Source organism: Ipomoea nil, unplaced genomic scaffold (genome assembly GCF_001879475.1).
Source record: "Ipomoea nil cultivar Tokyo-kokei standard unplaced genomic scaffold, Asagao_1.1 scaffold1900, whole genome shotgun sequence".
In the NCBI taxonomy this organism is placed as follows: domain Eukaryota; kingdom Viridiplantae; phylum Streptophyta; class Magnoliopsida; order Solanales; family Convolvulaceae; genus Ipomoea; species Ipomoea nil.
The window spans coordinates 1,038,601-1,110,689 of record NW_017618328.1 but is presented as its reverse complement, the minus strand read 5'-3'; the positions used below and the strand labels follow the sequence as shown (position 1 = coordinate 1,110,689).

General features: G+C 35.7%; 4 protein-coding genes, 1 long non-coding RNA gene and 1 other non-coding gene across 9 annotated transcripts in view; 1 reads left to right on the top strand and 5 right to left on the bottom strand.

Annotated features, from left to right (window-relative positions):
* LOC109193682 (14-3-3-like protein B) overlaps positions 1-1,248 on the top strand; it is a 2,756-nt gene extending 1,508 nt beyond the window's left edge. For 3 of the 4 annotated variants that reach the window (XR_002056312.1, XR_002056314.1, XR_002056313.1), the window contains 4 exons: positions 12-67; positions 211-333; positions 580-679; positions 763-1,248. Coding sequence is in view for 1 of the 4 variants with exons in the window: in XM_019344535.1 (XP_019200080.1) it covers positions 12-67; positions 211-333; positions 580-597 (197 nt within the window). In the remaining 3 variants the exon portion in view is untranslated. The other variant, XM_019344535.1, reaches the window with a different exon arrangement.
* Positions 1,249-6,472: 5,224 nt separating this feature from the next.
* LOC109193666 (F-box/kelch-repeat protein At3g23880-like) lies at positions 6,473-7,585 on the bottom strand. Its single transcript, XM_019344519.1, has one exon. It carries the CDS (start codon positions 7,583-7,585, stop codon positions 6,473-6,475), a length of 1,113 nt encoding a protein of 370 aa, XP_019200064.1.
* A 20,876-nt stretch (positions 7,586-28,461) lies between these two features.
* On the bottom strand, positions 28,462-29,499 carry LOC109193665 (F-box/kelch-repeat protein At3g23880-like). Its single transcript, XM_019344518.1, has 2 exons — positions 28,863-29,499; positions 28,462-28,778 (listed from the first exon to the last, which is right to left on the bottom strand). Exons 1-2 carry the CDS (start codon positions 29,497-29,499, stop codon positions 28,462-28,464), a joined length of 954 nt encoding a protein of 317 aa, XP_019200063.1.
* Positions 29,500-33,491: 3,992 nt separating this feature from the next.
* LOC109193663 (F-box/kelch-repeat protein At3g23880-like) lies at positions 33,492-34,016 on the bottom strand. The gene has a single exon (XM_019344517.1). It carries the CDS (start codon positions 34,014-34,016, stop codon positions 33,492-33,494), a length of 525 nt encoding a protein of 174 aa, XP_019200062.1.
* Positions 34,017-43,020: 9,004 nt separating this feature from the next.
* On the bottom strand, positions 43,021-43,092 carry TRNAM-CAU. Its single transcript has one exon. It is a non-coding gene; the product is annotated as a tRNA-Met (tRNA).
* Positions 43,093-70,890: 27,798 nt separating this feature from the next.
* The window catches only part of LOC109193695, a 1,865-nt gene continuing 666 nt past the window's right edge, over positions 70,891-72,089 (bottom strand). The window contains exon 2 of the long non-coding RNA XR_002056320.1: positions 70,891-71,169. This is a non-coding gene — a long non-coding RNA (uncharacterized LOC109193695). The remainder of the gene's footprint in view (positions 71,170-72,089) is intronic.

The window sequence follows — 72,089 nt, the reverse complement described above, 5'->3', positions numbered from 1 at the left end:
CAATTTCTCAGTGTTTCATTATGAGGTTCTTAATTCATGCGACAAGGCATGTGATATGGCAAAACGGGTATGTTTATGCTCTTCCTAACTACACAGATTAGCAAGTGAGATCTACTTTGCCTGTATTTATCTGTTTGTATTGGCTTAATATCTAGAAGGGTGTTATTCTTCTTGTTATTGATGTCCTGATGCTTTATACTAATTGTATAGGCATTTGAAGATGCCGTAGTTGAGCTGCACACTGCAGTGAGTGAAGAATATTACAAGGATTGCACTATGCTAATGCAACTTCTACAAGACAATCTCACTCTTTGGAGTTCATCATATCTGCAGGTTAGTGTCTAGTATTAGTAATTATATCACAAAATTAAAGCTAATTCAATTTGATTTAAGTTTTATATATTGTCCCAAATTCGTATCAATAGCCACCAATATATTAACACATCAACTCTTTGAGGAAAAGTTTTATATATTAGTATCTTTATTTATCCATGAGCAAAAGTTAGTAGGAATTTATGTTAATTGAACTGGTTTATATTGCGGCTTTACTCATTTTTATCAATGCCTCTGCAAAACCAGGTTCGGAAAACGAGTTGAACTTAATGTAGAATGATCCAGTAATCAATGAAATCTCAGAAGATGATATTAATTATCTAAGTGATCAGACTCATCTGCTGAGGTATTTCATTTGTCTTAAGAAGGCTTGTTTTCTGTAATCATTTGAAAAAATTGAGATGATGATATTGTTTGTTGGTTATACAGGAAGACTAGCAAAATATTGCTCAGTTGAAGGAAATGTTATATGAGCTGTTCAAATGAAAAGGAAAACAAAGACATTAGCTCTGGCCGTACCTGGACGGTGCTATACATCCAGGTAGCATTTCAATCAGTACATACCACCATTGCCCTGCTCTCCAAGCTCCTGAGTTATCTGAGTGCCCTGCTCTCCAAGCTCCTGAGTTATCTGAGTTGCCGAAGATTCAAAATGTCACCAGAAATTCCTCAGGGAATGCTGTGCAAGATATCATTAAAAACTTTGGGTTACCACAAACTGCACAACAGGAAGAAAATAGGGCCCACCCTCAATCGAGGTCAAGCAGAATATTTCATGGACCAACGGAGTCCTTGGTTGCTAGCCTTCATAGAGGTTTACAGATTTACCATCAAATTTCTGTATCAACGACATTATTCTTTTTCTTTGCATATTAATTGACTATTAACATTGACTATCAACGACATTATTCTTTTTCTTTGCATATTATGAATGACAAATATTTATTACAATTGATTTTCTTTTAAATTGAATGTATACAGAGTTTGTTTGTGATAGCAATGAAAATTAATATTTTTACAAGAATAAAAAGTAAAAATATAATAAAATTTTAATGGTTGTATAAAAATGTAACAATTATTAGATAATAAAATAATTTTAAAAATAAAATATAATTTAGCGGCGGTAATATTTAAAATAAAAAATTAATTCAAAATCGCCGCGAAATGAACTCAAAACCGCCGTTAAAAGTTAAATAAAAATAACCAAATTTCGAGGTGGTTCAAAACTGCCGCTAAATGAAGTCAAAACTGCCGGGAAATAAGTGGCAAACTAATTCCCGCGGTTGTTGAAAACCGCCGCTAAAACCTTCGCGACACACAGACACGGCTGAATAACCGCCGGGAAACGCACTAGAGGCGGTTTGTAACCGCCGCTAAACAACATAAAAACCGCCGCTAAATACCTTATTTGGTGTAGTGAGGTTCCCAATTTCCAACCAAGTCACTGGATTCACACCAGGCCCTTTTCCAAGTCTTTACGCTCGTTTAGTGGGAGGGAATTAGAATTCTGCTCTTACAAGTTTAATTTAAACATAATTTTTACGAATTTAGAATTTCATGTCTCCTCTAATATTTTCAATTTCATCTTTTTTGGAAAGAAGAAAAAAATATCATTGAGATAAAATTACCATTTCTCTTTTCTAACACAAAATTGATGTTTCATTTGTCTGCACTGCTCACCTTGCCCTTTCATCGCGTATCTTATGCTTCTTGGGTCTCTCAACACATAATGTCAGCTTTGGAACTTGCCAACACTCTTGCCCCTATCTTTTCGAACAATAATCAGTAGTCCAACACTCTCGTCCCTATCTTGCCAACACTATCGTCACTGAGGGCGTTTGGTTGATAGGAAAGTTCAAACTTTCTTTGGAATTTAAAATGTGGGAAAATTATTTTCATGTTTGGTGATAATTACAAAAATACAATCATAGTTTTTTAAAAAAATTAGATCTGGTCCATCCAATTTTTTGAGACGTAAAGTTGAGAGATAATACTCTTAATTAAGAGCAACTATCTCTATGGTTCATGTTTTTTTGCTTCTTTGAGTTAATACTTACACCAAGTGGGAGAATGTAACATTTTCCATTATGTCACCATTAAGTGGTGCAAGTTATAGGCCATTTATGTTCATTATGATGTGGTTTGAAACGGAAGTAACAGTTTCCGTTACTTAACCTATAATGATGGCACGTAGCTTATATATATGTTTGGTCCTCCCACTGCTCTTGTGATTTTGTGACTACACCATCTATATTGTCCGGAGACCAAGTGGGAGATATCGTTACTCTGCAGAAATTGCTACTATGATTATTTACAATGCAATACACAAAGGTATCAACTATGGCTGGAGTTTTGCTCGATTCCTATGCTTCCACTATGAGGTTAATCATTACAATTATTATGATTGTATAATTATTCTAACATAGTGACTACCAGTGGTTGAGTCTGATTCTGAGCAAGCTTCTGAATCATGTGCACCACAGAATCTAAGTTAGCAGCCAATGCAGAACTTTGATCAATCTCATATATCCCAGCTCTTAGTTAATGATTAGACCTCTCACCGTACCAATAAGCACTATTGGAGCAAATCTTGTCAAGCAAATTTTTGGCATCCTCGGGCTCTAGCTCCATTAAAGCACCATTTGAAGAAGAATCCGCAATGACCTTGGAGTTATCAGAAAGACCCTCATAGAAAGAAACAATCAAATCCCCAGTATACATATTATGATGAGGGCATTGTCTTTGTAGATCTTTATACCTCTTCCATGCTTCATACAAAGACTCAGAAGGCATTTGTCGAAACTGTTTGATTTATTTCTTCAACCTTGAAGGTTTTAAAGGTGGATAAAACTCTCTCATGAATTCATGGTGAAGTTGATCCCAAGTTTGGAAATGATCGGCAGGATGAGAATCAAGCCACACTTGTGCATCATATCTAAGTGAGAATGGGAATAACCTCAATCTAATGGCATTAACTGAAACCCCATTAATCTTCAAAGTCATGCAAACCCTTAGAAATTGTCTAATGTGACTCGTAGGATCTTCACTCTTCGAGCCTCCAAATTGATTATTAGAAATCAAGAAAATCATTGCTGGCTTTAATTTATTTCAAAGTTGTTCGCCTCTACTCTGGGTAGTAGATACTATCCTCTTCATCAATATCCCCCGCAACATAATCAAGCAATCTCCTCCTTTGTTGGGGACCTTCAGGTTGTGGCATTGGAGCTCGGGGCACTTGAGGTTGTGGTGGTAGTCCCGGTGGATAATAGTATCCATAGTGATAAAGAGGAGGAGGTGGATATGGATAATGGTATGGTGGTGGAGCATGAGGATGATTCCTTAACTATAATACCACTTTGAAATTAGGTATCTGACTATCAAAATTTTCAATTCTGGTGTATGACTATTCAACTGTTTCAACATTTGGCTGCTTGCACAATTTTTTTATCAACTTAAGTTGGCAAAAATGCACAAATAGCTTTTTGGTACTTTGTTTTTTTACATTTCGGCTTGGCTGGCTTTATTTTTACATTTCAATACCTATTTTTCAACTTGGGTTGGATGACAAATTAAACGAGGGACCAAATGTAGAAAAAATTGAATACTCTTGCATCAAAATTGGAAATTTTGATAGTCATAGACCTAATATAATTTGGATGGGGTGTTATAGTCAGGGTACCAAAAATGGAAAAAAACTTTAATGAAAATGAGTATTTTAAATTATGATAAGAAGTACGGAGTAATAGTAAAAAGTAGTATTATCATAGATAGTTATGAAGGAAAATAAAAATCAAATTCTGATGATCATTGATGAGTCCATAAAATTTAGTATACTTATTAATTAGATAATACTTAAAATAGTCACCCAACTATCTCATAATTCTCAATTTGATCCTTAACTACCAATTTATTCAAAATGGTCCCTCAATTATTCAAAAATTTACTAAGTTTAGTCCTCCATATAAGATTGAGGAATAAATTAAAATGAGTAAAAATTTGTATACTCAGGAACTATTTTGTGTAAATTAATAATCGATGACCAATTTAAAAATTATGACATAGGCCTTGTTTGGTAAATGGCAAGTCCACCAAAATTTGTTTGGTTACTCAACACGGTTTTGAGTCTTTTTTTTTTTCCCTCTATTCTACTCAACTTTTAAAAATTTATGAAAAAATCATGACTCTAGATAGTTTTAGGTTCCTTTTTCCAAGTCAATCCGATATGATGTGTTTCCGGATAAATGACAGGAATGTGTAGAGGGGCAAGAGAAATGACAAAAATGTGTGTTGACTTTTTTTTTTGACAAAAATATGTAAAACTCAGTTACCACTTGCGTTTTTAGAGTGGTCCCGGATGTATTTTTTTTTTCATTATTTACGTAAAACGCAAAGGTGACTTGCGTTTTTCGTATTGTATACCATAAACGCATCTGCCAAATGCGTTTTCATGTGACGTATGGAATACGTTAAACGCATTTGGGAGATGCATTTTACGTATAATCCAAAAAAATACGTAAAACGCAAGTCCGAAATGCGGACTATTTACCGGCGCTACTCCGCCGGAATTGTGTGAAAAACGCAACTTACTTTTGAATCTGGCCGAGATGTATGTCGGCCCTGGCGAATCTTCTAAGGAGCTCGTCACCCTTGCGCCTTCCTCTCTCGCGCGCCGCCGCTTGTATTAATTTATATATATATAATCCATGAAAGGGCTTCGCTTAGCTTCCTTCTGGGTTTAATTTGATTTTTCCTTTTTTATTGTTCGCCGTCAGTAGTGTAGTTCCCGGATTCGTACAATGTCCGGCCGGGATTGGATCCGATGTTGTTGGTTAGTTTCCTTCAATGTCAGAGATGTATAATCTAAAAACAAAAAGTGTTATTATTATGTATCCAGATTCAAAGATGAAATGCGGACTATTTATCGTTCTTCCGGCGACTTCGCGATCGCCGGAAACTGCCGGTACAAAAAAAATCAACAAACGCAACTTACTTTTGCGTTTACGGTATAATACGTAAAATGCAAGAGTAAGTTGCGTTTTTGTCTATACAGTATCCCCTAGAAAACGCATTTAGGTAATGCGTTTTACGTATACGAATACGTAAATGCAATCAATTCTTGCGGTTTACGGCAATACCGAAAAAAAAAAAATACGCCCCGGGACACAATCAAAAACGCAACTCCCAAAGGAGTTTTGCATATTTTTGTCAAAAAAAAAAAAGGCGACACACTTTGGGAATTTCCGTTGGTTGACCACACATTCCTGTCATTTATCCTGTGTTTCCTCATCAGATGGGCAAGGCCGCAAGGGTGAAATAGAAGTGGCGTTCAATCCCTCCTTTCCCTTTCCCTTTCAGCTGATGAGGCAAGGCCGCAAGGGTGAAATAGAAGTGGCGTTCAATCCCACCTTTCCCTTTCCCTTTCACTTATGATGTGGGATCAATACCTTTACTATTTATTAGTATTATTATTTTTTTTGTATTATTATTGTTGTCTTCATCATCATATTATTATTATTATTATTATTATTATTATTATTATTATTAAATTTTTTTTAAAAGATTATTATTATTATTATTATTATTATTATTATTATTATTATTATTATTATATTTCTTTTTACCCGGTAACCGCTAATAGTAAACATATAATCTTACCAAATATCTTTTTGCAAACCATTAATACAATTCGGTGGTCAAAACTATTAATGCTATCCGCTATCCGTTATCCACTATCGGTCAAAAACGACTCCGTATTATATAATGGTCTTTCCAATTTTATTTAGTTTTTTTTTTTCCTAACACGTATAATGAGCATACAGCGTCCATGGATAAATTTTGTTGCTAAGCATATATAGACAGTGATAAAAACTACTTGGTATTATCTAATGGTAATTCCAATTTTATTTCATTTTTTTTTCTTAACACGTTTAATGAGCATACAGCTAGCCGCCATGCTAAATTTTGTTGCTAAGCATATATAGATGGCAATTGGCTATTGCTACAATAATTTGATGACCCAATACATGCAACTTCATTCTACATATATTATTCTTTCAAACCAAAGTAAAGTCTGGTAAATTCAAACCCAACAACATGCAATAATGCTCAACCTAGGACTCACGCACACTACTGTTGTTCTTCATCGGAAAATACACGGCGGCGGCGCCAGCGTCTCCCGAAAGAGAATCGCCTTAAAACCCCTGTTGCCTGGGCGGCACTCTTCAATTTTCCATTTGCTTTTACCGTCTTCAGGCGTGTAAACCCTCAACTGCTCCCCCACTTTCATGACGAGATTTGTGTTGTTCATTACATACATAAGAGAAACGCGGTTACATATGACCACAACTATCGGAGTAAGCGTCGCCGTCTTACGCGGCGGCTTAGGTAATAACTGTTGGATACAAGCCAGTTTTGTCCATGAATTTTCCACCCCAAATTCTCTCATCTTCCAAACACTCACCTTGTCTCTTTGAAATGAAGACGCCAGGAGAAACCCCCTCGACTCACATAAGGAAATGTTTCCGCTCCTTTCGGGCTTCGGCCCGGACAGAATGGCGGCGGAATTTGTTGTCAGATTGAAAGAGACAATTTTCGATTCCCAACTGTCACGAGCCACCATTGTGCTGCTTGACCAGTTTAGCGTCCCATTGATGTGGACGCCGATGTTGGGGTAAACAATGCCGGCCCTAAGCCCATTTGGGATGTTTTCCCAGGAACCCGACCTGAAACTGTACACCAAAACATCATAGTCGTTGAAGGTCTGGGTACGACAAGCGTACACAACCTTATAGTCACAGTTTTGTTGGTCGTATCCAAACCCATACATCCCGACAGACGGCCAGCCAGGCGCGTCGTCGATTTTCTTAATTTTCCCCGTGCAAGGGTTGCACACCACCACTTTCTGGTCCATTCCACGAAAACACAGGAGCCCGTTGTGGGTTCCCAGATACCTGATGGCCGCCACTTCAGGGACCTTAAGTGATGAGTAGTTTGTAGGGTCTTGATTTTCCTCATCCAGGATGGAAAAGAGGGACAAGTGGAGCCCGTCATCGGTGGTAGCAAACGTGGCTACTTTATCCTCCTCGTCATTCTTGTGGAGATCCAGGTGGGATTTGACGAATTCCGGCAATGAGATCATAGCAAGCCACGCCTTTGAAACGCATTGGAAACGCATCAGAGGTTTCGCCGGCAACCTCGGCGGAATGTCGGAGCTTACTTTCCGACGATTAGAGGCAAGGGATAGCATCGACATAATTGGGAATAGTAAGAGGCGGCTGCGGGCCGGAAAATGATAGATTGATCAGAAGTAGTGTATAGTATGAAGTGGAATTCCTATTTATAGTGAAGAAACGTAATCCATCTTTAATGCCAATTATGGAAATTTCTCGGATTATATTACACCCTAAAATCTTTTCCAAATTGGGAACAAATAACATTTAAGTTTTTTTATTCATTTTTTTTTTCAATAGATCGAGTTGATATGATCAAAATGGATAAAATTTCTCTGAGGGGTTTACCAGCTATTACACAGGAGGGTGTGATTTACATAATTTAGGGAAATTTATAATTTATGTCCCTTACAAATATATCATAGTAAGATTTCAACTTTCAAGTTTCACTTATCGTTCAAAAAAAAAAAAAAAAAAAAAGAAGATAAAGTTAGCGTTACCTTCACCCACCTACCTACCCATTGCTACCATCACTATTTTCTATATTCCTCTAATATAATCATACTCTTTTTACGCACCATGACGCGTTTATTTATTGCTAATACTATACCACCGACCTATTTAATCCATCCCCAACTATCAGTGCTCCACAACTGTCTACTTACCCTTTACAATATATGCATCTATTGCATTCATATTTCTTATACTTGTTTTACTATTATTTATACTTTTTTTTTTTTTTTTTTTTTGCTTTATGAAGAAACAAATTAATGCAAATTAGTTTGATATTTTATGAATTGATAAATAAATAGATTTGAACTTATTTAATAGCTTTCTACTAAAAATGAAAACTTGAATTTTTTTTAGAAGTATATATATATATATATATATATATATATATATATATATATATATATATATATATATATATATATATATATATATATATATTGAGAGAGATAGAGATAGAGATATAGAGAGAGTGAATTGCACCAAAATAGTGAAAAAACTATTTGGAGTTTGGTAGTGTTTTTTTTTTGTTTTTATTTTTGTTTTTATTTTTTTTTTTTGTTTTTTTTTTCCTTAATCTCTTTCACTTTTAACTGTGGTATGTGGACATGTTTGTAAATGTGGGTGTATTAAGTAACAAAAATTTAGGAAAAATAGAAAATGTATTCAATAAAACATGTTTCGAAATGAATTTGTCCATGTTTTTTCAATTTCAATTTATTTACAAAGAAAACAATTTTTTTTAGTTGTTCAAATTAAATAGACAACATACATCTACACTTCTAAAAAAAATTTCAAGTCTTATAGCTAGCAAAGGGGATGAGACTAGAGATTACCTTCTCAATCTATGGAGTTTCGATGCCGATTGATGAGATCGGGTTGATAGATATATAGAAACCTTTTTTTCCCAATCGAGAGACGAGAATCAAAAGAGATTGAGAGTGAGAGGGAAGATTAAAGTGAGAGGAGACTTGAGAGAGAGAGGATTTTGGTGCTTAGAAAGAGAGGGAGAGATTGGAGGGTGGAGGGGGAAAATGGTAAAGAACTTATAAAGGGTTAGGGTTAGACATTTGGAAGGGAGGAAATTGGGTTGACCGACAAAAACAAATTACATTTAGAGAATTAGGCATTTAGGCCCATTTGTTTTCCATTTAGAAAAGGTATTGAGTATAAATAATGGAAATATATTAAATGGAAACGGAGGATTAACAAAGAGGATTTTGGTGCAGAGAGAGGGAGAGGGAGAGGGAGAGGGAGAGGGAGAGAGAGAGAGAGAGAGAGAGAGAGAGAGAGAGAGAGAGAGAGAGGAGGGTAGATGGGGGAAACCGTAACGGACAAATAAAGGGTGTTTATATAATTGGAGTTGGAGGAATTAAATTGGGTGGGCCAACGAAGAAATTCATACAGTTTCTTCAATTAAGAGGGTATTTGGAACTCATAGTAGTGTTCTAAAAACCTATCAACCAAACAATACCAATCACTTTGGTACACAGTGCTTAGAGCTAAACTTGTCAACCAAACGCACCCTTAGGGGACGTTTGGTTCAAGGGATCTCAGATCACCAGGTTTTTGTTAGGTAATGTAAGATTACTGAGAAAGGTAATCTTAGATGACAATGTTTGGTTTATGTAATCTGAGAGGATAAGTAATGCAAGATTACTGCCACCTAGGAAATGGGAGTATATTGGAGGTAATCTGATTACCAAGTTTTTGTTAGGTAATGTAAGATTACTTTTCAATATTTTAAAATTGCCCTAATTTATTTGTCTTCTTTTATTTGTGGTGTTGGATGGATTGTAAAATGAAGTAGATTACAATTGTAATATTTTGCTACTTATTACAAATTATGTAACAAGACAATCAATTAGCAGGAATTGCATGTTTGTAGATTTTAATTTAAATTTTGTTGTTGGATGGTCTGTGAAGCATCTTTACAGAGTATGCATTTTTTATTATTATTATTATTATTATTATTATTATTATTATTATTATTATTATTATTATTATTATTATTATTATTATTATTATTATTATTATTAGGGAAAATGGCACTTTTTCCCCTGTGTTATATGCTTATAGCACTTTTTCCCCCTGAGTTATTCATGCATTCACATTTGCCCCCTCAATTATTATAAAAGTGGCGGTTTTTCCCCCTGATAATATTAAATGGACATTTCTACCCTTAAAACAAATATTTTATTTATTTCTCTTCTTCAACAAATTATTGCTTATACGTAGGGATGACCACGGTTCGGTTCGAACTGAACCAAACACTATAGTAATCAAATTAAAAAATTTCGGTTATGATTCATAACATAACCCAATATTTGGGTTTCCGTTTATTAAAATCGTGAACTGGAAAAAAATGGATCCTGAACCGTGAACTGGAGGTTCAAATCGGATTAACTACTAGCAATAGCTTAAATTAGAATCATAATATTTGCAAATAGTGTATGTTTTTTTTCGCATTTATATTGACTCTCACATATAAGTATATATAATCGCGGTTTGAGTTTTATTTTGAACCGTCAGTTCACAATTTTGGATCCAATTTGAACGGTTGGTTCAAAATTTCTTTTAAAATTTTATTTTTTTATTTTTAAAATATTCTAAATTCAACACTTAATGTATTTTATTTTTTCAAATCATGGTTATAATTTGTTGGAGAAGAAAAATAAATGAAATATTTATTTTAAGGGTAAATATGTCCATTTAATATATCAGGGGGAAAAACTGCCACTTAAATAATTTAGGGGGAAAAAGTGCTATAAGTATATAACAAAGGGGGAAAAAGTGCCATTTTCCCTTATTATTATTATTGAATTGCATCGCATCTTTACCGTGTGCATTCCATCATCATCATCATCATTATTATTATTGTTATTATTATTATTATTATTATTATTAATTATATTTCTTTTACCTCGTAACCGTAATAGTATACATTTAATCTTACCAAATATCTTTTTGCAAACCATTAATACAATCCGGTGGTCAAAACAATTAATGCTATCGGCTATCCGTGGATTGCAAACCACTTTATTCAATTTGATATAGACAATGATAAAAACGACTCCGTATTATGTAATGGTCATTCCAATTTTATTTCGTTTATTTTTTTTCCTAACACGTATAATGAGCATACAACGTCCATGGATAAATTTTGTTGCTAAGCATATATAGATGGGTATTGCTACAATAATTTGATGAGTGATGACCTAATACATGCAGCATGATTCTACATATATTATTCTTTCAAACCAAAGTAAATTCAAAACCAACAACTCCACTCCTCTCCCTACACGACAGGCCATATATAACAACCTACATAGTTACAATATTATGTGATACTTTTATCAATTGTCACTGCATTTTTTTTTCTTTATGAAGAAAAAAATTAATGCAAATTAGTTTGATATTTTTTGAATTGATAAATAAATAGATTTGAACTCATTTAATAGCTTTCTAATAAAAATGAAAACTTGAAATTTTTTTAGAAGTATATATATATTGAGAGAGATAGAGATAGAGATAGAGAGAGAATTGTATCAAAATAGCGAAAAACTATTTGGAGTTTGGTAGTGTTTTTTTTTTTTTTTTTTTTTTTTTTTTTTTTAAATTTTATTTATTTATTTTTTCTTAATCTCTTTCTCACTTTTAACTGTGGTATGTGGACAAGTTTGTAAATGTGGGTGTATTAAGTAACCAAAATTTAGGAAAAATAGAAAATGTATTCAGTAAAGCATGTTTCGAAAGGAATTTGTCCATGTTTTCGCAATTTCAATTTCTTTGCAAAGAAAACAATTTTTTTGTGGTTGTTCAAATTAAATAGACAACATACATCTACACTTCTAAAAAAAATTTAAATTCTAATAGCTAGCAAAGGGGATGAGACTAGAGATTACCTTCTCAATCTAAGGAGTTTCGATAACGATTGAAGAGATCGATCGGGTTGATAGATGTATGGAAACTTTTTTTTCCAATCGAGAAACGAGAAGAGACTCAAAAGAGATTGAGATCGTGAGAGTAGATTAAAGTGGGAGGAGACTTGAGAGAGAGGATTTTGGTGCTTAGGGAGAGAGAGAGAGAGAGAGAGAGAGAGAGAGAGAGAGAGGAGGGTAGACGGGGGAAATGGCAAGAGCATATAAACGGTTAGGGTTAGACATTTGGACAGAAAGAAATTGGGTTGGCCGACGAAAATAAATTACATTTAGAGAATTGGGCCAATTTGTTTTTCATTAAGAAAAGGTAATGAGTATAAATAATGAAAATATAATATATATATATATATATATATATATATATATATATATATATATATATATATATATATATACATACATAACGGGAGGATAGATGGGGGGAAATGGTAACGACCATATAAAGGGTTAGGATTCAGACATTTGGAGTTATAGAAAATTGGGTGGGCCGGCGAAAAAAATTTCCATTCAAAGAATTGGATCTATTTCTTTTTAATGTAAAAAAAGGTCAGGAGTATACAATACGGAAAAGGGAAAAAAAATCCATACAAAGTAGCCCTTCATGTATATTTGTTTTACATAATTGAGTTTGGAGAAAAAAGAATAATATTAAATAGGAAATCTAAAAGCAAGATATAGATTTTGAATTATATTCCATTTGTTGTTCTTTGAATGTATACATTTTAGGAATTGTATTTTAGTTTTGGTTCATTTTAGAAATGGAAATTACATAAGTATTCAAATTATTGAATACCCTATATAATAAAAGATATTTATTCTCAAGCATAGCATGTTCTTGAAAATAGTATTTTCAAGAATATATAAACTTAAAAAATTTCTCTGATTATATTACACCCTTAATTCTTTTCCAAATTGGGAACAAATAACATTTAAGTTTTTTCCTTTTTTCAATAGATCCAGATGATATGATGAAAATGGATAAAATTTATCTTACTGGTTTACCAACTATTACACGGTAAATTATGTTGTGAGCATGTGCCACCATGCACATGGTGCGTACGAATCTGTATCCATAATTTCTATATTGTAGATCCATAATTTCTAGAATCTGTGAGCTAAAATTTATACTTTAATTTAGAGTCCAATTGTTGAACCCTGATTTCACAAATCAGTGCAGTATAGAAATTATAGATCTACTGTATAGAAATTATGGATCTACTGTATTTAAATTATGGATCCTAAGGGTTTAGAAATTATGAATCAAAAGTACCCATTTGTTTATTGTTAGGAGGGGTTGAAATGAAAGACATTCTAGAATTTTCCTAATTTATGCATTTATCGTTCTATGTTAAAAAAAAAATCAAATTTCATGTGTACAATTATATATGGCAAAAACTTTTGTGAAAGGATCTGTGAGATGGGTCGGGACAATATGAAATGTAATACTTATATTAGCAAATGTAATATTAAACTAGGAATAAAATATTTATTACTTATATGGGAAAATGTAATACTCTTGAGGAAAAAAATATAATACTTTTACATTTTAACGTAAAAGTATTAAATTTTCCTTTATAAGTGCAACATTACTTATAAGATAAAATATAATACTTTTGATGAAAAAAGTAATACTTTTACATCAAAAATATAAAAGTATTACATTTGTCCTCAAAAATATTATGTTTCCCTTATAAGTAACAAATTAAACATTGTATTCCTGATATAGTATTACATTTGTTAGTATAAATATTAAATTTGTATATTGACTCGATCCGACCAGACTATCTCACAGATAAAAATTTGGGGGAAGGTCTCACACAAGTGTGTCATTGATAAGGACGATTTTCACACATCCATCAAGTGTCAAATCACATTATAGAGTTTAGATATCGTTCCATTGGAGATGTGTGACACCCCGGAAAATTATCATTTAAACGGAATTAATTGTTTAATTAATTCTAAGGTTACCTTAGATATTCCTTCCTAATTTCCTTATTAAATAGTTGGAGGACCTAAATTGATTAAATTCCTTAGAGAATTGCATTAGTCAAGGGTAAGTCCTAAGGTTGGCTAGTGTTTTTACTTAGTCTTTCCTTATCTTTATCTAAGTTTTGTTGTCTTGTTTGGGTTTTTTGTTGTGTTTAATTTGGGAAGATCTTGAAGAAGAAGGCCTCCAAAAGGAAGACTAGGAGTTGGTGAAAGTGTTCCTAGGCTTAAGAGGTAAGCCATTTTCTACAAAACCTATTTTATACTTGCTATTGATGATTTCTTAATGAGTAAATTTCAATTTTGATCCTGTAACTATAGGAGTTTTGTTAATTGCAGTCCATGACTTTCAAAAGTGTTAATTTAGTACCTTGACTATGCAATTTTTATCAATTTTGATCACTCCGGCCAAATTACTGATTAAAACTGACCGGAAAATTTTAAATGATAAAATGATGAGGGTATTTTGGTATTTTCCTTCTCTTTTCTTTCTCCCCATTCCTTTGCCGAATTTGTTGTGTTTCTTAGCGAGAAAGGATCGGAGATAATTAATGGATTTTCACCGGCTCTTCTCGTAGTTGAAGACAAGGTGGATTGTTGTGTCACTTTAGGTTTTCGTTATTTTCTGGTTGCAATTCTTACACTATTGGGTTCTTGATTTAGGGTTGTTGGTAAGTTAATAAATGGAGAATAACGGTTAACTTGGAGAGGAAACCGCTGCGCCTGCAAGGCAAAGGGGAAGTGGAAGCAGGTTCATGTACGGGAGAACCGGCAGCGGCATCGGGAAAGCAACCACATAGCTACTGGTTTTCAAGCAAAATCAAATGGAACCATGGAACGTGGAATCAAGCAAAATCAAATTTGGTCCATAATAAGGTCGACCGCAATGAACATGGAATCAACCAAAATCATATTTGGTCCTAAGGTTTTGGTTGTTAATCTGCTCTGCTCTGCTATAATCCACCAAATTAAAAGATTTTGGCTTCGAGCTGTAGTATTGATTAGAAATCGTGTGGGCTCTGCCGGCGCAGGTTCGATGCCTTTTTACTCCGGCGTGTATACCAAAAATGAATAAAGAACATCCAATCCAACAGCTAAGCTCTCTCTCTCTCTCTCTCTCTATTCGTGACGGGAAAAACACTTAAAGAGAAGAAGACTCAATGGATAAGAAATAAAAGAGAAGGAAAATACCAAAATACCCTCATTTGTTTATCATTTAAAATTTTCCGGTGAGTTTTAACCGGCAATTTCGCCGGAGTGATCAAAATTGATAAAAATTACATAGTCAAGGTACTAAATTAAAACTTTTGAAAGTCGTGGACTGCAATTAACAAAACCTCTATAGTCATAGGACCAAAATTGAAATTTACTCTTTCTTAATGATCTATTGATGTTCTTGATGTTATTGAGTAAATTTGTGCACAATCTTGTGTTTATGCATGTTAGAGCTTGTGATTAGGGTTCATAAATGTTATTTGTTGGAAAAATAGCATTAAAATGATATTTTGAGTGATTATTTTGTATACAAATATATGTGGGATCCACTTCCGATTTGGGTCGGGTCAAGGTGGATTCGGGTTCTTCGTAGTGAGACGAAGAATTTGATATAATGTACGCTCAAAATGGGTAATAGGTGAATGAGAAATTGATTCTCAAAGTGAACCTATTTGAGAGAAGTCAAATTAAGCTTAGAAAGCTTAAAGCTTAAGATTAAGCTTAATTAAGCCTAATTAGTGTGACAACATGAGTTGTCAAGCTTGTGATTAAGCTTTGGAAAGCTTAAAATAGTGAAATAGGAATTGGGACGAAAGTTTGCATGGACAAATGTTATGCATGGACGAAAGATGCTACATGTAATTAAGCAAGTTTAATTAGTGAATTAAGCTCCTTTGGTGTGAGCTATCTTTCGTGCTGCACGAGTCAATGCTATGTGCATTGATTCGTGCCACACCGTTTTGGTACTTTGCGGACCATTCGGGTGTGGTTTTCGGTCCCAATTCGTTAACCTTTCGGATTTGTACGGACTTCTCGGTCACTCAGATATTTGAAACGGGTCGTTATGGTCGGTACGAATTAATCGGATATTAAGTTCGTGACCGTTGATATTATTTCGATAATAAGTACGACCGTTTCAAACGTTATAATTCAATTTTTAAATTGAATTTATGTTGGTTAATGTGTCATAATAATGCTATGAAGTACCAACCTCCTATATAAGAGTGTAGTGGGAGTAGAGGCTTTTTAACTGCATAGTGAGAGGCAACGAGTGAGGGAAGAACACGAGAGTACACAACACACAAAAATAAGCACATTTGCTTATCAAAAACTCTGCTCCTACTCCTTTCTTGCTACTGTGTTTTGCCCGTGCTCTAGTTCGCCGGGTTCGTTCGTTTGGGTGCTCAAACGTCGAACCGTTGTACGTTTTATCCTGGGAAACCTAGGCCACAACGCTCCTAGCACTTTTGGGAGGTGGCAAATAAGGTTTTAAGGAAAGACAGACACTTTGCCTAACTCGTACTTTCTTTCTTCTTCTTTCTTGTTTTGGATTATGCTCTAAGCAAAAATCCGTTCTTTCTTGTTGTTTTGGAATTATAATCTAAGGATTATATTTTCTTTTTGGTTGATATATATTGGTATATCGTTTTCGTAGATATACATGTATATATAACCGTTGGGTCTGTTTTACATATATTTGTGTGTATATATATATTTCGGATATATATCCAATAATATTTTATATATATTTTGTGTGTATATATATAAATATTATTTTACAGATATTAAATCGATTGTGGTTCATTATCACCAACAATCTTAAAACCTTACTTCTTTTTGATAATGAACAGATCGTTGGATTCCAAGAGTATTGAATTCGTGAATGCTGCCGGAGGTGCACATTCAAATGGTCGGAACGGCAACGATGTTGCACATTCTGTGATGCTGGTTGACGGCGGAAACATTGGAAATAATATTTCCATGGGAGTTGCAAAAGCACACGATGGTGCTCCGGAGAACTTTGGTTCACTGTTCGGTAGACTAGTGGCTAATGGCACACAATTGGTACCTATTGTGTTGTCTAGTGGATCGGCTAAAAGCCACGAAAGATCCCATGATGGTGTAATGACTACATGGTCTGAGGACTATGGTAGTGTTACAAATGACTTCAACCGTAATCGAAGGAAACTCAAGCGGAAGCTTAGCTTTCAAGAAGATTATGAGAAGAAGGAGAAATGCCACTATGAAGCGAATCGTCATCCTGGTGAAAAGGTTGAGGACAATTTCGCTATGTTCAAAACATGTGGATGGTTGGACGAGTGAGGTCACAACCGAGGTACCCCCGATGTGCGTTATGGACCACCCTTCGTGGAGTGGACGGTTGGAAAATGGAACAAGGCACACGGGTTGAAGGACTACTACGAGATATGAATAAGGAATTTGTTTCCAATGTAGTTTTTTCTATTTATTTATTTTGAATAAATATTGTAGTATCCTTGTAATATTTTTATTTGAATAAAAATATAATTGTTCCATTGAGTTGAATCTTGGTACATATAAATTATTTGCTAGAATAATGTCAAATGTATGAAATGATTCAATATGGTGCGTGGTGCATCACGGGGCATTATGTGGAAAATGCTAAAATGGCTTAACGGCCGGAACGAAATGTAACAAGCGCGTTACATGTTGAAATTCCGTAACGAACTTCGGTTCTAGTTCATGTAGAACGATACGGATTTCAAGGATCAATTTGTCAAAAATTGGAATAACTATATAATCGTAAGCGTCACAGCTCATGTGTTGAATATTTTAAATAATATCCTGAGAACGATTATATGAGTTTGATTCAACTAGTGAGAAATTTGGTTGATTTGTTCTCGTTAATTATGTTATAATTGACTTGATCAAAAATTCCAAATTATACTAGTATATTTATTTTGAGACAAATTGTGTCTTGGTGAATAGTGCTTTTGTAGCACTAATGGATAGTGCAATTTAATTTGGCACTTTGAAGTGCAAATTAAAACACTGCAACAGTTGTATTAAGCACTAGGTAGAGTGCCTAGTTAGGTACTTTCGGCCACTTGGTGGCTGCACCTTTAGGTGTTGAAAACTTAAGCAATTGGTGCTTTGGTAATAGCAATAAAGGTGCTAGATTATGATCGGTCTTAATGCTAGTCTACTTAGCTTAAACCTTTCGTATGTGGCTAATTAAATTTAGCATTGTAAAAGTGTTATGTGATTAGCACGAAAGGAGGTTTGGTTAATTGTGTAATTAACTAATAATCCTAGCTAGTACAAAGTAGCACTGTAATTATAATTTAAGCAAAAGAATGTTGCTGTGAGTTTATAATTTAAAAGAAATAGAGATTGCTTTGGAATCGGCGCGTTAGTTTGGGAGCAATGATTCGTGCTTGGTATAGCATGTTTCGTGCTTCATTACTAAGCATTGATTCGTGCTTCAATTTTTGGAAGCACTGATTCAGGTTTGTGGCCTTCGGTCAAAAACCAAATGGATTTGTAAACGCTAATCGGTTAGCTTCTACGAGATGTGTTAACGTGTAACACATGATTATTCTTTATGAGAATAAAAGGGATAACCAAATTAATTGTGAATTAACGCGGTTACGAACGATCGATGTAGTGAACATGAAACACCTGTTGGTGGTTTCGGCGCAAGCCTTGGTATCGTACTCGAGCGTACGACACGGTATTCACCTCAATCGAACGTTGTTACCGAACATAAATATCAAGGCGTTGATAAGTTCGGGTCTACCTCATAGTATGTGGGGTGAGACATTTCTTTGGACAAGTAAGTACCTTTTAAATAAGGTTACCCGCATGAAATCTTACGAATTATGGGTACGTGGGAAGTTTCCTACTAATGCCTGAAATGTGGGGGTGTCTTGCCAAAGTTGTGTACTGGTTCTTAGTACACGAGTCCTATAGTGTGGATGTACGTAAGAACACAATAAATTGAATCAAGAAATTCATCATTCTTTGGAAAATGTATTTTTGTGAAGATTCAATAAAGGACCTAGCACGTTGAAAGGAACTTTCGGCGTAGCTATGGTTGAACGGTATGAAAGAGAACCCGAGCTCAAAGCTAGACGTAGCAAGAGAGCTAGGATTGAACAATCCTTTGGTCCAGATTTTCTGACGTACATGCTAGAATGTGACGCGCATATTCTAACTTGTTTACTAAAAAATAAATTGGATTTTCTGACAAGGTTGTTAGAAAACAAGCCTCGAACGTATGTAGAAGTTGTGACTTCTACAGATGGACCAACCCGAGAGAGGCTATTGAGAGTGAAGTAGATTCTATCTTAGAGAATCATACTTGGAACTGGTCGTTCTTCCTCCAGGTTGTAAAACCTCGGGATCCTAAGTGGATCACTAGTCGGAAGATAAAACCGGTTAGTTATATCGAAGTAAAATGGCCGAGCTTGTAATTTTAAATTACATGCAACGCGAGTGCCACAGTTACTTCAATATATATTCTCTTGTGATGAGGATGAAATCCATTAGGATGATACTTCCCAAGAGCTGTTTAGCGAGACTTGGAAGTTTATCGAAATGGATGTATCGCTTTCTTAATAGACATGGAACAACCCAAGGGTTTTGTGGTTCCGCGCTATGGAAAGAAAGTGTGTAATTGGTGAGATCATTGTATGGGTCGAAATAATTGACTTAGTATTTGGCATGTGGGTCTTGATCATACAATGATGTGTCACGAGTTTAGTATAAACAAATGTGATAAATGTCTGCGTAATGCGTACGATAGACGAGGTTATCACTATCTGTCTATACACGATAAACTCAACGTAGGTAGTAATGATCACAGGATCAATTCTACCAAGAACATGTTAAACTTGAGATTTGACATGAGATGAGAGGTGTGGGTTTGACAGATTTAATCCTCGGGATTAAACATTGTGAGAGGACCGTATGGTCTCGTGTTAAGCCAATCTCATTGTGTTGATTAAATCCTTGCAAAGGATATTAATCAAGTGGCTTAGACACCGTTAGATACTAACGTACAACTAGCCAATAATCACGAAGATTGTACATCTCACGGAGAATACATTCAGATTATTGGTAGTTTAATTGTATCTAATGGGTTGTACTAGGCCGGATATTGCCTTTGTGGTTAACGAACTTGGTAGACATCCGAGTAACCCTAGTGTTACGCGCTAGAAGGCAATAGTGAGGGTTACGAGATACTTAAGGTATGCTCGTGACTTTGGACTGCACAACGTGGGATATCTAGCCGTACTTGGAAAGTATAGCACGGATATCAAAGGACGCTAAGTCCATCAAAGGCTACGCCTTTACATATGCCAGTGCAGTCGGTTGGACGGAAATTCTCGAAATGAATTTGTGATAGCTAAGATCCGACGGGATCAAAGCTGAGAGCCTTACACTCGTGTCTTGAGCGAGTAGGCCGAATGGCTAAGCCATTATTTCGAGAATGTTCCTAGTGGTGAACTCGTACCTCCAATTTGTGTGCATTGTGATAGTCAAGCCAAAAAATTGGTTAAGTACAGAGTTAAATGTGGAATGGTAAGTCTAGACTTATAAGTCGTAGATATAATACCATTAAACAATTTCTCACAACGGGGGTTATCTCTATTGACTACGTGATGTCAAAAGATAACGTAGCGGCTGCTAACTCGCTAACCCGAGGGTAAGCAAATGGTTGTGGAGAAATTGGAACGAGGAATTGGTCTAAAGCCCTTGGACTAAAAGTTCTATAGTGGATACCCAACCTAGCTGGTACCTAGGTTCAATGGGACAACTAAATTATGGAACGGAGCGTGTCACTGTGGGGGTCTCGGACTCCCTACCACTCCTCGTTAGAACAGTGACTCCCGCGCAAGGTTAGCATGTTGATGCTTTAATGATTCGAATGTCGGTTGATATGTGTGAGTATGCGGGATACTCGGAAAAGAATCACCTATGTGAGAGAGAAGTGAGGGTCGCTTCAAAGGAGAATTGATGGGCACAATTCTTCACAAACTCTTGCAGAACCAGGACGGTGACCCACGACCAAAATGGGCACACTCATGAGAACAGAGCATGGTTGGGAGGTTCCTGTGTGAGATATGTCATCGTCTACACAAACGGCAGTCGGTTCAAAGACATCGCGTTCTACCGTACAGCCAGTAGAGTAAACATGTCTTCACAAGGGAAGGTTCGAAGGGAATAGTGATCCCTACCTATCCTATGCAGGGATCGACCGTTAAACACAGTTGTTTCCGATTTCAAAATACCCTGAAAATCATTTTTCATTCATGTGGGGGATTGTTGGAAAAATAGCATTAAAATGATATTTTGAGTGATTATTTTGTGGTACAAATATATGTGGGATCCACTTCCGATTTGGGTCGGGTCAATGTGGATTCGGGTTCTTCGTAGTGAGACGAAGAATTTGATATAATGTACGCTCAAAATGGGTAATAGGTGAATGAGAAATTGATTCTCAAAGTGAACCTATTTGAGAGAAGTCAAATTAAGCTTAGAAAGCTTAAAGCTTAAGATTAAGCTTAATTAAGCCTAATTAGTGTGACAACATGAGTTGTCAAGCTTGTGATTAAGCTTTGGAAAGCTTAAAATAGTGAAATAGGAATTGGGACGAAAGTTTGCATGGACGAATGTTATGCATGGACGAAAGATGCTACATGTAATTAAGCAAGTTTAATTAGTGAATTAAGCTCCTTTCATGTGAGCTATCTTTCGTGCTGCACGAGTCAATGCTATGTGCATTGATTCGTGCCACACCGTTTCGGTACTTTGCGGACCATTCGGGTGTGGTTTTCGGTCCCAATTCGTTAACCTTTCGGATTTGTACGGACTTCTCGGTCACTCAGATATTTGAAACGGGTCGTTATGGTCGGTACGAATTAATCGGATATTAAGTTCGTGACCGTTGATATTATTTCGATAATAAGTACGACCGTTTCAAACGTTATAATTCAATTTTTAAATTGAATTTATGTTGGTTAATGTGTCATAATAATGCTATTAAGTACCAACCTCCTATATAAGAGTGTAGTGGGAGTAGAGGCTTTTTAACTGCATAGTGAGAGGCAACAAGTGAGGGAAGAACACGAGAGTACACAACACACAAAAATAAGCACATTTTCTTCTCTAAAACTCTGCTCCTACTCCTTTCTTGCTACTGTGTTTTGCCCGTGCTCTAGTTCGCCGGGTTCGTTCGTTTGGGTGCTCAAACGTCGAACCGTTGTACGTTTTATCCTGGGAAACCTAGGCCACAACGCTCCTAGCACTTTTGGGAGGTGGCAAATAAGGTTTTAAGGAAAGACAGACACTTTGCCTAACTCGTACTTTCTTTCTTCTTCTTTCTTGTTTTGGATTATGCTCTAAGAAAAAATCCGTTCTTTCTTGTTGTTTTGGAATTATAATCTAAGGATTATATTTTCTTTTTGGTTGATATATATTGGTATATCTTTTTCGTAGATATACATGTATATATAATCGTTGGGTCCGTTTTATATATATTTGTGTGTATATATATATTTCGGATATATATCCAATAATATTTTATATATATTTTGTGTGTATATATATAAATATTATTTTACGGATATTAAATCGATTGTGGTTCATTATCACTAACATTATTCTTGAGCTATTCTTGTTGTTCAAGTTTCCTTGTTGCTTGATGTGAGATTTTGGGTGTTTTGGACTTGAACTTGGACTCCATTGCAATTTTCCTTGAAGGGAAATCTTTCTTGGTTTGTGTGTACCAGTGGGTACACCACCCGCCGGTCCACCCGCTGGTACCGGGTTGTGCATGGAGGGTGGTTGACCCTCCACTGTTCCGCCCACTGGTAGGTGAGGTTTTGGCCTCCATTTTGTTGAACCGTTGTGCAATTGTGTGTCTTCTCTTATGTTTCGTACGTCTAGAACGATGTCCTAAGTATCCACGATAGGATTTATGAGTCTTGAATCATGTTTGAGGTCCAACTTTGTGATTTGTTGGATTAATGTGAAGTCATTGATGTTCGCTTGAACCGTTATGTTTATCCTATTGATTTGCATGCTAGTTGCGATGTTGTTGGTACTAGTATGTGTTGTTCATTCGTTGTCAATTAAGATTGGTAACTTGTATTCACCAATCATTGTAATCTTTGGATTGAAGTCTATCGTTATTGTGCCATTGTCTTGAAATGTTCCTTTCATGTCTATTTTCTTGAAATCCTTCAATTGAATCTCTTGCTGTAAGCTTGTAAAAATGTTGTACTCTATTGATTATTCTTGATTGGGCTATTGTTGAGCCTCAAGTATCTATGTCGATGACTATGTGTTATGATTGAAAGCTGGCAGTGAGCTTTGCTCAATGAAAGGGGTTATTATATATCATGATCATGATCATTATGAAAAAGCAGGCGGGGAGCAATGGCTCCAGGCGAAATAAGGTCGGTGGTTGTACAGGGTGGCTTAGAGGTACAGGTTGGAACTGAAATAAAGATGGAGCAGTGTAAAGCTTGGAACTTGGTATAAGGTTGGAACTTGGAAACGGTAATTGATTGCGATCCTTGACTTTCATTTGCTTATGAACTTGTATTGATGTTATCATTCATGTTATGATGTTACCTTTGATTGATATTGATTATCATATGTTGTTGATTATCCTATTGTCTTTATCATTGTTTATCATATGTAACATTTTCCATTATGTCACCATTAAGTGGTACAAGTTAATAGGCCATTTATGACCATTATGTTGTGGTTTGAAACATAAGTAACGGTTTCTGTTACTTAACCTATAATGATGGCGCATAGGTTATATATATGTATGGTCCCCCCACTGCTCCTGGGATTCGCGATACACTCCATCTAGTTCAACAGGAGACCAAGTGGTAGACAAAACACCAAAATTCCTTACAAATCTTCAAGCAATACAACAAAAATTACAACTATTGCGGGAGATGCTCGATCATATGCTTCTACTGTCAAGGTTAGATTGCATGTATTGATTTGTTTATTTCTAACATTTGGTATCAGAGCTTGTTTAATCTCTGCCTAGTTGATAAATTTGCATATGATATATATTTTGAATTATATTATATATTACGCAATATAAGTTTTATTGCTGTTTTTTTTTCCTGGAGAATATGTTTGTAGTATGAATATCAGTTGCTATGATATTTCTGATTTACAAAAATTATTTTGAATAAAAAAAAAAAGTAAAAATCCAACCTGCTGCAAGTTTTCACGGGAGAATTTATTTTCCTAACTTTCTACGTATGAGTTTCGGACGGTCTCCAGTTCACCCTTTTCTCCGATGACTGCTATTAGGCGTCAGAGAAATGACAACTACGGTGATGATGAAATGATTGCCATAAGGCTCGTCGTCGGCGTTGGGTTTTCCGACTAGAGGCAGGAGGTCGTAGCTTACGTTGCTGGGTTCGAGGTGGTAGTTGCGAGCGGTAATGTTCCTTCTCCGTCAGATCCGGCCAGTTTTGTTTTCTTCCTCTCCATCTGGCGATGTTTCTTTCTGTCTCCTTCGACGCCACTAGTTGATGTTGTCGCTATCCGTGATTGTACTCCGGCGAAGGGGGGCAGTGGCAAGGACGGTCATCGTTGACGTCCTGGCGCTGCGACGCAGATCGGAGAACATACAGATCGTCTATATTTCTAGTGGCATTATGGTCTCCATCCCCGAAGGCTTTTGGTTTCGATGGTTGGCTGGCTGACGACGTAGAAGGGCCGCTGGTTTTGTGTCAATTAAGATTTGGCTCATGTGGGAATTTTTTTTTATTGGTTTTGCCTGGTCGAGGTGTTACCGTATATTCCTGCCGGCAGAGCATGTCAGCACTGCCGCCCATTATGATGGGTGTCTAGTGGTGTGAATGGCAGGCGGTGGGGACTGTTTTTGCGCTGTTCGGTGCTGCGAACTTTACCCTTGCCTTTTCCGTTTGAAAAATGTCGGTGGTGGCGTCGTTGGCCGTCCCAATTGGCATCCTGGGCCGTAGCACCGTCGGAGTGGTGATTTTTTCGTTCGCTTACGGTAATCCAGCGCCGCCGAGCCATTGTCTGAGAAGAAGGGTTTGTGATTTCGTTGTCTATAAGCATCGTCATTGAGGGTTGCCCATATGTCTTCGTTGGAGTGGCTGTCCACCAGCGTCAGCATGAAGTTTGGTTAGCCACTAGTCTTTTGCCGTCATTTTCGGCGGGCAGCAGACGGGGTGAGAAGCTCTGGAGGAAGGCGATACAGACGTTGCGCTATTACCACTACTGGAAATTATGGAATTTCCGACCACCTGAAAGTGATCTTAAATCAAGTCGAAAGCCTTGTTCCGACCACTTTTGGTATCCGGAAAAATCTTTGTTTCTATTTCCGACCACTTTTTGCTTTCAACTTGATTTAAGATAACTTTCAAGTGGTCGAAAATTTCATAATTTCCAGCAGTGTACTACTCCATTAATGATCTTCAATATTACGCTTTTCGCACTTCCTCATAGAATTGGTACTTCAATTGATTACCATTATTATTGTTTATTTTGGAGCCATTATTCCGGAAATCCTGTCCTTGCGTTTCTTGTCCTTAATTAAAGGGTGTAGTTTTTCAAATTGGTTAGGATTGTATTGCTTTCTGGTATTTGCAGTATGTTTTAGAAAATTACCATGATTGTGCTAATTTCTTTAATTATGGTGATAAAAATTTTCCGTCTAAACCTTTTATTTTTTAATATGCCATTATGCGGATTTGTTACACGGCTTAAGTTTTAAGTATTTCCCGAAAAATGTTTTAAAGGCTTGCGGTTTCAGCAATTGCTTTTTCATTTTAAATCACCTAATTGTTATAATATAATATTATGTGATTATTCTGGCTTTCATTGCAATTATAGAATTTTGCAATTTGTCATCATTTGATAATATTTTAAATTATGGAGTGTGATTTTGAATCACAGTTTGGAAAAAACATATGATTATGACAATTGAATATTATTTTATTATTATCATAATAATTTAGATTATGATTTTAAGAATCATATTTTGAAATTCATTTGAATTTGCTTGTCCACAACTTTTATGGTAATAATGATGATATTATGTAATATTTAATAATAATGATGATTATCAATATTATAATTAAATGTTGTTCGGTTACAATTAAGAAAATTGATTATTCCGTTATTACTATTAAGTAAAAATTATATATTAGAATTATTATAGTATAACAATAATTGGTTTTTGAACCGATGGATCAATGTTTTGTGCCGTTACTATCATCATTTGTTTCGGATTTTGATAGTGTGATTTGAAATCATAATTTTGAAACCATTTCATTTTTTTTTATCCAAATCATATGTGTAAATAATGATAATACTTTGTAACATTTTATAGTTATTGCTATTAAATGTCAGGGGTTACGATTGAGGAAATTGATTATTCTGTTATTACTCTCACGTAATTATTATTACAGAAACAACGGTTATCAATTTTGAACTGAGGAATCAATATGTCGTAACATTGTTATCATTATTTGTGATGCCCACTTTGATTGAGTATGAATATTTGATTTTATATTCATATTTTTGAGTTTGTTTTATGCATATAATTAAATTAAGTGCATAATATTATGGTTTTAAATTATGCAATTTAGTTTTTTGAGAATTTAATTTGTAAATGTCAACATATCATATAATTTTGATATGGTTAGAATTTATAATTTTAACCTAGTTCTCATAAAGTTTACTATATGCATTGAATCATTTTTGTATTTGGCCTACAAGTTAAAACTTTTCAATAATTGAAAAGTATATGGTTATTATAAATTATTATTCAATTTTTTCCTTAAAGTTTTGATTTATGTTGTTATTTGAATTTGAATAATAATTTTATAGCTCATTTTAATTAGACAAATCATGTTATATTCTTACAACACTCTTGTAGCGTTATCCACTCAATATTATTACTACAATTATCTCTTGATCTTTGTCTATTTTACCGCTGTAATTTATACAAATTTATTGATTCGTACCGGGGTCAATTTGTTTCATCATGATGAATGAAATCATATAAGGAAGTTAAATCATAAAATTCATAAAGAAAATAAATGAGGCATGTTGTAACCTATTAGCTCAAGCATAATTAATAAAAGAAATTACAGAGAGAAAAAAAAAAAAGAGACAAAGCAAGAGTATAATTCTTTATCCAACTTCTTCATCCAATACAAGGGGTACATCTCCATATGTATAGTGAAATGTTACAGATCTACATAATGAGCTATAAATGCATCCCTTACAGACGTTACAAATATTGTCCACTAAATACATTTTATAACAGATAATATATATACGAATCTCCCGATATGCATTTATGGAAATTAGAATGGAAATCTCCATAAATGCAATTAATGTGATTATAATGGAATTACATTGTGAATTTGTGATGATTTTATGAAACCAGGTTCCATCATGGACCGGGTAGGAACCGTAGGATATACAAAATTGTGATAGGAATAATAATAATAATAATAATAATAATAATAATAATAATAATAATAATAATAATAATAATAATAATAATAATAATAATAATATTATTATTATTATTATTATTATTATTATTATTATTATTATTATTATTAATATGAGCCTTAATTAAGTTCAATAGATTATATACAACTCAAGATTACAATTCAAGAAACTGATAAATAATAAATAAAGGAGCTAGGAATAATGGCAAATTAAATGGTGGACCATGAATAAATTTATATTTCTAATATATTAAATGTACATTATTTGTGTACAAAATGTTTATTATTTGATAGTATATACCATATTTGCATTTTCCTCCACTACCTCGCCCCTTTTTTTTTTTTTTTTTTTTTTTTTACCTCCACCATCCTCACCAGCCTCTTGTCGCACCACTTTGTCCAGCCCCAGTAGCGGGAGGTGCCACCGACACTACGAAGAGCGCTCGATGCCCACTAGCCACACTATAGCTCGAGGAGTTCAGGAGACCTATTTTTTCGGCGGATAGGGACCATTGGTCTAAACACTGCTCCCACACCCTGGCCCCTTAGCGGTAAGTCAGTAAAACCCATGACCCAACCTAACCATCTATGCTCAACATTCCTACACCCCCCCCCCCTCACATCGAAAATCATAACCCCTTACACTATGTCTGTGTGGGTAAACATTAAAATGCAATGAAATTTAACTTAGAAACATTTCTATCTTACCTGTGTTGCATTCACACATATCTATAGTTCACCAAACTTGGCTAGTAAAATTTACTTCATCAACGCTCATGCACAAATTATACAATAAAAAAAAAATACTATTTTACATTTAATTATACACAATTATAAAGTCATTAATGAACTCTAAATCAACACATCAAAAAGCAAAATTTTCGTCCCCCAACATGACATGAACAATTCATTTACAGACCAATCATGGCTGGTGAAACAAGGGTATCCACATAACTAGTAACCATATAACCAAGAGCATAGGGGATATTAAAATTCTTACCCCTTCTAGCATTAGGACCGTCTATGGAGCTTCAACTGATGCCCAACCATCATTAGAATATCACCGTTTTCCGAAACATGTACAATTGCTAGTTTAGCATTACACAGAGCCATGTATGCAGTGTTCTCTGAACCCCGGAGAAGTGGATGATGAATTGGTAAGTTTGAAATGCAGACTAGTTTAGTCCATGATTCTTGAACTCCAAACTCATTCATCAACCAAACTTCCATTTGATGTTTGTGATGAAAACCTGCAAAAACCAATCCTCTTGACTCACCTATACAAATGGCAGCTCCATGTTCATGGATGGATAACGCTATAGCTTTGGCTGTTTCGGTGGTTAAATTAAAAGAAATTATATTCCAATTCTAGTCATTCTCATCTAAATTGTTGTTGCACCAGTTGAGACTACCACTCACAAACACAGCAATTCTGGGATAAACAAACCCACTACTAAACCCTCTATCACTTCTTTTCCATGACCCACGCTTAAAACTATACACCAAAATCACATTTTCATCACCATTATTCTCCGCATAATAAGCATAAACAACCTTGTAGTCCTGATTATGCATGTCGTATCCAAATCCAAATATACTAATGTAGCCCGACCGCCAGATATCTGGGATTGTCTTGATGTTTCCATTTAATGAAGGGTTCCAAATCATTATTTGATACGGTTTAGCACGAAAGCAAAAGAGTCCATTGCAAGAACCCAAGAATTCGAAACCACCTTCCGGGATTAAGACCGAGCGGTCAAATGTATTAAACTTGCGAAATGATGATTGCTTGTTTTCTGTAATAGAAAACAAGGACATATAGCTAATCCGATTTACACTGCTATACGTCATGACCTTAATATCCTTTTTCGAATGAAAATTTAGGTGCAATTTGACAAATTCTGGAGATGATACTAAAGCACGCCAAACTTTTGAAACACACCTAAATTGCAGCAGAGATTTCACAGGCAGCCTTTTGAGGATTTCTGTGATTATATCTTGATTCAGATTTTGTTGTGGCATATGGCGCTTAGGAGTAGGGAATGACATCGTGATTCTGTGTCTTATATAAAAATTCCTTTTGTTATCTGAAATTTAAAAAATTATAATTATATATTTTAAATTTAAATCGAACTCCTTTTGTTATCTTAAAAAAATATAAAGTTATATATTTTAACAAAATTAAACTCCTTTTGTTATCTGAAATATATATATATATATATATATATATATATATATATATATATATATATATATATATATATAGTTAAATTAATTCTCTAATAATATACATACTGAAATTAATCAATGATAGAACACTAGCAATATTTATTGGAATGTTTTTGTAATTGGTTAAAATATATATATATATATATATATATATATATATATATATATATATATATATATATATATATTCACTTCACTTATTTTTATAGCGTTACCATCACCCTCCTACCTAACCATTACACACCACCTACCTACCCCTACGATCACTATTTCCTATATTCCTATTTATTTAACCTATCCCCTATTTACGCACCATAACCTCTTTATTTTTTCCTACTATCACCTACCTATTTAATCCATCCCCAACTATTCAATGCTCCGCAAATGTCTACTTACACATTACAACATATGCATCTATTGCATTCATATTTCTTTTCCTTGTTTTACTATTATTTATAACTTAATCCCATCTACCTAACCACAAGGCCATAAATAACAACTTACATAGTTACAATATTACTTGATACTTTTATCAATTGTCACTACGTTTTTATTTCTTTATGAAGAAAAAAAAAATAGTGCAAATTAGTTTCATATTTAACAAATCAATAAATAAATAGATTTTGACTCATTTAATAGCTTTCTAATGAAAATGAAAACTTGAATTTTTTTAGATGTGTAGTGTGTGTGCGTGTGTATGTGTGTGTTTGTGTGTGTGTGTGTGTGTGTGTGTGTATATATATATATATATATATATATATATATATAGAGAGAGAGAGAGAGAGAGAGAGAGAGAGAGAGAGAGTGAGTGATGAAGAGAGAGATAGAGATAGAGAGAGAGAGAGAATTGTATCAATAGCTCAAAAGCTATTTGAAGTTTGGTAGTTTTTTTTTTTAATATCTTTATCACTTTTAATGGCAGAGAAGTTTGTAAATGCGGGTGTATTAAGTATAAAAAATTTAGAAAAAATAGATACTGTATTCAATAAAACATGTTTCGAAATGACTTTGTCAATGTTTTCACAATTTCAATTTCTTTACAAAGAAAAAAAAATTTTGTGGTTCAAATTAAAAAAAAAAAAATTCAACTCTTATAGCTAGTAAAGTGGATGAGACTAGAGATTACCATCTCAATTTAAGGAGTTTCGCTAACGATTGAAGAGATCGGGTTGATAGATGTATAGAAACCTTTTTTTCCAATTGAGAGACGAGAGTTAAAAGAGATTGAGAGCGACAGAGAAGATTAAAGTGAGAGGAGACTTGAGAGCGATGGGATTTTGTGGCTTAGAAAGAGAGAGAGGATTTCGGTGCTTAGAAAGAGAGAGAGAGAGAGAGAGAGAGAGAGAGAGAGAGAGAGAGAGAGAGAGAGAGAGAGAGAGAGAGAGAGAGAGAGAGAGAGGGAGGAGGGTAGAGGGGGAAAATGGTAAAAAACATATAAAGGGTTAGGGTTAGACATTTGGACGGGAGGAAATTGGGTTGGCCAACAAAAACAAATTCCATTTAGAGAATTGGTCCAATTTGTTTTCTATTTAGAAAATGTAATGAGTATAAATAATGGAAATATATTTAAATGGAAATAGAGGATTAACAAATAGGATTCGGTGCTTATAGAGAGAGAGGGGGGAGGGTAGATGAGGGAAACGGTAACAGGCAAACAAAGGGATAGGATTAGACAATTGCAGTTGGAGGAATTAAATTGGGTGGGCCAACGAAAAAAATTTCATTCATAGAATTTGGTCTATTTGCTTTTAATGTAGAAATGGTAAAAAAAAATATGTAGAAATGGAAAAAAAAATTCTATACAAATTAGCCCTTAAAGTATATTTTGTTTACAAAATTGAGTTTGGAGGAAAGAGAATAATATTCAATAGGGAATCGAAAAGTAAGATATAGAATATAAATTATATTCCATTTTTGGCTCTTGGAATGTATATATTTTAAAAATTGTATTCAGGTTTTGCCGTTTTGGTTTGTTTTAGAATGAGAAATTACGTAAGCATTCAAATTATTGAAATACTCTATATAATAACAAATATTTATTATTAGGGATAGCATATTCTTAAGAATAGTACGTATTTTCATGAATATATAAACTTAAAAAATTATAGAATAAGCTTACTCATAGGAATTCTACACCATTCTAAACATATTCCATGAATCAAACATGTTATTAGTCTTTTAAATTAATGTGTGTTTTATTCTTCTTTGTTGAATCTTTAATTAGCAATTAGGCATTCTATTACTTTTGATACTATACATCACTGGTAATTTTTAAGCCCAGGCAAACCATAGAATTAGGAAATATAGCATGTAGGAATGATGAGAATTGGACATGGGGTGTTAGACTAAGATGATAGGTAGCTAGTACCATTTCAGCCTCTATCAATTTGTATTTGTGTAGCAATTCTTAGTGGAGCTTCATTGGAGTTAAGGAGAAGTGTGGAGTAAGAATGTTTCCGAATCACTATAAAAATATTAATATCATTTACTTTATGCACCTTATTTTCTTATCATATGCAAACTAACCTCATACTTTGACACACACTCAAAACTTGACTAAAACTTTAAATCGCCTCACACCCACTAGTCCAACTAAGAGGCGCTGGACAGCTACCGCCCATGCCATGGCTTAGGGAACCTGGCGGTCCCTCTCGCCAGTCCAGTGACGACTACTCGTGGCCGGTCATAACCCTTTAATGGTGGTCATGATCCATATTTATGGACTTTCTTACCCACTTCTTCCAAACCCAATATAACAATGACTCCCCACTTGTGGGTTTGCCTACCTTCGTCCTACCAAACCCATCATCACCCGCTCCTCATAGTGGGCCTTCCAACCCACTCCTTCCAAGCCCAATATCACCACACCTCCTAGTGGATTTACCTATCCCCTCATTCCAAGCTTAACATCATTACCCTCTTGTTTTGGGCCTTCCTTCATCCCTTCTAATCCAATAGTCTTAAGGCCGAAGGCCCCAAGCGGGAACGGAGCCAGAAATTCGGTTGAGGGGGGGCGAAGCAGTAGGGTTGGATTCAGAAAATTTTTCCAGTAAAAGCGAAACATGAAAACAAAAAAGATAATTTAAAAAAAAAATTACCTAAGAGATATAGTTGTAAATATTGTTGGATATGGGCGAAAAATAAAACACATCGAAACTTCATAAAAATATTCGTAACAAAATATGAAACATAATTAATTTGATAAAATAATTTGAATGGAAAACACATTATAAATTACATATCTCAATATTAATATAAAACATTTGTGTGTGTGTATGTGTGTGTGTGTGTGTGTATGTGTGTGTGTGTGTGTGTGTGTTTGTGTGTGTGTGTGTGTGTGTTATAAATATTAGAAAAACTATTAAAAATGTGACTGTGTTGAATCCTACGGAAAGGAGTCAAAAAAACTCTAAAACTATGTTAATGCCAAAGGATTCAAACCCTTAACATTTAGGTACAATTATCAAACATGTGCTCTACTAGCTAAACTAACTCATTTCTTGTTAATATTTAATAGTTTTTTATATTAATACTAAAACCTGTACTATATATACATATATACACTACTACAGAAAACAGCTTTAACGTCACTATTTTAACGTCGAATTTTAGAAAATCCGACGTTAAATATTTAAAATTATTATTATTTTTTTAAATACATATGACGTCGGTTAAAGTAAATAACCGACGTCATATATTATTGTAATTAAAAAAATAAAACAAAATAGGTACGACGTCGGCTATTTTAAAATAGCCGACGTCGTAACTTATTTAAATAAAAAAATTGAAACTAAAATAACATACGACGTCGGCTATTTAATTGCGAGTCTAGCATTACATATATCCATGTATGCAGTGTTCTCAACACCCCGGGGAAGTGGATGATGAAATGGTAAGTTTGAAATGCAGACTAGATTAGTCCACGATCCTTGAACTCCATACTCATTCATCACCCTAACTTCCATTTGACCTTTGTGATGAAAACCTGCAAAAAGCAATCCTCTTGATTCACTTATACAAATAGCGACCCCATGTTCATGGCTAGGTAAAGCTATAGCTTTGGCAGTTTCAGTGGTTAAGTTGAAAGAAATTATGTTCCAATTCCAGTCACTGCCTTGAAAGTTGTTGTTGCACCAATTGAGACTACCACTCATAAACACAGCAATTCCTGGATTAACAAACCCAGTAGTACTAAGCCCTCTTTCACTTCTTTTCCATGACCCATGCTTAAAATTGTACACCATAACAACATTCTCATCACCATACTTAGCACAATAAACATAAACAACCTTGTAGTCGTCATTATGCTCGTCGTATCCAAACCCAAAAATGCCCATGTAGCCCAACTTCCAGACATCCGGGATTCTTTTGATGTTTCCATTCGATGAAGGGTTCCAAATGATTATTCTATACGGTTTAGCGCGGAAACAAAAAAAACCCATTGCAAGAACCCAAAAATTCGAAACCATCTTTAGGGGTAAAGATTGAGCAGTCATATGTAATAAACTTGCGAAATGATGATTGCTTGTTTTCTGTAATAGAAAACAAGGACGTACCGCTAATAAACCAATTTAACCTGCTATATGTCATGACCTTATTATCCTTTTTCGATTGAAAATGTAGGTGCAATTTGACAAATTCTGGAGACAAGATTAAATCATGCCAATCTTTTGAAACACACCTAAATTGAATAAGAGACTTCACAGGCAGCCTTTTAACGATTTCTGTGATAATATCTTGATTCAAATTTTGTTGTGGCATATGACGCTTCCGCTTAGGAGTAGGAAATGACATTGTGATTGTGTGTCTTGGATTAAATTTCCTTAGCTTTTGTTATCTGAAAATAGAAAAAAAAAACAATAATTATATATTTATACCAAACCCCGATATGATCCTTCCCACTATCCACAAGAAATTTGAATGTCAGTACAAAAGGAATAAAAGCCATACAAATTACAAAAAGATTCCAATAAATATTGCTAGTGTTACATCATTGATTAAATTCAGTATGTATATTATTATAGAATTAATTTATTTAGAATTTAATAAATTATCTATATGAATAAATTAATATTTAATTTTTAATAAACTGCTAATAAGAATTTTAAAAACTAAAATGATTCCCACGTAGCTATTTGCCACTATGTCTACTTACTATCCATCATCTCCCATCATCCCATTTATCACCTTCATATTTCTTTTACTTGTTTTATTATTATTTCTAACTTTATCCCATCTACCTAACCACAAGGCCATAACAACCTACATAGTTACAATATTACTTGATACTTTTATCAATTGTCACTACATTTTTAACGCTTTATGAAGAAAAAAATTTAATGTCAATTAGTTTCATATTTTATACACTGATAAATAAATAGATTTGAACACATTAAATAGCTTTCTAATAAAAATGAAAACTTCTCAATTTTTTTAGAAGTATATATATATATATATATATAAAGACAGATATAAAGATTGATAGAGAGATAAAGAGAGAGATAGAGATAGAGAGAGTGAGAATTGTATCAAAAGAGCCCAAAAGCTATTTGAATTTTGGTAGTTTTTTTTTTTTTCTCTCTCTCTCTCTCACATTTAATTGCGGACAAGTTTTTAAATGCGGGTGTAGTAATTAAGTAACCAAAATTTAGGAAAATTAGAAAATGTATTCAATAAAATATGTTTCAAAATGAATTTGTCCATGTTTTCCAAATTTCAATTTCTTTACCAAAAAAAAAAAAAAAAACATTATTATTTTTTTTTTTGCGGTTGTTCAAATGGACAACATACATCTACAGTTGAAAAAAAATTTTCAAGTTTTATAGCTAGCAAAGGGGATGAGATTATAGATTACCTTCTCAATCAAAGGAGTTTCGATGACGATTGAAGAGATCGTGTTGATAGATGTATAGAAACCTTTATCCGAATCGAGAGACAAGAGTCAAAAGAGATTGAGAGCGAGAGAGAGAAGATTAAATTGAGGGGCGACTTGAGAGAGAGGATGGTATAGGGGGAAATGGTAAAGAGTATATAAAGGGTTAGGGTTTAGACATTTGGACCGGAAGAAATTTGGTTGGCCGACGAAAACAAATTCCATTTAGAGAATTGGGCCTATTTGTTTTGCATTTAGAAAAGGTAATGTGTATAAATAATGAAAATATATGAAATGGAAATGGAATTTTAACAAAGAGGATTTTGGTGCTAATAGAGAGAGCGGGATGGTAGATGGGGAAAATGGTAACGAGAAGGGTTAGGGTTTAGACATTTGGAGTTAGAGGAAATTGGGTGGGACGACAAAAAAAAAATCCAATCAAAGAATTTGTTTTTAATGTAGTAAAGGTAAGGACTATACAATACGGAAATGGGAATAAAAATTCCATACAAAGTAGCAATTAGAGTATATTTGGTTTACATAATTGTGTTTGGAGGAAAAAGAGTAATATTCAATAGGGAATCGAAAAGGGAGATATAGAATATGAATTATATTTCATTTTTGGTTCTTGAAATGTATATATTTTAGGAATTGTATTTAAGTTTAGGTTCGTTTTAGAAATAGAAATTACGTAAGCATTCAAATTATTGAAATATTGTACCCTATATAATAAAAGATATTTATTCTCGCATATTCTTGAGAATAGTTTTTTCAAAAATATATAAACTTACCAAATGATGGAATAATCGTATTCATAGGAATTCTATAGCATTTTAAGCATGTTCCATGAATCAAACTTGTTGTTAGTCATTTAGATTCGTGTGTGTTTTATTCTTCTTTGTTTTATTCTTCGCTTATTTGTTTATTTTAGTTTCGGTACTTAAAAAATGATATCATTCGATTTAGCATTATAATTCGGTTCGGTTTGAAAAAGTTCGATTTTAGTTCGAAATTGGTCCGATTCGGTATTCGGTTCAATTTAAGAACGCCAAATTTTAAAATTTCCTAATTTTACAAATACACTACCAAACAATATATATTCGAATATTCCAAATCCATGGTCTAAACATTTTATAACAAAATAGCAATGCAAAGTTCAAGCACACTACTAGTAAGTACTAATTACCAAATATCAGTTGTTTTTTTTACACAACTAACTCTTTAGTTGCCTCACTTGGAATGTTTTATTGACAAGATGAAGAATCATCTATATGTATAGTTAATATTTGGAGAACAAATGTCCAGTACTGTATAACTAATTTTTTGACACAATCTGTCATTCCTAGTGCACTGGAATATTTTTTTTCCAGTGCACTGGAAATATATTCCAGTACTAGAAAATAATTCTAGTGCATTGGAAATCAAAATTAGAATGATGTTAAAGAACATTAATTTCATAGAAATATGAAACTAAGGAATATGCCCGCATGGGTAGCTTAACTGGTCATAGAGGTGAAAGTTTGGAAGAATGACCGAGGATTGAGTCTCACCAGCGGCAGTGTGGGAGCAACCTCTCAACGTGAGGGGGGCTCCTTGTGCACAGTAAGCAAAGGTCTAGCATCTGAGAACTGTTGCTCTAGTCCATCAAATCTTTTGGAATATGGGATGTGCCGTGAAATTTTGAATGAATTCCTCGCATGATGCCATGTGTGAGAAACACTTGTATGATCACACGTGGTTTGCCCCAAGCGGTACGTAGGCACTACTACATGTTGGCATATCAATCATTATTGTGTGGACCATGGTCCATACAAGTTGTATGGACCATATTTTGTATATTGTAAAATAATGTATATTCAGTACAAAAATAATGTACGTTCAGTACAAAAATAATGTACATTATATTTTGGGAATGTACATTATTTTTGTACTGAGTGTACATTATATTGTATAATGTACATTCAATACAAAAATAATGTAAATTTAGTATATTAAAAATGTATTTTTTGTTATGGTTCACATAACATTGTGTGGACCATGGTCCATACAATAATTTGTCTTGGCATATGCTCATGCTTGAGTGCAAGGCCTATAGCAGTAATGTGGGCTCATTAAGCAAAAACACATAACCCCGTGTAAGGTTTCCAACATGGCTACACCACCTCTAGCCTTATCTCGTGCCCCACCTTCTACCAGACTAAGGATAGCCACATCCTAAGTGCATGAACAACCCCTGGAGAATAGGGAGAAATACCCAATTCAAGATGTCACCCAAAATGCGCATTTTTTTTTCTTTTTTATTATTATTATTATTATTTTTTTTTAATATGAACTGTGCATTTATTCCATCAAAAGGAGGCAAACGCCTTTACAAGAACGCCATGGCTCCAAAAGTGAGCCATGGCTCACAATATATGTACAAGAGTGGCCCAAAAGTGACCACCCCACCACAAAAGACTATAAGACTAAAAAGGCCCATGAGCCTAAATCAAAAGAGGCCAAATGGCCTAAATAGAACCAGGCCCTTCGGCCTTCTAGGCCCAAAGGCCCCTCCTTAAACTGCCACCAAAAGCCCACGGCTTACTCATGTAAAAGGCCCAAAGGCCGAAACCTTCTCAAGCAACTCTGACAATTGAGCATCACTAAGCCCAATTGATATTGCAAAAGTTTTAATTTGTGCAGCATCTCTAAATGGCTCCAACAGACACACAATTTTTGGCCTATACATTCTCACCAAGTTTTTGATCCTATGAGGGGAGCCTTGGGAGCCCACTCCCCTCACATTCCAACATATAACTTTCATCTTTTTTTTTTCCTAGGAGAGGCCTTCTTGCCCCTCTTGATAGACCTTTGAGGTTGGTTTTGCTCCTGATTCTGCTGAGGGTTCAAGTTCTGACTAACCTGAGCCCTTGTCCTTGTTCCCACTGGTGATACATGCATCCTCTTACAATCATTTTCAATTTCTACTTCATTTTCAGCAACCCTTTGATTCTGTTCTTGTTCTTTCACTTGAGTCCCTAACATCAGACAATTCATCAGAGACATCATCCTTATGGGCTGCCTTGTCCTGGCCTGGTACAAGTTCTGGTCCAGGATCAATCTCCTCTGGCTTTATTTGATTTCCTTCCTCATCAACATCGTACAGGGCATTGAAACCACCCCCTTCAACCACCTGCACCCTTTCTGCTTCCTTTTCTTTCCCCTTCCCATACTGAGTTGTCTCCTTCTCCACCACTGGTTCCCCCTCACAAGGCTCCCTAATCACCACTCCAGTATTTTGCTTTCTAAACTGCCCCCTACCTCCTCCATAATTATTTGCGTTTCTACCCCCTCTCCCTCTAACTGATCCTCCCCTCCCCCTTCCTGCTCCCTCTCTCCCAGTGTCATAGATCCCTTCTTGAACATTCTGCTGCACATTTTCATCTTTCTTTGTCCCAGATGTGCGTGCTTGCCCCAAGGTCTCCAATCCCCGGATGTATTTCTGCAGCCTCCTTTTCCCCCTCCCTATCACTTGCCTGCTTTTCTACTCCCTCCCTATTCCTACTAACACTCCTTGTCCTCTTCCCTTCCACTATCCCTTTAGCTGACTGTCTCCCTCTCTCCATCCCAATATCATGCCTAAAAGAAGACCAGTTTCTGCTTGGACCTCCTGCCATCACCCCTGATCTACAGAACTCCACTGTGTGACCTTGCTTATAACAATTGGTACAATAGCCAGGAACCCTCTCATACTCAATCTTCTGAAAATACCCCATGTCCTCTTTTCCAATATCCTCCGAGAAACCAATGAATATCTCATCTATTCTGGGTGCAAGCAAGTCTATTTCTACCCTTACCCTTGCATAACTAGGTCTTGTAAAATTCAAGGTAGCATTATCTAAGGCCAAGAACTTCCCCACTGGCTTACAAACCTGCCTAAGAGCATTGGTATTAAATAGATGTGCACTTAACTTAGGCAATCTGATCCAGACAGATGCCAGGCTAGTTTCTCTTTCAGAAGTGAATCCAACAGTCCATCTAAATATTCTCATAGGGAACCTATCTGCCACCATTATTTGGTCTTTCATTAGGAAGTTCAAGCAGTCCACCTCCTGAGTGAATGCCAAGGTCACATGTCATTACAATTAAAGATTTTCGACATAGAATTAGAGCAAGCTAAGAGATTTAGCTGACGTCCAACCTTGATTAGAATATCTATTGGAAATTTATATAGTAATGGAGATTAATGTTTCAAATGTACTACAATGAAAAGCTTGAATAATATTTGGAATTGCGGAGTTATAAATATTATTTTAGTTTGGTAGAAATCAAGTTGGGAAATATGTATTTTACGTACGATTGGAACCGAATAGTACTCAGGTTGATATGGATGTTTCGTTGGTTTTAATGATTCATTGGTCGTAAAAAAACATTGGTGCTTAACGAACCAATGCCTTAATCAATTCGGTGGTATCGAATCCGCCGAAGGAATTTAACAAAGCATTCGGGTTTAACGAGTTAATGGCGCATGCATTTTGTTTAAATTCGTTAGATCACGATTCTCGTTGGTTTCTATAGCTTTTGTTCTTTGGTTTCGGTGGCTTCATTCGTTAGTAATATATTAATGATTTAAACATTTTGCTTTGCTGCATGCGTGATGGAATATAACTTAATATATATATATATATATATATATATATATATATATATATATATATATATTATATTTGTTTAGCTTTTGCATGTTACATGCATTAGTTACAAATATTATATATGTATTTATATTTTACTCCATAAAATTCAAATGCAGTACGCATATTATAATTATATAGTTTATATAATTATATTTCTCATGTCTGATATATCAGATAAGATATATCTTATGAAAGTTGAGGTTTTGAACTCCAGTAACTTCCATGTAACTTCTTCAAGCTGCTTTATTTGCATCAATAAATATTTGGAGAAATGTCTGAAAAAGTACAGGCAATAAACATGCATTAATCTGAGATATTTCACAGTACTACATTTCTACAGGAAGTTCTTAAACAAAGCAACTTAAGAATTTCATTCATCTTCTTGTATCCCCATAAGATTAAATCTTGAACCTTGTTGCTTTATATGAGGGAGATTTAAAGCTTATATGAAAGTGATTACACGCCTAAAGATCTCGTTTCCTCACTTCCTTATTATAAAACACTCACATTTGGCAAATATCTATAAGCTTCTTTTTCTGAGGTAGGATGAGTTCAGGATTACTAGACTTTGCAACCAACTTCCCTAAGTTGGAACAATTTGAAGGCGTGGGCTTTCGTAGATGGCAGAAGAAGATGAAGTTCCTCCTTTTGGCTCTAAACGTGGCATACATACTAAGTACCCCAAAGCTAGTACCCCAAAGCTAGATGTAGGATTGTGGCTCTAAACGTGGCATACTAAGTACCCCAAAGCTAGATGTAGGATTGTGGCTCTAAACGTGGCATACGTACTAAGTACCCCAAAGCCAGATGTTGGATCTCATTGCTGCACTATGCTTACTTCCCAAGGGGTCACCCATCCTGGGATTTTTGGAAGTCAAGCATGCTTAACCATAGAGTTCTATGGTACCTGGTTGCCATTCCCTACACTCCAAAAACAAGCTTATCCTTGTTGTGCACCAAGAATCAACAATATTCAAAAACAAAATTCATTAGAAGAGTGAACCCTAGAATTGGGCATTTCACCATTTATGCAAAATCTAAATAACTAGCACTTACGAAAGGGATTAATCCCTAATCCAAAAATCCAAATTGAACTACTAGCACTTTATAAAGAAGAACAACTAAAACGCACATATGAATACTATGAACACTGTAGAGGAAATAAAAGAAAGAGTATTAAAAAGGTTTTCTATGAAGATGCAATGTTGAAGTTGAACCGACTTTAATCCGATATTAAAAGATTGGATAATATGTTGATGATATGTAATATCAGCTAGCCTAGCCCTAAAAGATGAAAGGAAATAAAGGGGATCCGATTGAAACTATCTAGGGTTCGCCTCCCCCAAAATACAGCATAAAACACTTTTAAGTACTGTTCATATTACGCACAGTGGCACGGCTAAGGGCATGGTCGTGCCTAATTCAGCCTAAATTGAAGTGTACATTGCCTCAATTTAGCATGATGAAGGCAAGGTTGTGCAAAATATTTCAGGAACGGCCTTGACCTGGTGGCCATACCCCTTGCCATGTTAATTCTCTTAGCGTGCTCCTCGATCTTCATTTGTTGTTCCAAAATCAACCAGAAATGCCCCAAAATATTTTCTTTAATTTTTGTGAATAAATGTGCCTAAGACAATAAAGCACGCAAATAAGTGTCAATATGCACACATGATTCGGGGAACTTTATGCACAAAATAGGCTAAAGTTTGGAGTAAAATATAGTTAAAGAATACATGTTATCAATAAGTATTGGAGAAGAAATGCACTCCAAAATTTAAAACTTTAGTCCCTTAAAAGAATTCTTGATCCAAAAAGGTTGACGACGATAACGAAGATAATTATGATCAGTGAAATATAGAAGATTTCATCCATCTCTCCAAAGTTGAACATGAGGCAAGCTAACAGTGGCGTTTGGATAGTCTTCCATGTCAATGGTTGAGGGGAGCCACAAGCTGAAGTTACTCCGGGAGAAATAGAGAGATCAGATTTAGTTGGTCCGAAAGGAATAGATGTTCCAACAGTTTACTCCGGGAGAAATAGAGAGATCAGATTTAGTTGGTCCGAAAGGAATAGATGTTCCAACAGTTGTTTCAGAAGGAGTGGAGAAATCATAAGAAGTTGGAGACACTATTGAAATTTCGGAGGCAATGGAGAATCTGGAAGGAGATGAGCAAATTTGGAATGGACTCTATCAACCTGGTGGCTGACTACCTTGAAGGAACTAAGAGAGATGTAGAAGAACCTCACTTAAGTAATTTCAACTTACCCTATCGAAATATTGAAAGCTAATACATCATTTGTCCTATTGGCTTCAGATAGATGATATGCTAGTCACGCCTTTTTTTTATGCTAGCTACTGGTTCTATTACATTGTAGTATCTGTTCATATACTTTCTCAACCTACTGAAACACAAAGAACCAATAACACCTCCACTGAGGCTCGAACTCATAATCTTCCAAATGAAAGTCCAACCCGGATACCATTAGACCACATAGTCCTGGTGCACTGGATCAACTTAATTGCACATAAAAGCGGTTCAACCAAAAGGGTATTAACAAGAACCAAACTTGTAACATTTTAGGTATTTATAGAAACCATACACCACTCATAGAAAGTGTGGCCTCATGGGTAAACTTTAAAAAGAAACTAACATACATATCATATTCAGTGTACTATTTTGTCATTCAACAATTATTACTCAGAGGTAACATACTTATCCTATTCAGTGTACTATTTTGTAATTCAACAATTACTATTCACTAAAGCTAAGGTTAAAAGACATTTAAATCTAAATATATCAAAGCCAAGTTTCGATCTTGGGACCTGTGGGTTATGGGCCCACCACACTTCCATTGCGCCACTCTGATTTGACATATTTTAAGTAATTATTTTATATTAAAAATTGGTTTTTGAAGTCTTTCAAATAATAGTGGTCCGCCATGTTGCCTTGAACTTCACTGTCCAAGGATCAGCTGCCACAAAGTCCCATAGAGTTAGCTATGTTCCATGAGAACACACCCCTAGAAAGAAAACTAAGAACCAATCTCAGTCATAAAGATCTTATTCATCCGATTTTTTCAGATGTAAGACTAAGATTAGTTCTTAGTTTTCTCTTAAGAACTTATTCTCATATAATCCAATACCTATATATATTTTGAATCACTACAAGTGTGTACTAATTAATTTACCATAATGGATACTGTTTTTAATAGTATATATGTATTAAGCAGCTTGTAGTGCGATGACACCTCAATTCCAATGGGGGCATTGACTCGTGCTTCAATAGGTTGACAAAGTATGTATGAACAGATACTACATTGTAATAGAGTAAGTAGTACTAAAAAACATATATATTCATGTAATTATTTAATTATTAATTTCCTAATAATTATAATTATAATTCTGTAGATCAGCGGTTATTGCAAATCAAGATTGGAATGGCGATCATTTATGAAAGGACTTTGTTGTGGGATGCATAGATCTGTTTTTGAACAAGTATCTATAATACTATTAATTGTATACGCGCACAATTGTCTGCATAAATTAAATGTTTACGAATTATTAGATATAGAACAGAGAACTGCCTGCATTTAAGTAAATACATTTAAATCACGTACGTAAAAATTGTATGCGTATAAAACTGCCTAAATACACTTACAGCATGTTTGGTTCACGAAATGAATTTGGAGGGAATAGAAATGTTATTCCACAAGGAATGGAATAGGTAAGGAATAGAATATGAATTGTATTATGTTGTTTGGTTGGCTGAAGGAATAGACTTTAGTAATTGTATTCCAGTGTTTGGTTGGTTAAAGGAATAGAAATGGAATAGGTTTTAAAGACATAAATACCCTTATACAAAATAATAATAATAATAATAATAATAATAATAATAATAATAATAATAATAATAATAATAATAATAATAATAATAATAATAATAATAATAATAATAATAATAATAATAATAATGAATATGATATGCAATAAAACATCACAAAATACACAATAGACAAAAAAATACACCATATAACTCACCACCCCCAATGGTGTATTTCCGAATAGTGTATGGTGTTTTTACTCACACCTAATGGTGTGTGTTTGGTGATGCGGGGCTCTGTTTACTCTGTTTTGTGTGGTGTATTTTCCTAACGTTGATGGTGCATATTTGTTGAACTATTGGTGTTGCCGCACCTTAAGAAATCGCCGCACCGTAAGACACTACCGCACCTGAACTCGCCTATATATATATATATATATATATATATATATATATATATATATATATATATATATATATATATATATTATTCTTTATTTATTATTGTTTCTTCCTAAATAAATAATATATATATATATATATATATATATATATATATATATATATATTTACTTATTTATTTATTTATTTATTTATTTATATTTATATTTATATACATGTATATGCATGTGTGTGTGAGAGAGGGAATAACAACAACAACAACAACAACAACAACAACAACAATAATAATAATAATAATAATAATAATAATAATAATAATAATAATAATAATAATAATAATAATTATTATTATTATTATTATTATTATTATTATTATTATTGTTATTATATAAAATACATATTTATATTTATATTTATTTTCTCACTTATCCCACATCGGTTGGAGAAGTAAGGAATGGAGTCTTGAGGCTCCTATAAAATAGCCTCAAGGCTCCATAATTTCAATTGCAATGCTCATCCGCTAGGCAAGCTTGCAATGCCCATCCGCTAGGCATGCAGATGGGCAGGCTACTTAATTTAGGAGCCAAGGCTCCATAATTAAGGATTCTTATGCAGTTATAATTTTTTTAATTTACATATATAATACATTATATATTTATTAAATAAATATAAATATTATATAATGTGCAAAGGGTATTTTTGGTATTTGTGATATAAAAGCTATTCCCAAGGGCATGGGAATAGCTAATACCAAGGCCCCCCCCCCCCCCCCCCCTAGGAATGGCTATTCCCCTTTCGAAGGTAATAGCTCATTCCTAGGCATGTTATTCCCATGGCAAAATGATCCAACCAATCGATGGAATAAGTCTATTTCAAGGAATATTATTCCATTCTTGACCTATTCCATGAACCAAACATGCCATTAAGGAAAATAAATGAAATGACGTTGTGTATAGATGTGAAAGACATATTAGACCTAAGAATGAGAACCCTGGAGTCCAAGAAGGCAACGCAGACCAAGAAGGTGACTCGAGCCCAAAGAAGGCGACCCAGAGAAAGCAAGGCAATCCAGACCAAGACTACAACTTGGGGCCGAACCCAGGGCACCCAACTAGGCATTGACCCGTTCCCGAGACGTATATACCTTGATTTTAGCTAAGTTTAATTTGTTAAACTTTCCTGGTATAAATAGCTTATGTCTTAAATAATTAGACAAATCATGTTATATTCGTACAACACTCTTGTAGCGTTATCCACTCAATATTAATACTACAATTATATCTTGATCTTTGTCTATTTTACCACTGTAAATTATACAAATTTATTGATTCGTACCGGGGTCAATTTTTTTTTTTTGAAAGTCGTACCGAGGTCAATTTGTTTCATCATGATGAATGAAATCATATAAGGAAGTTAATTCATAAAATTCATAAGGAAAATAAATGAGGCATGTTGTAATCTATTTGCTCAAGCATAATTAATCAAAGGAATTGCAAAGAGAAAGAAAATAAGAGACAAAGCAAGAGTATAATTCTTTATCTAACTTCTTCATACAATACAAGGGGTACATCTCCATATGTATAGTGAAATATTACAAATCTACATAATGAGTTATAAATGCGTCTGTTACAAACGTTACAAATATTGTCCACCAAATACATTTTATAACAGATAATATATATATATATATATATATATATATATATATATATATATATATATATATATATATATATATATATATATATATATATATATATGAATCTCCCGATATGCATTTATAGAAATTAGAATGGAAATCTCCCTAAATGCAATTAATGTGATTATAATGGAATTACATTGTGAATTTGTGATGATTTTATGAAACCAGGTTCCATCATGAACCGGGTAGGAACCATAGGATATACAAAATCGTGATAGGAATAATAATAATAATAATAATAATAATAATAATAGTAATAATAATAATAATAATATTTTATTATTATTATTATTATTACTATTATTATTATTATTATTATTATTATTATTATTATTAGGAGCCTTAATTAAGTTCAACAGATTATATACAACTCAAGGTTACAATTCAAGAAACTGAAAAATAATAAATAAAGGAGCTAGGAATAATGGCAAATTAAATGGTGGACCATGAATAAATTTATATTTCTAATATATTAAATGTACATTATTTGTGTACTAAATGTTTATTATTTGATAGTATATACCATATATGCATTTTCCTCCACTACCTCGCCCCTTCTTTTTTTTACCTCCAACATCCTCACCAGCCTCTGATCTTGTCGCACCACTTTGTCCAGCCCCAGTAGCGGGAAGTGCCACAGACACAACGGAGAGGGCTCGATGCCCACTAGCCGCACTATAGCTCGAGGAGTTAGGAGGTAAACACTCGGCGGATAGGGACCATTGGTCTAAACACTGCCCCCACACCCTGGCCCCTTAGCGGTAAGTCAGTAAACCCCATGACCCAACCTAACCATCTATGCTCAACATTCCTTCACCCCCCCCCCCCCCCCCCCCCCCCCCCCCCCCGCTTCACATCGAAAGTCATAACCCCTTACACTATGTTTGTGTGGGTAAACATTAAAATGCAATGAAATTTAACATAGAAACATTTCTATCTTACCCGTGTTGCATTCACACAAATCTATAGTTCACCAAACTTGGCTAGTAAAATTTACTTCATCAACGCTCATGCACAAATGATACAATAAAAAGAATTACTATTTTATACTTTTTTTTTTTGAATGCTACTGGTTCTATTACATTGTAGTATCTGTTCATATACTTTCTCAACCTACTGAAACACAGAGAACCAATAACGCCTCCACTAAGGCTCGAACTCATAATCTTCCAAATTGAAGTCCAACCCGGATACCATTGGACCACATAGTCCTGGTACTATTTTATACTTAATTAAACATAATTATAAAGTCGTTAATGAACTCTAAATCAACACATCAAAATGCAAAATTTTCTTCCCCCAACATGACATGAACAATTCATTTACATACCAATCATAACTAGTAACCATATAACCAATAGCATAGGGGATATTAAAATTCTTACCCCTTCTAGCATTAGGTGTATGGAGCTTCAACTGATGCCCATCCATCATTAGAATATCACCGTTTTCCAAAACATGTATAATTGCGAGTTTATCATTACACAGAACCATGTATGCAGTGTTCTCTGAACCCCGGGGAAGTGGATGATGAATTGGTAAGTTTGAAATGTAGACTAGTTTAATCCACGATTCTTCAACTCCAAACTCATTCATCACCCAAACTTCCATTTGATGTTTGTGATGAAAACCAGCAAAAAGCAATCTTCTTGACTCACCCATACAAATGGCAGCTCCATGTTCATGGATGGGTAATGCTATAGCTTTGGCTGTTTCGGTGGTTAAACAAACCACTCACAAACACAACAATTCTGGGATAAACAAACCCACTACTAAACCCTCTATCACTTCTTTTCGATGACCCACGCTTAAAACTATACACAAAATCACATTTTCATCACCATTATTCTCCGCATAATAAGCATAAACAACCTTGTAGTCTTGATTATGCATGTCGTATCCAAATCCAAATATAATAATAATGTAGCCCGACCGCCAGACATCTGGGATTGTCTTGATGTTTCCATTTAATGAAGGGTTCCAAATCATTATTTGATACGGTTTAGCACGAAAGCAAAAGAGTCCATTGCAAGAACCCAAGAATTCGAAACCACCTTCAGGGATTAAGACCGAGCAGTCAAATGTAATAAACTTGCGAAATGATGATTGCTTGTTTTCTGTAATAGAAAACAAGGACATATAGCTAATCCGATTTACACTGCTATACGTCATGACCTTAATATCCCTTTTCGAATGAAAATTTAGGTGCAATTTGACAAATTATGGAGATGATATTAAAGCACGCCAAACTTTTGAAACACACCTAAATTGCAGCAGAGATTTCACAGGCAGCCTTTTGAGGATTTCTGTGATGAAATCTTGATTCAGATTTTGTTGTGGCATATGGCGCTTAGGAGTAGGGAATGACATCCTGATTGTTTGTCTTATATAAAAATTCCTTTTGTTATCTGAAAATTAAAAAAAATATATAATTATATATTTTAAGTTTTAATTAAACTCCTTTTGTTATCTGAAAAAAAAATTAAAATATATATTTTAACCAAAGTCTGATCTATTTCTCACTATCCACAAGAAATTTAAATGTCACTACGTACGAAATGAATACAAGCCATACAAATTTCAAAATGATTCCAATAAATATTGCTAGTGCTCCATCATTGATTAATTTCAGTTTGTATATTGTTAACCTTTAAAACATTTCGGATATAACTTCAAAACTTATTACAACTTAAGTCTGAAAAATAAATGTCACATAAATCTATTTGGAAACAATTCATGACTTAACCATAAAAATAATGTTATCATTTATTAAAATATTAATAGTAATAAGGAGCATTATAACCACTATTAACATTTAATAATGACAAACATAGTAATCTTAATGTTTCCATATTCTCAAGGATAAAATGTGACTAGTTCAAAATGGTTAACCGCTATAACAGTAGTTACAAATAATAATAAACTGTAATTGTTGTGTTTGTCTCATATAAGGATTAGGAATATGAGTTTGTCTCATATAAGGAATAGGAGTGAAAGGGAGATTATATGCCTATAAATATAATCAATGTATCTCATCACCTGGATTACCATCACAAATAATAAGAGAATACTTTCACTCCCGTGGATGTAGGCACATTGTCGAACCACGTAAATCTTGTCTTCTTTATCCTTTACTGCCATTATTATTTTTCTTGTTCTTATTAATCTCAACAAATTGGTATCAGAGCTCTGTTGAGATGACTAGTTCAAGTACAAAATTTGAGGTATCAAAATTTGATGGTACAGGGAATTTTGGGTTATGGCAATCTAGGGTAAAGGATTTGTTGGCACAACAGGGTCTTCTGAAAACTTTGAAGGCGGATAAGCCAGCAAATCTGGAAGAGGAAGATTGGGAAGATTTGAAGGAGCGTGCGGCAGGAACCATTCGGTTATGCCTAGACGATGGAATTGTGTATCACGTTATGGCCCTGGAAGCCCCAAAAGAAATTTGGGATAAATTGGAAACTCAGTTCATGGAAAAATCTCTAACGAACAAACTGTATCTAAAGCAAAGGCTTTATGGGCTTAAGATGCAGGAGGGTTCAGACTTGGTGCATCATATTAATGTCTTCAACCAGATAATCTCAGATCTGGCCAGGCTTGATGTCAAGATTGAAGATGAAGACAAGGCGATGATCTTGCTATGTTCATTACCTTTTTCCTTTGAACATCTGGTGACTACTCTAACATACGGGAAAAACACGATTAAATACAGCGAGATCTTTGCGGCCCTGCAAGCTCATAATAAGCGCTTGCAGAGTGTAGGAGATGGATCGTCTATTGGTGAAAGTTTGTATGCTAAAGAGGGTCAGGATCGTGGAAGGAAACAAGAGAAGGGTAATTCTGGGGGGAGAAACTCTAGGTCTAAGTCCAGAAATAGCAGGAAAATCCGGTGCTACAAGTGTTATGAGATTGGGCACATAAAGAGAGATTGTCCAAAGTTGAAAAAACAACAAGAGGCGGCGAACGTGGTGCATGTTGATGACTCAGATTATAGTGAAGGTGATGTTCTAGCAGTTTCATCGAGTAAGTTGTCAGATGCTTGGATTCTAGACTCAGGATGCTCTTATCATATTACACCTAACAGGGAGTGGTTCACAACCTATAAGTCAGGTACTTTCGGTTCTGTTTTTCTGGGTGATGATAGATGTCATAATATCATAGGTATGGGTGATGTTAACATCCAGATGTATGATGGTATTGTCAGAACTTTGCATGATGTCAGACATATACCGGGAATAACTAAGAACCTGATTTCTCTTGGCAGTTCGCATGCTAATGGTTTTATTCATAAGTCTGAGAGTGATAAGGAAACCATTAAAATTAGTAAGGGTGCTTTAACTGTGATGAAAGGGAAAAGGACCACAGGGAACATTTATAGGTTGTTGGGTAGTACTGTTGTAGGTGGAGCACATTCTGTTGAGTCTAGTGATGATACTACTAGGTTGTGGCATTTACGTTTGGGTCACCTTAGTGAACGTGGTTTGTCTGATTTGCAGAAAAGGAATTTGTTAAAAGGAGTTAAATGTTGTAAGCTAGATTTCTGTGAGTTCTGTGTTTTTGGGAAACAGACTAGAGTCAGTTTTTCTACTGGGCAGCATAAAACTAAAGGGATTCTGGATTATGTGCATTCTAATGTTTGGGGACCTACCAGGGAACCTTCAATGGGTGGCTCTCGATATTATGTTACTTTTACTGACGATTTTTCTAAGAAAGTCTGGGTGTATTTCTCGAAACATAAATCTGAAGTGTTTGAGAAATTTAAGTTGTGGAAAGCCGAGGTTGAGAACCAGGCTGGAAGAAAAATCAAGTACTTGAGGTCTGACAACGGGACAGAATATACTGAGAAAGAATTTCAGAAATTCTGTGCAGAACATGGAATTCAAAGGCACTATACAGTGCGTAAGACACCACAACAAAATGGTGTTGCTGAGCGGCTGAATAGAACCATTGCTGAGAGAACAAGGTGTCTCAGATTGAATGCTGGGCTCTCTAAGTGTTTTTGGGCAGAAGCAGTGAACATGGCATGTTACTTGATCAATAGATCACCACGGACATCACTTGGTGGCAAGGTTCCTCAGGAGGTTTGGTTAGGTAATCCTGTAAGTTTTGATCACTTACGAGTTTTTGGTTGTCCTAGCTATGTTCTTATTCCAGGTGATGAGAGATCAAAGTTAGATCCCAAGTCGAAGAAGTGCATCTTTTTGGGTTATAAGAAAGGTGTAAAAGGATATAAGTTTTGGGATCCTGCAACCAAAAAGGTGGTGATTAGCAGAGATGCAGTGTTTGATGAGAATTTCATGTTCCAGCCAAAGAAAGAAGATACACTAGTTGATGGTTCTAGCACAGTAGAAGTGGATATGGATCGTGTACCTTTGAGTGAGAAAGTAGTTAATCCACCTACGGTTGAGACTCAAGAAGTTGCAGATCCTACATCTGCAGCAGGTTCGAGTTCAGAAAATTTACAAGATTACAGTTTGGCTAGAGATAGACCGAGACGCACCAATGTCAAACCACCTAGTAGGTATGGGTTTGAGGATATGGTTTCTTTTGCACTTCTTGTTTTTAATAATGATCCAGTTACCTTTCAAGAGGCTATTTCTAGCCAGGAGAAAGATAAATGGATGGCAGGTATGATTGAGGAGATGGAGTCTTTACATCATAATCATACTTGGGAGTTAGCTCAACTTCCTCAAGGAAAGAAGGCTATAGGTTGCAAGTGGGTCTATAGAAAGAAGCCACCAGTATCAGAAAAAGAAGGGGAAAGGTTTAAGGCTAGGTTAGTTGCGAAGGGGTTTTCTCAACAGAAGGGGATAGATTATGATGAGGTTTTCTCTCCTGTTGTTAGACATACTTCTATCAGATTAGTACTTGCTTTGGTAGCCATTTGGGATTTGCATTTGGAACAAATGGATGTGAAAACAGCTTTTTTGCATGGTGATCTAGATGAGCAAATTTACATGAAGCAACCTGAAGGGTTTGTTAAACCCGGAGGTGAGCATCTGGTTTGTCGACTCAAGAGATCTTTGTATGGGCTGAAACAGGCTCCACGGCAGTGGTACAAGCGGTTCGATGCTTACATGATTCAAATTGGCTATACACGTTGTGAGTATGATTGTTGTGTCTATGTTAAAAGCCTTGGTGATGGTTCTTTTATTTTTCTGTTACTGTATGTGGATGATATGTTGATCGCTGCTAAGAGTATGAATGATATTACTGCATTGAAAGTTTTGTTGGGTCAGGAATTTGATATGAAAGACTTAGGAGTTGCACAGAAAATTCTTGGCATGGAAATTCACAGGGATAGAGGTGCAAGAAAGTTGTGGCTAACTCAACAGAGTTTTATAGAGAAAATTCTTGACAGGTTTGGGATGAGTAAGTCTAAACCGGTTAGTACCCCTTTGGCTAATCATTTTAAACTCTCATCCAGTCAGTGTCCCCAAACAGTTAGTGAGATTGAAAATATGGCAAAGGTTCCTTATGCTAGTGCAGTTGGCTGTTTAATGTATGCAATGGTTTGTACTCGACCTGATTTGGCTCATGCTGTTAGCCAAGTTAGTAAGTACATGTCTAAACCTGGGAAGCAGCATGGGAAGCAGTTAAATGGATTCTCCGGTACTTAAGGGGCACTATGGAGCATGGTATTGTATTTGGGAGTCAACAGAATGAGCATGTACTCATGGGATATGTGGATTCTGATTATGCTGGTGACATGGATAATAGACGTTCTACAACAGGGTATGTTTTTACTCTTGGGGGTGGTCCTATTTGCTGGAGATCATCAGTTCAGTCTATTATAGCTTTGTCTACAACTGAAGCAGAATACATGGCTGTGACTGAGGCAGCTAAAGATGCTTTGTGGCTTTCAGGTTTGATTAAGGAGTTGGGTATTGAGCAAGATGGAGTTCAATTACACTGTGACAATCAAAGTGCCATTTTCTTAGCTAAAAATCAAGTATACCATGCCAGAACCAAACATATTGATGTAAGGTTTCATAAGGTCAGAGAGTTGGTTGCTTCTGGTGAGATTTTGTTGCAGAAAATTCATACAAGTGAGAATGCAACAGACATGTTGACAAAGGCAGTTACTAGTGACAAGTTCAAACATTGTTTGCACTTGTTGGGTGTTTCCAGATGTTAAATGAACATGGTGGTCCTAATCCAGGGAGACTATGAGATGAGTTTTTTTTCTCCTAAAGGGCTTATTTGCGAAGGTGGAGATGGTTAGATAAGTATTTTCTCCTGAAGGGCTTATTCGCCAAGGTGGAGATTTGTTGAGTTATCTTTTCTCCTAGAGAGCATATTCGCCAAGGTGGAGATTTGTTGTGTTTGTCTCATATAAGGATTAGGAATATGAGTTTGTCTCATATAAGGAATAGGAGTGAAAGGGAGATTATATGCCTAAAAATATAATCAATGTATCTCATCACCTGGATTACCATCACAAATAATAAGAGAATACTTTCACTCCCGTGGATGTAGGCACATTGTCGAACCACGTAAATCTTGTCTTCTTTATCCTTTACTGCCATTGTTATTTTTCTTGTTCTTATTAATCTCAACAGTAATTAATGATTTGCGTACCTTAATGATTCAAACCACATCTATCAATAGCACTAACCTCGATAACGAAGAAAGCCTCCAAAATCTCCCACTTTCGCGAAGAGTTTAGTTGACACGTAGATGCTAGTAATCTCAATGAATCGCCCAATGGTACGCAACAGTTTATTGGTAAGAAAATGAAGTGACATGGGTAATCTTACCAATGTACCAAATATAGTAGATTACCATGAATTAATAATTATTATGAAAGGTAATAAATGAGATTAGCCCCTCAACTTAATATAACAGTAATCATTAATGTAAATTAACAATAACCACAATAAATGTAAAACTGTAATTAAGGGATGCTAAATACTAATCTCAATTTACCACATAATAATTAATCAAGACTGTAATGAGTCGGAGACTAAAATTAAGGTATGACCAAATTACCAATAATGTAAACGCAACATAACTATGTACATTGCTTACCATTAAGAAAACAGAATATTATTGTTAAGGCCCTTAAAACTATTAATAGATTAAAAACATAATTAACTTAAATAATAGTTATAATTCTTAATGGCCAAAACAATAATTATAAGTCTTAATGACTTCAAATGGTAATTGTAATCCTTAGATACTTAATGACTCAAAATCAGACAATGATAATAATTATAGCACAAAATTGCTTAAGTGAAGCCCATAAACCTTAATGTCCCAAGTTAATTATAACATGAATGATAAATGCTCTAATATGGAAATAGATCCAAGCATTATATTATCACCAACGATAAATACCGTTAACAAAATACGGTAGTTAGTAATAATTGAAACTTAATAAACATGTTATAATCAAAATAAAAAGAATGTGCTACAATTATTATTAAAATATCAATCAAATAATAATAGGATCCATACTGACCAAGACAGGTCCTAAATAGCTTGTTCAAAATAGGTTTTAAAGTCCTAAGTGAAAATTAGGACTAAAATATGCTCAAAATTAAATGAGAAAACCAAACAAACCGCCTTAATAGGCGCTAATGTCCAAAATTAGCCTAAGGATCCAAAATTGAATGATATTTAATATAAAATCTATGAGTTAATAATATGCTATATCCAACTTTAATAAATGATTTTCTAAATGTACAATTATAATAAAATAATTTAAAAAATATACAAAGCATGTTTGGATTTTGCAAATTAATATATTATTAACTCATAAATACTAATTAAATTGCAATAATTGAAGTAATTTTAATATGCACATCAATATTAAATTAAAATTCAAGTAGCAAATTTAATACTTAATATTTGCTCAAAATTGAATAATAATTAAATTGTGAATATAATGTCAAAATTGAGAGAAAACTAAAATTAAAGACATCAATACAACTCTCAATATTAAATTAAAATTCAAATAGCAAATCAAACCTTCATATTTGCCCAAAAATGAATAATAATTTAATTGTACTAATAGCGGCAACAATTCAATCACAAATAATGTCACAATTAATCTCAATTTAAAATTTTTAATGCCAAAATTTAAAGAAAGACTAAAGGGCCTTATTATTTCAAAAACAAGTAATTACTAATATTTACCATTTGCCACAAATAATATATAGTATTAATTGAGGTAATATAAATATGGCAATAATGAACCAAATAATCACCATTTACCAAAACTAATATATATAAATATTAAATATAAGGCAAATAACAAAAAGGTAAAAAAAGAAAGTATATTGCCTTTTAATTAAAACCAAAAACCGTACCAGGAGTCTCCCATTTAATTGCCGGAAAACCAGCAAGGACTCCCTGTTCTGTCTTGCCCGTCGTCTTCATCGCAAGACGAGCAACCGCCGCCGCTTCATCACGAAGCCACCATCGCCGACGTCCTTACGGAGAGGAGAACGCGAAGGCGGAGAGGGGGCAGCGACGGTTCACCGGAAAACCCAGCGCAGCGCTAAATACCGCCGCCATGGCCTGATGCGGCGCCGGCCGGAAATCCAGCCCTCCTCCGCCGTGCCACCTCTCTCCGCGTCGCCGCCTGTCGCCGGCTGTTCGTCGCAACAGGGGCCGCCGTCCGAAACATGTAGAGCACCATCACCGTCGTCTTCATCGCGACGTCACCACCGCCGACGGCCATAGTCATGTCGCCGCCATGGTGCTGCCTGAATGAGGAGAGCGCGAAGACGCCTTCTGCCGGAGATCCGTGTTGCCTTCGCCATCTCGCCTCGCAGCAGCAGTGGTCCGCCGACGCCGCACACTGCCCTGGACTCCGTTCGTAATCCGGCGACGGTAGGCATCTCGTTGATCGGCAACAGTGAGCATTGCATGTTTCAAAAGAATAGAAAAAAAAAACTTAAGCATTTTGAAAAACCATACCATATACGAAGCACTGGATACGTATACGAAATTATATTACAATTTAATATAATTGATAACTAGGCAGAGATTATTTAGGCTTTGATACCAAATGTTAGATAATAATATTAAGATTAACATAAAGTGTAGTAAACGACTAACCTGCCTTGTTACAGCGGAAGCTTTAGGATCGTCCGGATATCCAGAGCTATAGTCGAGGTAAAATACTTACATATTTAATTTTTAATAAACTGCTAATAAGAATTTTAAAAACTAAAATGATTCCCACGTAGCTATTTGCCACTATGTCTACTTACTATCCATCATCTCCCATCATCCCATATATCACCTTCATATTTCTTTTACTTGTTTTACTATTATTTCTAACTTTATCCCATCTACCTAACCACAAGGCCATAACAACCTACATAGTTACAATATTACTTGATACTTTTATCAATTGTCACTACATTTTTAATGCTTTATGAAGAAAAAAATTTAATGTCAATTAGTTTCATATTTTATACACTGATAAATAAATAGATTTGAACACATTAAATAGCTTTCTAATGAAAATGAAAACTTCTGAATTTTTTTTAGAAGTATATATATATATATATATATATATATATATATATATATATATATATATATATATATATATATATATAAAGACAGATATAAAGATTGATATAAATATTGATAGAGAGATAAAGAGAGAGATAGAGATAGAGAGAGTGAGAATTGTATCAAAAGAGCCCAAAAGCTATTTGAATTTTGGTAGTTTTTTTTTTCTATATCTCTCTCACATTTAATTGCGGACAAGTTTTTAAATGCGGGTGTATTAATTAAGTAACCAAAATTTAGGAAAATTAGAAAATGTATTCAATAAAATATGTTTCAAAATGAATTTGTCCATGTTTTCCAAATTTCAATTTCTTTACCAAAAAAAAAAAAAACATTTTGTTTTGTTTTTTTTTTTTTGATTTTTTTTTGATTTATTTATTTATTTATTTATTTATTTATTTATTTTTTTGCGGTTGTTCAAATGGACAACATAAATCTACAGTTGTAAAAAAAAAAAATTCAAGTCTTATAGCTAGCAAAGGGGATGAGACTATAGATTACCTTCTCAATCTAAGGAGTTTCGATGACGATTGAAGAGATCGTGTTGATAGATATATAGAAATCTTTCTCCGAATCGAGAGACAAGAGTCAAAAGAGATTGAGAGCGAGAGAGAGAAGATTAAATTGAGGGGAGACTTGAGAGAGAGGATGGTATAGGGGGAAATGTTAAAGAGTATATAAAGGGTTAGGGTTTAGACATTTGGACCGGAAGAAATTTCGTTGGCCGACGAAAACAAATTCCATTAAGAGAATTGGGCCTATTTGTTTTGCATTTAGAAAAGGTAATGTGTATAAATAATGGAAATATATGAAATGGAAATGGAATTTTAACAAAGAGGATTTTGGTGCTAATAGAGAGAGCGGGGGATGGTAGATGGGGAAAATGGTAACGAGAAGGGTTAGGGTTTAGACATTTGGAGTTAGAGGAAATTGGGTGGGCCGACAAAAAAAAAATCCAATCAAAGAATTTGTTTTTAATGTAGTAAAGGTAAGAACTATACAATATGGAAATGGGAATAAAAATTCCATACAAAGTAGCACTTAGAGTATATTTGGTTTACATAATTGTGGTTGGAGGAAAAAGAGTAATATTCAATAGGGAATCGAAAAGGGAGATATAGAATATGAATTATATTTCATTTTTGGTTCTTGAAATGTATATATTTTAGGAATTGTATTTAAGTTTAGGTTCATTTTAGAAATAGAAATTACGTAAGCATTCAAATTATTGAAATATTGTACCCTATATAATAAAAGATATTTATTCTCGCATATTATTGAGAATAATTTTTTCAAAAATATATAAACTTACCAAATGATGGAATAATCGTATTCATAGGAATTCTATACCATTTTAAACATGTTCCATGAATCAAACTTTGTTAGTCAGTTAGATTCGTGTGTGTTTTATTCTTCTTTGTTTTATTCTTCGCTTATTTGTTTATTTCAGTTTCGGTATTTCGGTACTTAAAAATGATATCATTCGATTTAGCATTATAATTCGGTTCGGTTTTAAAAAGTTCGATTTTAGTTCGAAATTGGTCCGGTTCAGTATTCGGTTCAATTTAAGAACCCCAAATTTTAATATTTCCTAATTTTACAAATACACTACCAAACAATATATATTCACATATTTCAAATCCATGGTCTAAACATTTTATAACAAAATATCAATGCAAAGTTCAAACACACTACTAGTAAGTATTAATTACCAAATATCAGTTGTTTTTTTTTTACACAACTGACTCTTTAGTTGCCTCACTTGGAATGTTTTATTGACAAGATGAAGAATCATCTATATGTATAGTTAATATTTGGAGAACAAATGTCCAGTACTGTATAACTAATTTTTAGACACAATCTGTCATTCCTAATGCACTGGAATATTTTTTTCCAGTGCACTGGAAATATATTCCAGTACTAGAAAATAATTCTAGTGCATTGGAAATCAAAATTAGAATGATGTTAAAGAACATTAATTTCATAGAAATATGAAACTAAGGAATATGCCCGCATGGGTAGCTCAACTGATCATAGAGGTGAAAGTTTGGAAGAATGACCGGGGATTGAGTCTCACCAGCGGCAGTGTGGGAGCAACCTCTCAACGTGAGGGGGGCTCCTTGTGCACAGTAAGCAAAGGTCTAGCCTCTGTTGTTCATGTTCAGTTGAGTTACCATCATTTACATCCTCCCAAATGCTCTGTCGGGCTATTGAATATTGTATGAATAACGTGCAAAGTAGAGAACAAGTCATAAAGAAAGCTCTAGCCTCTGTGGTTCATGTTCAGTTGAGTTACCATGATTTACATCCTCCCAAATGCTCTGTCGCGCCGGGGTGTGTGCAAAGTAGAGAACAAGTCATAAAGAAAGGTCTAGCTTCTGTGGTTCATGTTCAGTTGAGTTACCATGATTTACATCATCCCAAATGCTCTGTCGGGCCGGGGTGTGTGCAAAGTAGAGAGTCATAAAGAAAGGTCTAGCCTCTGTGGTTCATGTTCAGTTGAGTTACCATGATTTACATCCTCCCAAATGCTCTGTCGGGCCGGGGTTGGGGTTCAACCTTTTGGAAGAATGAAACTAAGGAATATATTGAATATTGTAGGAATAACTCGAGTTAGGGGTAAAATAATTGCGGCAAACAACAAAAGTGCAAAGTAGAGAACAAGTCATAAAGAAATCAAATAAAAAAATTTAAGAGAGATGCCAATGAGAATACGAACTGAACAACGGAGCACTCATCAAGGGACTTGGATTTACTTCTTTATTATTATTATTATTATATTTATAAAAAACAACAACAACAAAAAAAAAATAAATGGTATTCAGTTAGGTTCGATTTTTTATAAAACTGTTCAGTTCGGTTCGGTTCGATTTTTAACCGAACCATTCGATATACAAGAATCCATTACCATTCGGTTTTTGGTATATTACTAGTTCGGTTCGGGAAAATCGACCCGAAGTGCCCCACCCCTAATTTGGACAAGTTCAAAACTCAAGGCATATACAAGACATTTAATTAAAAGAATGAGAAGATGATGATTACCTATACATAAGTTGTACTAGTCTTTTTTAAGCTCTGAGAAACTGTTGCTCTAGTCCATCAAATCTTTTGGAATATGGGATGTCGTAACACCCTGTGTTACGGCCTTCAAATCCGAATTAATTATTAAATTAATCACATTAACAAATGGTTAAAAAGGGATTTAATTTGGTTAGGATCCCCCAAATTAATTAGTACGGTCCACCATTGATCGTGGACCCTCGTCTGTATTAGAGACTTTAAGCTGGAAAAGGACAAGAAGAGTAGACTTTCTTCCACCCAGACTCTAATTAGAATTCCCTAACTCTATAAATAGAGGATATGGAAGCAATTGGAACTCTCTCACCTCTCGTAACCTTATCACACGAAATTCCTCAAAGAACCCTAGCAAAAGGGGTTCCCCGCCACCAAGCTTAGAAAGATCAATCAGAGGAGAGTCTTAGAGAAGGACCTTAGTAGCCAAGGGAAAATTGATTAAGGCTAAGAGGTAACCCATGTCTTACAAAACCTATTTTCCTTGCTATCTTTTATTGATTGCACTGTTGAACGATCGAATGTATGATTTTATATTTGTGCTTTGTTAGAGCCTGTCATTGGGAATTTGTGATATGGATTATTGCTATTCTTGATATTCTTGGTGGCCCTGCGTGGTCTTGGTATGTTCTTGTATTAATTATGTTTAGAGCTTGTCCTTAGGGTTCATATTGTAAATCTTGTTATTGTGATGTCCTTGGTGTTCTTTGGTGGGTTTATGCATGCTCGGGTGTTGATTCAAGGTTAGGGCTTGTTTTTAGGGCTTGCATATAGATTTCTTGATGATATTGAGGTTCTTGATGCTCTTGGACCGTTATGTGTTTAACCTCGAGTCTTGGCATGTTTAGGGATTGTGTTAGGGTGTAATTGTGGTGTTTCTTGGTTAGATTCTTGTGGTTCGAGTCCATATTGTTGTTGACACGTTTTGAGAGGTGTTTGGACTGGATTTCGGGTTTAATTGATGGATTCCCGAAAGGGAAAAATGCCAGATTACCGTCGTACCAGTGGAGTGTCAGTGGGGGGACGAACCCCCACCTGACCACCCGCCGGGTCGTCCACCGTACCAGCGGGTGGACGGCGGGTGGACGACCACCCGCCGTGTACCCGCTGGTATAGTACCACCCAACGGCGGGTGGTTGACCACCCGTCGTACCACCCGCTGGTACGGGCGGGGCGGGGTGTTGTTTTACCGCGTTTGTTGTTTTCCCGTGCCCCGTTTGGTGTTTATGAGTCTCGTGTGATGATTCTGAGTACCGTTTTAAGAGTTGTGCATTGTGGTCCTTATTGTTGCTGAGCTTTGATTGTTGTTGTTGTTCTTGAGGATTGATTATCATTGTTGATTGAGTGTTGTTGGGTGCTGATATTGCTGTGCATTGATTGTCGTGATCGATTTGTCCATGATGAGGAAAGAGATGTGATTGGTGGAAAAGATTTGTTGGCGGTTAGCACAACCAGTGCTCGGTCATTGTGCTATAGGCACAGACCACCCTTGATTTGCTTGCTAAAGGCATGGATCAAGTTATAATCACTGCGGTGCCATGTCTTTGTGCTATAGACACAGATCATGTGTTAATGGTACTGCGTGGCTATCAGATCGGTGGATTTGTTGGCGGTATGTCGATGGGGAGCATGCTTGCTCCGGAGGGATAAGGGAGGCGTTATAAGGGTGGCCTGGAGGTACAGGTTGGAACTGAAATAAGGATGGAGAGGAGTAAAGGTTGGAACTTGGTATAAGGTTGGATCATGGATGTATTCTCTGTTGACTGCTTGATGTTATTGATTGTTGTTGAACCCCATTGTTGATGTTGTTTGCTATTATTGAGCTTTGTTATTATCTTATCAGGAGAGCTTAAGATGCATGCTAGCATCTTTATGGTGTTCATAGTGCCAACTTGTCGTTATGTCTTGATCTTGGTTTTTAAAGCTAGCGTTGCTTTGGTATATATATATATGTATGTATGTATGTATGTATGTATGTATGTATGTATGTATGTATGTATTCCAGTACCAAAATGATTTCCTATAATTATACTTATTGTACTCAACGGGTGGGAGTAGGTTACTCAGCATCATTTGCTGATGGTTGTTACACCATATGTTTTTCAGGTGCAGATCAGTAGCTTCGGAGTGCGCTAGATGGATGCAATGACGATAGTCTTAGCCTTGGTAGATGGCCTACGTGCCTTGACTTGTATTTTGGATATTATACTTGAACTATGTTCTGTTTAGTTAGTTAGCCTATGCATCTAAGTTCTCAAGCTTCGATGTGGCATAACACCCCGACTCTTATGCTTAGTTTCTGCTCTGTTTGGGTACTTAATGATATATTCGCCTTTATTTCATAAGCTTTAAATGTTTTAAAAATTAGGGGTGTTACAGATGTGCTATGAAATTTTGAATGAATTCCTCGCATGATGCCATGTATGAAACACTTGTATGATCACACGTGGTTTGCCCTAAGCGGTACGTAGGCACTACTATATATTGGCATATGCCCATGCTTGAGTGCAAGGCCAATAGCAGTAATGTGGGCTCATCATGCAAAAACACATAACCCCATGTAAGGTTTCAACATGGCTACACCTCTAGCCTTATCCCGTGCTCCACCTTCTACCAAATTAAGGATAACCACATCCACTAATTGAGGAAAACTCTTCCTGATTAGATATAACTGGCATCATAGAATTTTAATATTCAATCAATGAACCTGTGAAAATAAAATATTTGTTTGATCATACTGAAACCCATTTTACAGGTTCCAGTCAATAAATATTTATTTTCATGTAAATTCTATAACCAAGAATTTTCAATCACCATGTAGAAATAATTAACAGTGAGTGATTCCTTAAAATAAAAAATTAAACCTCCTCCACTTGGAATACCATCCACTTTGGAAAATAATCATATACTGATAAACCTCCTCCATTCAGAAATATTCATTCACTTTGGAGAATAAACTTTTACTGATATACCTCCTCCATTTAGAGATATCTATTCACTTTGGAGAAGAACCCATTTCTTTTTTAAGCTTTTATTTTTCATGTTTCTTCTAAACCGAAGAAGCATACCAACTTAAATCGTAATCCATGAATTAAATTTAAACTTTCTTTTCACTAGCCAATTTCCATACTATATAAACCAGTAAACTTTTTGGCTTTCAATATTTTAACACATTCTCAATATGAGAAACTTTGTGTTAAAGGCATTCATAAATTTTATGAATTTCATTATGCATACTTCATGCATAAAACTTTCTACATGCCTTCATCAGAAATATACTAGAATATTTCCAAGGCATTCCGTCTTTATTAGAAATATAACAGATATTTGATGCTCTGTCGGGTCGGGGTATGGGGGGCCCTTAGGGTTGGGGTTCAACCTTGGAAGAATATAACAGATATTTCAAAGGCTTTGTACCTTAACCAGAAATATAATAAAATATTTCAGACTTTCACAAGGAAAATTTTTTTTGTTGTGCTAAAATAATCAATAATTCATGCAGGACATTATAAAACGATTCCACAACTTTGTAACCAAGTAGAAAGCAACAGGAAAATTGATATCACCAAATTAATCCAAATTTGGCAGATTTACAACACCTCAAAATCCAGATTTACAAGGATATGTATCTTGTATACTATGCATGCAACCGAGACAAAGTCCCAAAATAAAAATATTTATACACATGCATAAACAAATCCTTGTATCTATCCGACTATGTAAAACTCAAAAAAATCTCATGCAAATCTTCTAGACATGATCCAGAACTTAACTAGTAAGTAAAATAAAACTTACGTACCTGCTGAGGCCGAGACAAATATATAAAAGGTAATGTACCGATCTCATCCAGTAACTTGTATCTGCCTTGATAATCCATATCTTCCGGCCTTTGATGCGCTAAAACCACTCACCCCCCGTGGAGAGAACATCTTTTCTCATTCCAAATAAATCATGGCTAATAAAATGATTTATTTATATAAAATCATTTTCACATCTCACTAATCATCTTGGCATAATTTGATATGCCCGTGATTTTGAGTGAAAACAGAAATGAAACTTCATAGCATATATTCAAACCACATGTACAACATGTTCATAAGAATGCCATGAACACCATGCAAAATCGCACAGAAATCTTCTTGTACAATAAACAATGACAAACCCAAAAGTGATTTCTGTCATCCTCTCACCAACAAATTCGGAATCTCATTCTGAAAATATTACCGTGATGAGAACTTATTCTTCCATGCCTGACATCTTGCCTTCAAAACTTTCAAGGCAAGACCAATGATCACAGGTTTTGAATTTAAAGCTTATAGATGGTTGGAAAAAGTGTTTGTATTCTGTAATACATTTGAGATACAACAAAAATACAGAATACAACAGGGAACAAAAACTGGATCATTTGATATCTTCAGGCGTGTAATCACTTTCCTATAAGCTTTAAATCTCCCTCTATAAAAGCAACAAGGTTCAAGATTTAATCTTATGTGATACAAGAAGATGAATGAAATTCTCAAGTTGCTTTGTTTGAGAATTTCCTGTTGAAATGCAATACTATGAAATATCTCAGTCTTATGCAAGTTTATTACATGTGTGTTTTTCAGATGATTCTCCAGATTTTATAGATGTAAAAATCAGTTTGGAGAAGTTTACATGGAAGTTAATTATTTAAATTTAAAACTTAACTTACAATAGATATATCTTATCTAATATATCACACATGGGAAAAGATAATTACGTATAATAATATATACGTAACTAACAAATTAAAGTATGAAGAGAAAAAACTCTCCGTCCTTTTTGCGGATGTAGTGAGATCACGATCTCTTCCGACAATCGTTTCCGATCGTGCTTCTTGAACGTGGCCCTCTCTCCTAGTAGTGCCTAGGGGAGTTTCTCCCTAGTGTATCTAGGGCTTTTATATTAATAGCGATGGATTCTAGACATTTTCACGACGAGCGTTCAGTGAGGATTCTCTACGCTGTGTGTATCGTTTTCGTTCCGATAGTTTATTTGTGGATATCGTGTGTCGACGTTTGCAACATGGCTACGCGATCGAACCCAAATCTTAGCCTGATCGAAGATAAGTGGGCGGATATGTCTTTAGCGGATGAAGATAACGGTGGCCTGCCAGCGCCTGATATCCAGGTGGGCGTTGGAGACGTCTCACAATGGGAATTGGTTGGGCGCTTCCTCACGGATCGCCCGATTAAATTTGAACATATGCAGCAGGTGATGGCATCGGTCTGGAGGCCAGTCATGGGCATGCATGTCGACTTGCTGGATGAGAACCTGTTTGTTTTTCATTTCCCTCATCAAAAGGATATGCAACGGGTGCTCGACGACGGTCCGTGGTCGTACGAGAATAACCTGTTGGTGTGCGCGCAGATCCAGCCGGGGATGCGTCCGGATGAGGTGGTTCTTGACAGGGTTCCATTTTGGGTCCAAATCCATGGACTGCCAGCGATCTACGCATCACAGGACTTCATCACCAAGATCGGGGACCATGTCGGCACTTTTGTGTCGATGGATCCGAACAACTTCGGGGGTACGTGGCGGAGCTACATCCGGATCCGCACGCTGCTGGATGTGAATCTCCCGCTCAAGAGGAGAATGAAGCTGCTCCGCAAGGATGATACATCCCAATGGATTACATTCAGGTATGAGAGGCTCAACCTCTTTCGTTTTTGCTGTGGCATCTTGGGGCATACAGAAAAATTCTGTAAGAAAGTCTACGAGGAAGGGATAGAACCGAAGGCCTTCCCGTTTGGGGCATGGATGAAGGCGGGTCCGAGGAGACAAATTAAGCCGATTGGAGCGCGATGGCTTCTACCATCTAAAACTAAGTCGTGTGTCCCGGTGGTTGGAGAGGTGATGCCGGAAGTTGCGTTGGCAAGAGTAGAAGAAGGTAGTGGGCTGCATGGGGATCTGAAGAGGCGTAGGGAAGGTGACGAGATGGCTGGGGAAGTTTCGGGGAGTGACGTGGTGATGGAAGAACACGTAAAATCATTTGATAAAGCGGGGTTGGGAACTCAGCCCTGCGAATCGCATTGAGCATTTTGAGTTGGAACTGCCGGGGTTTGGGTGTTACCCGGACAGTTCGTGAACTGATGAGCTTGGTAGCTCATAGGCGACCCAGTATTGTTTTCTTGATGGAAACGTTAGCAGTTAAAAGTAAGATAGAGAGTTTACGAGTGCAGTTGGGTTTTGAGGGAATGCTGAATGTAGATCGTGAGGGTCGTGGTGGAGGCTTGGCTTTGTTATGGCGGGATGCTGACATGGTGAACCTCTTGAGCCTTTCCTTACACCATATTGACGTGGAGATATCTTTACCGGAGAAACCGTTGTGGCGTCTTACGGGCTTTTATGGACATTCTGATCAGTCCTTGAGGCACGAAACGTGGGATCTTCTATGACAGTTGCGTGATCAGTCATCGCTCCCTTGGGTGGTTCTCGGAGATTTCAACGACATCTCTTGTCAATCCGAGAAATGTGGTCTGCGTCTCCAATCGGCAACGCTCATCGATGGCTTTAATTCAGCTTTAAACGATTGTTCTTTAATGGACCTAGGGATGTCGGGTTCTCGTTACACATGGGAAAGAGGACGGGGAACGGCAAACTGGGTGGAGGAGCGGCTTGATCGAGCAGTGGCTTCGCTAGACTGGATGGATATTTATGAGGATGCGGAGGTACACAATCTGTTAACCTTCGAGCCGGACCATAATGCTATTTTTATGGACTTGGATTCACGGCCGATTCGGCGTGCTGGGAAAGCCTTCCGATTCGAGTCAGCATGGCTATTGGAAGAGGGATGTGGCAAAGTAGTGGATACGGTGTGGCGACAGTCTTCTGGCATGGATTTTCAGCAACGATTAAGTTTGTGTGCGACGCATTTGGGTCGGTGGGGAGGGGAGTATAATCAGAAGTTTGGTCGGCGTATTACAATCCTCCGACGTAATCTGGAACAGCTAAGGGATAGCAGAGTTCAAGAGACAGTGCAACAATATATGAAGGCCAAGGAAGAGCTGAATATATTGCTCGACCAAGAGGAATTATTCTGGAAACAGCGCTCTAAGCAACTTTGGCTCAAACATGGTGATTCTAACACGAAATATTTTTACAAGATGGCCTCTTTCAGAAAACGGCGCAACACTTTGTCCCGTCTGAAGGATCCCCAGGGAGTTTGGCAGGAAGGAGCGAATTTGGACGCTGAAGTCCTCAGGTATTACAACTTTATTTTTCAGTCCGAGTACAGTGCAACTACTATGCTTGATAGGGTCCAACCAAGGCTCACCGATGATATGAATACTTTTTTGAGACTACCGTTCGCGGTGGCCGATGTTAAGGATGCTCTTTTCTCCATGGCCCCAGAGAAAGCTCCTGGACCAGATGGAATGACACCGGCCTTTTTCCAACATTTCTGGCCAGTTTTGGGCCATGATCTAGCAATGTTTGTGTTAAATTGTATCTCAACGGGCCAGTTCCCCGAGGGACTCAATGAGTCAAACATAGTTTTGATCCCTAAAAAGAAGACACCAGAGAAAGTCACGGATTTGCGGCCAATTGCCCTGTGCAATGTGGCTTATAAGGTCATTGCGAAAGTATTGGCGAATAGATTAAAAGATGCGTTGGACACGGTGGTTTCGCAGTCACAAAGTGCTTTTGTGCCTAACAGGTTGCTCACAGACAACATAATTGTTGCTGGGGAAGTGGGTCACTTCTTACGGCGAAAAACGAACGGAGCTATGAGGTGGGCAACCCTGAAACTCGACATGGCCAAAGCCTACGACAGGATGGAATGGGACTACTTGAGCTGAATGTTACATGCGCTTGGCTTTGAACGGAAGTGGATTGAGCTATTATTACAGTGTGTCACCACGGTCAGGTATAATATTCAAGTCAATGGGGTTGGGGTGGGGTCAGTGTGTCCAACTCGGGGCATACGACAAGGGGATCCATTGTCCCCGTATCTGTTCATCATTTGTGCCGAAGGATTGTCTATCCTACTGCAGCAAGCAGAGGGAAGTTGAGACATTCATGGGGTTCGAATTGCACGTGGGGCCCCGACCGTGACACATTTATTTTTTGCGGACGATAGTCTGCTTTTTTTTAGGGCCACAAATGAGGAAGCTATGTCCGTCAAGGGATGTCTTGATAATTACAGTGCAGCATCGGGGCAACTTGTTAAATATGATAAGTCTAGCATCATATACAGTTCAAACACGGGGGTTGAGACGCGAGAGATGATTAATGCATGCATGGGGGTCCGCGAGACGTCTGATTTTGGACGCTATCTAGGACTACCTTCGGTTCTGGGGCGTAACAAGTCGGCCACTTTTCGTTATATTGAGGAGAAGGTTCAGGAGCGTTTAGGGACTTGGCAACATCAGATGTTATCGAGAGCAGGTAAAGAAGTCATGCTCAAAAGTGTTGCGCAGGCCCTCCCAATTTTTACCATGTCTATCTTTTTACTTCCAGGACGGCTGTGCGATAGATTAGAAAAGGCTTTCAATCGATACTGGTGGGGCGGTGGTGTGTCAAATGGCAGAGGTGTGCATTGGTTGAGCTGGTCTCGGTTAAGTGTGCCTAAAAGTCGAGGTGGGATGGGCTTTCGCCGGCTACACGAATTTAATATTGCTCTTTTAGCTAAACAGGGGTGGCGTCTACTGACTTCTCCGCACACTTTGGTTAGTCGCCTCCTGAAAGCGAAATATCATCCGAAATGTGAGTTTCTGGAGGCCAGTATTGGACAAAATCCAAGTTACATATGGCGGAGTATCATGGCAGGGCAGAATGTTTTGCGTATGGGCTTAGCTCGTCGCGTCGGGGATGGCAAAGACACAAAGATTTGGGGTTGGCCTTGGCTGGCGGACCCCATTTTAGCTAGGCTGAGTACCCCTCCGCCAGATACTCTACAGGAGGCTACGGTCAGTGGCCTGCTGAATGATACTGCACAATGGGACGAGGAAATTCTCAAAGACCTCTTTGTGGAGTCAGATGTACGTCGGATCCTTGCCACACCTTTAACGATTCATATGCCGGATTCTTGGCGGTGGATGGGCGATATCCGTGTAGCTTACTCGGTTAAACATGGGTATAAACTTCTGACAACTGATAATTTAGTGCATGCACCTGATGATTTCAAAGCTTGGGAGAAGCTATGGGGCTTGCCAGTTCCACCAAAAGTGCATAACCTTATTTGGCGCTGCGCAAGGGGTATATTACCAGTGCGTGAAAATTCAAAGACGAAACATGTGTGGATTGGGGGCGGTTGTCCGCTCTGTGGGCAGGCCGAGGAAACAGCCGAACACCTGCTAGGAGAATGCTGGACTGCGCGGCAGATATGGGAAAAGGATGACATTTTACAAGGGGCATCCATTCCAGTTTTCCTTGACTCAGTTCTATCCAACTCAAGCAAGGAAAGAGCGGTGCATTTGGCGGCTGTTATATGGATGATATGGACTCTGAGAAACGATCGAGTATGGAGGGATAAGGTGTGGGATATTATGGTGGTACGCAGTCACGTGGCTAGACTAATCTCTATGTGGTTGGATGCTTACAAGGTCACCATCCCAGGCATCGGCGGGGTTGTTGTCGGCTGGGAACCTCCTCCACGTTTCTGGCTAAAGTGAAATGTTGACGCCGCTCTTCTGGCTGATTGTGTGGGCTTTGGAGCGGTGATACGGGATCATGGGGGTTGGTTCATGCCAGCAAAGAATGGCCGGCTGGTCTGCGATCGGGATCCTTTGTTGGCAGAGGCTTGTGCTGTTAAGGAAGCTCTATCTTGGATTCGTGATCTAGGCCACGACCATGTAATCATCGAAACCGACTGTTTACATTTTTGCAACGCGTTTAATTCTAGCTCTTTAGATTTTTCTTATGTTAATTCTATTGTAAAGCAATGTTTGGTACTTGATAATGGCATTGGAACCGTTGTGGTTCGTCATGCCAGGAGATCAGCGAACCATGTGGCTCATGTTCTTGCACGGGCAACTGCTTCTTCAGCTGACTCGAGTGTGTGGTCTTTTGTACCTCCGGATTGTATCGCCAGTTTAATGATTTAATGATACGTGTTCTTTTGTTTCGAAAAAAAAAACAAATTAAAGTATGAACTTTCATATGCATACAATATTATTAAATAAATAATATCAATATATATATATATATATATATATATATGTATATATATATATATATATATATATATATATATATATATATATATATATAGTTTACTTGAGTGCATGTGACCATGCAAAGAGTAAAAGGATACACATATACATTCCATGCATACTGCATGCATAACCACACCAAATCAACAAAGCATATGCCCGTCGATTTGATGGACACCGAAAGCATTGATTCGTTTAAAACTAACGATTCGTTAACACCAACGAATCATTAAACTTCGGTTTCAAAAAATTTTTCCCAACTTACTTTCTACCAAACTAAAATAATATTTATAACTCCACAACTCCAAATATTATTTAAGATTTCATGGTAGTCCGTCTGAAACATTAATCTCCATTACTATATAAATTTCCAACAATGAATATATTTTAGGAATTGTATTTAGGTTTTGGTTCGTTTTAGAAATAGAAATGACGTAAGCATTCAAATTATAGAAATACCCATATAATAAAAGATATTTATTTTCAAGGATATCATATTTTTGAGAATTGTATTTTCAAGAATTTATAAACTTACCAAATGATGGAATAAGCATACTCATAGGAATTCTATACCATTCTAAGCATATTCCATGAATTAAACGTGTTGTTAGTCTTTTAGATTCATCATGTGTGTTTTATTCTTCTTTTTTTAATCTTTCATTATGGTTTTTAGACCCAGGCAAACCATAGAATTGGGAAATATAATCTGTACGAATAAGATGTTAGATAGCTAGTACCATTTCCGCGATGTTAGATAGCTAGTACCATTTCAGCCTCTTGAAATTGTGTCTTTGATATTTGGTTAAAGTTAAATTATGGGTTTCTCAAATATATATATATATATATATATATATATATATATATATATATATATAAATATTTACGTGTATGTGAGTTTTTATTGAGATAAAATTATATTATTATATATGTAACACCCCCAAATTTTAAGTATAGAAACTAAAGAATAAAAAGAAAATATTTCTCAAAATATGCGGAAGCTAAACCAACACGGGGTGTTATGCCACACTTGGGTTATTCTAAACCCAAATGCACAGGCTATAAAGTTTCTATCTACAATCCAAATACAAGGTGGAATAATCCGATTACAACTAACTATAAAACAGTCTAAGTTCTAATCCATTCAACTATACCATAAGAAATTCTCGGGTTGCAAATTCTATTACAAAGCGTACGAACTCTACACCGCGCTCTCAAAGCAAGCCACTAATTTCATCTCCTAAAAACAAAAGATTTAGGAAAAACACAAACAACAGAATTAGCATAAAATGCTAAGTAAGCTCTACTCCGCGCTACAAAATAAATACATTTATAATTCAAAAATAGTTATACTTTGTCAATAAATTTTGAGACTTGAATAGATCACCATTTATAAAACATTTAGTCAAGTATTCTTGACTCACACCCAAAAATAGGTATTATATCCTTTCTCAAAATAATTTTCCCAAAAGTAGGTTAGGCACCAACCCATACACACTCTAGTCAGAAAAACACTACATTTTATACAAGTTAATAGAGATCCAAAATAATAATACTTAGCACTTCCCAAAATGGTATAACTAATACATAGTCATTCTTTCTCATTTTCAAAATAAACATAAGTATAGAGGATTCGAAGTAAGCTTTCTCACATAATACTTTAAAATACAATAATCATTTATATAAACCATCATCTCTCATAAGCATTTCCAAGGTATACATAATATAGATATGGAGTAACTCATAGCAGCATATAGTTTACTCATCAAGTGCTCATCTCAAGACATAGATATTCTCAAATAATCATTTTTAGTATAGACTTGCTCATAAGCCTTTCATAAACATATATATCACTAATCATAGGTAGGGATGAATTCAAATTATATTTCTCAAATCATTTCTCCAAGTATCACATATACATATGGAGGAATATCATAACCATCACTCACGAGATTTCACATATCCATATACTCTCATATATATATGGTGAAAGGGACGAAGGGTCTTAGATCAACTAAGCCCTAGCGACACGGTAATCCACTCTACCGGCCACTCCACAAGTTTGTCCCTTTCGTGGGATAAAGGACTAAAACCTTAAGTGTGCACACCCCCTAATGGGGTCCTCCACCCAAAAGAGTAGTAACTAGTCCAAGTAGCCCA

Excerpts from the sequence above, each read along its gene's own strand:
- LOC109193666 (XM_019344519.1), bottom strand. The coding sequence starts at position 7,585 with ATGTCGATGCTATCCCTTGCCTCTAATCGTCGGAAAGTAAGCTCCGAC.
- LOC109193663 (XM_019344517.1), bottom strand. The coding sequence starts at position 34,016 with ATGGGCATTTTTGGGTTTGGATACGACGAGCATAATGACGACTACAAG.
- LOC109193665 (XM_019344518.1), bottom strand. The coding sequence starts at position 29,499 with ATGTCATTCCCTACTCCTAAGCGCCATATGCCACAACAAAATCTGAAT. Across the intron at positions 28,779-28,862 it reads AATTGCTGTGTTTGTGAGTG|CCAAAGCTATAGCGTTATCC; the intron begins GTAGTCTCAACT and ends CCACCGAAACAG.